The sequence below is a fragment of the Aythya marila genome, assembly GCF_965140915.1.
Source record: "Aythya marila genome assembly, chromosome: 29".
Taxonomy (NCBI): Eukaryota; Metazoa; Chordata; class Aves; order Anseriformes; family Anatidae; genus Aythya; species Aythya marila.
Genome location: NC_139070.1, coordinates 2,144 through 70,953, shown reverse-complemented (window position 1 = coordinate 70,953; position 68,810 = coordinate 2,144). Strand labels below are relative to the sequence as shown.

General features: G+C 42.5%; 1 protein-coding gene across 1 annotated transcript; it reads right to left on the bottom strand.

Moving 5' to 3' along the window:
* Positions 1 to 14,391: 14,391 nt before the first annotated feature.
* LOC309888576 (GTPase-activating Rap/Ran-GAP domain-like protein 3) lies at positions 14,392 to 49,323 on the bottom strand (the record flags this gene model as incomplete). Its single annotated transcript, XM_082780992.1, has 16 exons — positions 14,392 to 14,629; positions 14,934 to 15,153; positions 15,248 to 15,413; positions 24,630 to 24,636; positions 25,024 to 25,084; positions 30,662 to 30,794; positions 31,219 to 31,337; positions 32,434 to 32,541; positions 34,161 to 34,227; positions 36,200 to 36,352; positions 36,667 to 36,845; positions 37,570 to 37,686; positions 41,298 to 41,396; positions 42,107 to 42,218; positions 43,188 to 43,262; positions 49,108 to 49,323. 16 exons carry the CDS (start codon positions 49,321 to 49,323, stop codon positions 14,392 to 14,394), a joined length of 2,070 nt encoding a protein of 689 aa, XP_082637118.1.
* Between the last annotated feature and the right edge of the window lie 19,487 nt (positions 49,324 to 68,810).

The window sequence follows — 68,810 nt, the reverse complement described above, 5'->3', positions numbered from 1 at the left end:
CTTTTCTTTTCTTTTCTTTTCTTTTCTTTTCTTTTCTTTTCTTTTCTTTTCTTTTCTTTTCTTTTCTTTTCTTTTCTTTTCTTTTCTTTTTTTCTTTTCTTTTTTTCTTTTCTTTTCCCCAGTATTGTTTTTCTGTTATCCTTCTCACTGCACTCTTGATTTTGTTTCTTGTCCCTTAAGTATGTTTTCTATGTGTTGCTGAAACATTTTCCCTTTCAATCCAAAAAAGGGAGCTGTCACTTGTGAAGATCGGAGCTTATCTGAAAATCCCTGAGCCCAGGAGCTGTCACCTTAGTCTTCCAATCGGACAAGGACAACTTCATTTCTCATGTAAATGCATTTTTCAGGTTTGTGTATTGTTTTTTCAGGACTGGAAAGTGTGTATAGAATGGATTTAAAGTCAATCTTAAATGTAAAATGTCAAGAGAAAAAAGTTCTAATTACAACCTCTGCACACAATTTGCCAGCTGTGGGACTAGGAGTTTTCTTATTTACTGTGTTTTGTTTAACGTGTCTCAAGTTTAATGGATAGCAATCAAGGTGTGCTAGAAATCTGAAAGCACTTTATGCTTTGTTCTCTCTGTCATTTTGGTATAACAAACTAGCTTATGTTTTAAACCCTCCATGAGGTTAGTGGTTTCCCTAAAGGTAACAAGTCCCTGTGTGCTACAGTAAGACAGTAACAAAACATGAAGTATAGAAGTTCATCCTGTCATTATTCAGCTTCTGCCTATGAACACACAACTATGCTTATTTAAAGCAGTATCACCTTGAAACCTAATCAGCATTTTAAAAAGGACTTCGCAGCAGTTATTGGCTTTTGTCCTGGAAGGCTGAGGTTTGTTTTGTTTTGTTTTACATTCAGCATTTCCGTTTCTAGCTTACATTCCCCTGTTGTTTTGCATGAGGAAAACGTGCAACTTTACAAAGTAGAACGGAAAGAGCTGCTTTTTAGTCTAACTTTTCAGTTTTTCGTAGGAGTTTTAAATGTGCTAGGTGCAAAACACCAGAAGTACTGCTGCCAAAGTTATATTCAAACTCGTATTTCTTGGAGAAACAGAAGCCCAGGGAGAAATAAATTTGCAAACATGCTCTTCATGCTCTCCTTTCCCAAGATTTCTCTGAGATATAGCCCATCCTCTGTGGGTTTTGAGGTATGTGGTTCCCAGGAGTGAAAAGGAGGGCCAAACGTCTCTCCTCTTGGATCTCAACATGCCAGGGCTTTAGTGTACTGCCACTTATGGCCCCGCTTTTTCACCTGGAAAAAGCGACATGATATAGACTGAGGAGCCCTGCTATTGTTGCACTTGTTTTTTGTTTTGTTTTGTTTTGTTTTTCCCTACTAGTATAGGCTTAAGAATATAGAGAAATGTGCTGATGAAACAATTTTTAGTAAAAAAAGACAGCTTGGTACATCTCCTTACAATAAATAAATAAATAAATACAAACTTGAACTCGAAAATCACGGTGTCAAGTCAGATAAGTGAAGAAACATTACCTCTTTAAAGAGCAGAAAAAGTCAAAAGAAATTGGAAAAGTAACAGGCTGGCAACTGAAAGCCATGTATTGTCTGTGAAGCATCGGATAGGTTGTGAACCTGGATTACCCAGACAATGGGGAAACAGGAGGCTCCCGGTCGTCGGGAAATAAAGGATATAAACTGTACGATGTGACTAGCAGGTGCGCTCCTGCTTGTGGGACGCCCGCCATTGCAACCGCGAATAAAAATGCTACTTCACTGACTGAGATCCTCGCCTGAGCCTATGTTACTGCCTACAGAGTGTTTCTCGCAGTCTGACACTGGAGTTCTAAAAACCTGTCACCGATTTTACAGAAAAAGCGATTTTACGGGGGGGAGGAGAGGCGGAAGCCCTGCCCGCCTCGATCCCCAGCTCCGCTGCACGACGCGTCTCCCCCCAGCCGATCGCCTCAGCGAGTGGCCGCAAAATGGCGGCGACGCCCGACGTAAACGGCCCGCCGCTGCCGCTGCCGCCTCCCCCCACAGCTCGGCAGCCTCCCTCGCGAGGGCGGCCGGCGCCTGCCGGCTCCTTCGGCTGCCTCGGGTGGCCTCGGTGCCGGGAAACAAGCCCTGCCCGCCTCGATCCCCCGCTCCGCTGCACAACGTGTCCGCCCCAGAGCCGACCGTCTCAGCGAGTCACTCCGGTCATGCTTAGCTGTTACACATAAATGCCAAGGTACAAAGCACATATCTGAAAACTACGTACCTGTTAATGACTTCATGACTCGTCTATTTCAAAGCTGGAAAGTTGTGGAAAGCCAGTCCTCTAGACCAAATGAAGATCTTGGTGATAGAAAACTGGGAAGACGACACCATGCACATGAAAAAACAAAACCAAAACAAAACAACAACAACAAAAAAAAACAACAACAAACAAAAAAAAGCATTAAAAAGAAAGATACATGACACTAAAAAACCTGACAAAGAGCATTACCGAAGAAAGAGAGAACATTGTGATGCAGAAGAGAAGAAGACTCAAAACAGGAGCAAAAAGATGGTCCTTCCAGCAAGAGGAGGTGCTCTCAGAGAAGTTGTCGAGCAAAAGCTCACAAGCAGGAGTACTGGGAGGGAAGCAGGTACAGATCTTTCCCTGGTGAAAGAAACAGCCCTGAGAATGGCAGAAGAGCAGTCAAACATTCAAAGTACAGATCTGGCAGTGGAGGAGGATCAGAACAAGGTAGCAATAGATACTACCGATCCAAAGGGGAAAGAAGTTGGAGCAGAGAAAGATACTATCGAGACACATCGATCGTGTGCACATAGCACCACAAAACAGCTGACATGCTGCAAATCATCACCTGTGGTAAAATAAATAAAGTTTCATATAGGCAACAAGTGCCACATCTTTTTTTCTCTTTTTAACTTGCATATTTTTTTCAGACTTCACGATTTGTGTTTCTGTGCGCTCCACTTTGACAATGCCAATCTCAAGCGTAAGAAAAAGAAGAAAAAGGAGAAGAAAAAGAAGAAAAAGGAGAAACACCAGGAAAGTGAAAGGCTCCTTGGAACACTAAGATCCAAGTTTCCAGAAGATAACGCAGGAGAAGAAGGAAGAATCCCATCCTCCAGATGGCTCTTCATGTGACCAATGCAGAAGCGAGGGCAGTAAACAATCTTACAAGGAAAGGAAGCCTTCCAGTGCAGGAGAAAGCAAGAAATACAGCTCCATCGCTCCAAAGACTATATTAAAGGTAAGCGGCCGCAGCGTGTTTGAGGAATTCCTTTTATATTACTGTAGAGATGATTTCAAACAGTCTTGAAGTGCTTGATGACTTAACAGTCTGCAGATTTATTATCAAATCAAAACCCCCCCGACTTGGTAGACGATTTTTTTCCCAGTTTTGAATGACCAATAGGAAAGAAGGCATGAAAAAAAGAGGTTAAAGGCAAACAGTTTTCATTTGGTTTGATGATTAAGTGGCAAACAAGAGGAAGAGTTGCAAGATCCCTTCTGAAATTCAGTCCAGCCAAGTAGGAAAAGTAAATGTGGACAGCTGTATCTTGGCAAAGAAGATAGTAGGTAGCAAGGAGGTTTAGCAGTCAAGATGGAAGGTGATGCCATGAGGCTTACAGGCTAGTAATGTTCTAGTGAAACCCAGCCTTCCTAAACAAAGCTGCCTGAATCATTCCTGTGAATAACATACTACCTTCAGCTATTTCAGCTTCTTGCTGTACAGTTGAATGCATTTTACGTAATGTTTGGAGAAGTAAAATCTCGGAAGAGGTTTTCATATCTTTTGCCTAGTTTGGATGATGAAGTAAATTGCCAGAGTCAGTAGATTCTGGCACTGACATGTTTCTTCAAGCTTAAGAGCAAGTGCAATTGTTTCCAAGCATTTTTCTTTTCTGAGACAGGGAGCACCAGAAGTTGTCATCTTAAAATACAACATGGAGGGGGGGCTGGTTGTTCACACATTCTTGCCAACATTCATGCTATCTGTCCCATTATCAAGAACAAAATTAGGGACTGAATGGAGGTCTTTCAAATTCCATTGTTGAAAAAATGGACTTTTTACGATACTAATGTCAAAAGAATCCTGATTGTACTAGACTGTAAGTATCTCTTCTAGCTGAAAAATCAGGAACAGCACAGAAGAAAATGCCTCTGCTCTACTGCTCTTCGGGCTTCAGTGAATTCTCTGGCCAGCAGATGGCGAACTCGTTCTTTCTAAACCAGTCCAAAGTAGAGGAAGAAAGTAAACGTCTTGCATGCATTACACAAGTGCGGGGCATGGGGATCCCTGGGCTATATACGTGAAAAAGATGTTCGTTGATAAATACAGCAGTACCCACCCCACTTGGATACACTGCTTGCAAGGTAAGCAGGATAGGAGGGCTGTGCAAAGCAATTCTGTTAAATTGAGGAATTCAAGTATTTTGTCAAGCCTAAAGATACTAATTAGTTTCCTTTTGGGGAAGGTCAGTCTTTCAAAGCAAAGAAAAAATGTCTCTTAAGCAGGATTTTCTGAATGGTGGAATCTAATCTGAAAAAAGACCACTTCCACACGTTAATTATTTGCTAGTTTATTATTTTTAATTTTCTACTGTATTGAACCTCTCAAAGAAGCTAGGGACAGACTAAGAACAACGGAGGACTTGTTAGAGTGCCTTTTCAACCGGAATCATGTTACTTTGAATACATGAACAAGGATAGCTAGTGACAATTTGTGATTTAAGGAAATTCCAGATACGTGAGAGAAGGAGCAGCATTAAAGCAGTTAAATTCCTGCATTCCTAAGTGCTCTCTCTAGCAAGTTTCTGAACGCTTCTGTTCTGTGGCTAGGATTTGGTGAGCTTTGATCACTAGTAAAACAAGGATGCCGTCCAGTCAAACCTTCAAATGACTGTAACTTACCTAAGGTCAACCATTTGCTATCAAAGCAGGTAGCTTTGTCCTAATATTCTGTACAGCTCACCAATTTTAGCATAGAACTGAAATGTAGTCCGTTTAATGGGAGGGCTTTGGAAGCCGCCTTCTCCAATCAGTTCAGCCCTGTAGTCCGAGAGCAGATCAAGCCGTGTGCAGGGTTGTGACTTCTCTCTTTGGAAAGAAAACCAGTGAGCCAGACAGTTCCATGTAGAGTATCACAGCAGGGAATGACATTTCTTCCCTTTGTCTTTCAGATGCAGAGCTTACTGCTGGAAGCCTTCAATACTCAGACTAAACCTACCATCAAATCCGACAACCTTTTTACCATCAAAACGCAACAACTTCTTACCATCAAACCCAACAACGTCTTACGACTTCTTACCATCAAAAACCCAACAACTTATTACAATTTCTTACCGTCAATCCCAACGTCTTCTTACCGTCAAAACCGACTGCCTTTTACAGTCAAAACCGACTGCCTTTTACCTTCACAACTGACGATGCAACCTCATCATGTTATAAATGAAGTCTCAACTCCCTCTGAATTTAGTAACATAAAAGAATATTTATAAAAGGCAAGTAAACAGCGCTGGGTGCGTGGGGAGTCTATGCTCTACCACCATGCACACCCAACCGTCACACTTTCCAAATATATAGAGGACATTGCTGTTACATATTTACAAGAAACCCAAGTACGCCTATACATATGGATATCCTATCCCCGCTTCATATTAGAATTCTCTTTGTGGTGGTCCTTGTGGGTGAAAGGCTCACGGTTTCCCCATCACCATTAGCAACCTTTTGTTCCAGACTGCAGGAGTGGCTTCAACTGTCTCCCTCTTCTGCACATGCTCTGCCCACCACAAGGTTCCCAAAAGCAACAAAACAGGATTGCTTTTCCCACGTTTCATTAACCCTTGAAACCACACTAATAATATTATTATCATATAACATAAAACAATAAATGTTAACAGTTCTAACCAGCAACCCCCCCAGCAACTTCCGTGCCTTGTGCCTTAACAGAGGGGAAAACAAGCAACCCCAGACAGCAGGGCGTTGCCTCAATCCCCCTTCTTTATTTCCTCTAACCTCTTTACATTTCTGATGACGTCACCGTTAAGAGTCTGATGTTATCACCAACCAGGAGGCTTTCCAACCCCCATTGCCACATTCCCAAATCTCCCCCTTCTTTATTAATATCAGCCATTTTTCTGACACAAATTACCACTCCATATATAACAATCCCTCCTCTTCTTTTGAATGTCATTAATTCGTGTCTTGGCTTTGAATTTGGCCAAGGCCAATTGAACCATAAAAGAATGCTTTCACAATATTCTCTGTAAGATTTATAAACAAGTTTTTAGCAATGGTTGGAATCCCATAGTTAGCTCGTGTTTCAATTTCATGATTCTGCAGGGTGTATAATAATTGTACTTTTCCCAATTAATGCTCCTTCATTATTAGCTCTTACCTCTATCCGCCATTGATAGGGGACCTCTTTCGGCTCGTAACTGGTTATCTTATTGCTTTCATTACATCGAGCATACTCTGGTTTCCATAGCATAGGTTTAACAGGCATAGTAGTGTTTGTTCCTGAATTCTTCCCCTCCGGGTGTTAACAATACAATTCTGAGACCAATAACATGTAATTCGGAGAGGTCCGGTAAAGGCCATGTTACCTGGCGGTTATTACCCTAAGGGGTTGCAGCCCTTGGTAAACCTTCTTGAGCCGCAGTACTGGTCCCGTCTCCGGTCTTGCCCTCTCCCTGATGCTTCTTAGGAAATGGTCCAGACTTACACACGTGATGGTTCTTCTATTTGCGGTCAACTTTTCCACGAGTTAGTGGGGGCTCGATTCAAAGCAGATAACCAATCATCTAGGTAAATTTTCCCACCTATTATTTTAAAATTTTCAGGTAATTCAAGATGTTGTGGGTATCTCTACTGGAGGTGGCACTCCCCCTATGGGATTTTGGGGTCCCCAAATCCTTCTATTAGGGCCTTTATATGAGTTTCCAATGATTGCTAATATTCTAATCAGTACAAGATTTAATATACATACAATTAGCATCCAAAGGGTAGCTATGCCCTGATATGCTTCAAGTTCTTTTAAGCTTAACTTTCAGATCTCCAGGAGTAGACTCAACCTTCCAGGTTCCTGTTACGGGTCCCTTTACGCGTGATGCATGTGTCCACCCCTTTTCCACCATTCTTATAGCTGTCTCTTTGGTAGTTCAGTAAAGTGCACCTGTATTCTCTCAAATGGTTGATATGCAATTCTTCTTCCTCCAGCAGGTGCTTGCCTAATCACCTTCTTATTCACCTTTTGACATGTTAAGCATCCTTGGACAGTTTGTTTGGCTATCTCATATATTCCTACACACCCATAAAATTTTAGAAATTGATCACTCAATGCTTTTGTTCCCCAGTGGGTTTGTAGGTGTAGCCGTAAAAGTAGACGCCTAGTTTGTTCCTTTGGCAGTATTTCTCTTCCATCAGGCAGAATCCATTTTCCTTCATTCAATTCTGCTCCTATGGTCTTTATAATTTTTATTTCTGCTTCTGTATACTTCTTCTCTTGTGTCCCTTTTCCGTTATCCGTTTCTTGTAGGGTTAGGACTACCTCATGCTTCCTAAGAGCTGCTTCCCTAGCTTCTCTATCCGCTAGGTTATTCTCTCTTATGTGGAAGCCAGTTCTCTTTTGATGTCCTCTGACACGTACCACAGCAATCTCCCTAGGTCCTCTCAGTGCCTGCAATATTTGAGTAACTAAAGTTTGGTGAATCAGCCCTTTTCCCTGTGTGCCTATGAGTCCCCTTTCTTCCCAAATTTTCCCAAATGGGCGGACTATTCCATAAGCATATTTAGAGTCTGTATAAATAGTGCCACTTTTTCCTTTCAATAGTTCTAGGGCTCGTAATAATGCATAAAGTTCACGTGCTTGAGCGGACCAGGCAGCGCTGAGTGGTCCTGACTCTATTAGGACCATATCCCCATTTACGATGGCATACCCTGATCTTCTTTTTCCATCTACTACTTTGGATGATCCATCTATAAATATTTTTTCCCCTGTTTCTTATTCTGTCTCCTCGAGATTGGGTTGGATTTTGGTTTGCAATTCAATCACTTCCACGCAGTTATGTTGTAGTTCTGCTAGGGGTTCCCCATATAGAAATTGTGCAGGGCTCTGCGCAGCAAGTTATTTTTCGTTCTAAATCAGGGGAGTCGATCAGGATGGCCTCATATTTCAGCATCCTACTATCAGTTAACCATTTTTCAGCCTTCTGCTGGAGGTCTTCCCTGACATTATGTGAAGTATATATCTTCAGAGGTGCCCTACAAGTGACTTTTCTAGCTTCCTCAATCAGTAAGGCAGTAGCCACAATTGCCTGTAAGCACACTGGCCACCCCCTACTCACAGGGTCTAATAGTTTGGAACAATATCCCACAGGTTTCTTGATTCCTGCCCATTCTTGAGTTAGCTGTAATTGCAACTAACATATGCAGTTTGGTTAGAAACATTTACAAATAAATAAAAGGGTCTTTCTAAATCTGTGAGGCTCAGCACTGGAGCTTCTATTAACGTTTTCTTGATCAACCTCAACTTTTCCTCATCTTCCTCGTTCCACTTAATTTTTTCTCCAGTCAATTTTTCATATAAAAACTTTGCCTTTTCAATAAACCCTTCAATCCAGGGTCTACAATATCCCAAGAGGCCGAGCAGTTGCCTCACTTCCTTCTTCGTTTTGGGTGATGATAGGGCTAAAATCCCAGATACCCTGTCAGCATCCAATTTTTTCTTTCCTTGGCTAAGCCCATGTCCTAAGTACCTTACTTCCTTTTCCACGAATTATAATTTAGATTTTGAGACCTTCAACCCTTTTTTCCCTAAGAAATTAAGTAATTCGATAGTGGTTCTCTGTGTCTCTTTTTCAGTCTCTCCAGCTATTAATAGGTCATCCACATATTGCAACAATTTCACTTCCCCCTTTACCTCACAAAGTTGTAGTAATTTTTCTAAGGTTTGGCCAAATAAATTTGGGGATTCAGTAAATCCCTGAGGAAGTACAGTCCATCTAAGCTGTTGTCGCCTTCCTGTTTCAGGGTCTTCCCATTCAAAGGCGAAGTAATTCCGAGACCCTTCACTGAATGGGCAGGCCCAGAAAGCATCCTTCAAATCTATTACACTATACCATTTGTGCAGAGGTGTTAGGTGGTTTAATAAAGTATATGGGTTAGCTGCCACTGGAAATTTGGTTATGGTTCGCTGATTCACAGCCCTAACAGATCCTGAACCAACCTGTATGATCCATCAGCCTTTTTTACTGGCAAAATGGGGGTATTATGTGGGGACACACATGGTTCCAGCATCCCCTTTTGGAGCAACCTGTCTATAACTGGTGTTATAAATGGCTAAATCCCAAAATAGGATAATAATCAACGTTTACAATTTATTAAAGGAATAGAGATAAGCAAACAGTGCTGGGTGTGCCGGGAGTCTCTGCTCCACCTAGACGCACAGCTGTTACATCAAGATAATGATTTTTTTTTGCTCCTAGACTAATACATACTCATTACTACTTCTAAAAAAACCAGGGTTATTATAATTAGTTCCAGAATATGAACCCTCCTACTGAAGCATGCATATCAGTCTCTGGTGGTCCTTCTGGGGGTCTCTGGGGGTCTCCCATGCTGAAGGCTCATAGTCTTCCTCTCAGGCTTTTTTTCTTGTCCTTCTTCTTTGTACTTCTTGGCTGCATGTCAAAGGCTTGCACAGCATTCCCTGCAAGCTTTGTCTTTTAGCCGTCCTTCAGCTTTTCCCTTCTCCTTCATCTCCTGGCCAGATATCAGGGGCTTGCATAGTGTCCCATGCAAAAGTCATAATAGTCAGCAGTTGTTCTGAAACCCCCGGGTATCGGAGACTTCAAGGAAAAAACTTACGAATACATTTTCCTTCAAGCTCTCTATTGACAAGAATTGTTAAAACATTCCTCACAATCCCTTATCTTCTTTTTAATATCCTCAATTCGTGTCTCTTTTTCAACTTTTGTCATTAATAACTGGATTTCATCAGTCCATTCTCAGAGCGTCCAATTCTTAAGCATCATAACTGACATATCCCCTTCCTTTTTTAATGAAGTCATTACAAATGTACTATTTATTATCCGGCGTATCAATAATGTAAAGCAAGGTATCATACAAGGTATGAATAATAACATCATTATACCACATAAAAATAAAAATAACATCCTTTTAACCCATGGTCCACCAGGCAGCCATGAAAATAAATCCCAATCCATACCCTTCCATGTTTGTGCTGGGACGTGGGCTAATTTCTAATTTCTTTTGTTATCTGTTTAACCACTTTCCCATTATCGTCAATTTGTAAGCAACAATTAGAATCATTTAGTTTCAATAGCATCAATAGATCATTTTTCTCTATTCAGATCATCATATAATTTTATTCCTAAATGATTTCCTTGTATTTGTGACAATAAAAAGAACAAGGGTCTTATATACCCCACATAGCAGATTCCCGACCAGTCCTTTGGTAGCCTTTTGTAGGCCTGTTTGCCACACACCCAATAATGCCCCTTTAGAGCCCACATCCCATTTGGAAAAGGACCGTCCCATTCTCTTTTATTCCTTGAGGCATGAAAATACAAAGGGTTTTTGTTACCAAGTGGTCCTGTTACAATGTTTGCCCCATTAGTACTCGTATATATACACCTCCAAGCTCCCGCACTAGATTCCCACTCACAATTACAACTAAGTTCTCCTTCACGACTTGTCATATCACGAGCTGACCAGAAATGTTTAAAGAACACTTGTGTCCCATTCTCATCTTGCCACCTCCAGCAGTAGATTCTTACCACATGCTGCTCCCTAGTGGTGTTATCACGCTGACAACTCAGGATTTGAACATCAAATTGTCCCTTTGATTGTGCTCTTGCCATGGCTTCACATCCAGGTCCAAAAAATTTCTTATATGAGCATTTCAGCCAAGTCCCATTTTTCAGCTGGACGTGTGTAGCGTTCCATTTTCCTTTACTTGATGTACAGTTTATAGGTCCACATTCAGGATCAGTACAATCATATCCAGAAGATAGAGTACATTTACAAAAGCTTTTTCCCACCTTTACTGTTCCTGTTCTGTTTAAACAGTATATACCCTGCTCTGACAAGTGCAATTGCCACAGGCCTTCTTCCTCTTTCCAGAATTGTGTACCATCATGAACTTCACTCAAATTACTAACCCACCACTTAGGTTCAACTGGGCCAGCTACCCTGGGCCAACTTTCAGTTCCCCGTGGTCCCCCACAAACCCAGCAATTGCTAAGGTTAAAAGCCTTGGCCACTTCTTCCCCCAGAATGAAAAAGTTATTCCCATGGCTTAATTGCCCCTGTAAAAATAGTACCAGGAAGTATAACATCCTTCTGCGTCATCCAGGGGTTATCGTGGGGGTGTGAGAAATGCCTCCAATCAAGGGGTTGGGCCCACTTCCAGGATCTATTTGAGCTTGGGTTACTGTTCAGCCTTTGAGGGCGATCCAGCTCCTGGAAAACTAATTACAATAGGTTAAAAATAATAATAATAATTGTATTTATTATATACATATATTTTTGTTTGCTTGTTTGTTTCTTTTTCCTGGGACAACCTGGCTTTAGTGCGGGCAAACTCCGGTCAAGGCCCTCTCACTTGGCAGTCAATACCCATAGGGGTTGCCTCCCTTGGTAGACTATACACACCACAGTGGAGGGTCCTGCCCCGGTCTTGCCTTCTCCCTTTCTTCCCTTCAGGCTTGTCCCCTTCTTCTGGCACTCTTAATTTATGAAGAGCCTTATTGCCAGAACATTAGTTCTTTTTTAGCTTTAATTTCAGTTCCCCAGGAGCAGACTCAACCCTCCAAGTTTGGGTATTTATTGGTCCTTTTACTCTGGATGCATGGGTCCAACCCCTTTCTGCTGTTCTCACAGCTGTTTCAGTGGTAAGTAAAACAAGGTATGGTCCCTCCCACCGGGTGTGTAATGATTCTTCCCTCCAAGTTTTTATTAAGACCTTGTCCCCTGGTTGTATTTGATGAATAGCAAATCCTAAAGGTGGTGTCTGAGCCATTATTCCAATTTCTCTTAGCTCTTCCAATCTTTTCCCAATAGTAATTACATATTTCTGGATACTACGATCCTCAACTGCATGGTTTCCCAGAGGCATTCCCTGTGAATAAGGCATACCATATAACATTTCATATGGTGATAATCCAGTCTCACTGTGTGGTTTAGTTCTTATGTTTAGAAGTGCCAATGGTAAGCATTTTGTCCAGGGCATTTGTGTCTCAAATCATTAATTTAGCCAACTGTTGTTTCATTGTTTGATTCATTCTCTCTACTTTCCCTGAGCTTTGTGGGTGCCATGGAGTATGATATTCCTACTGAATACCTAATGATTGACATCTTATTATTTTAGAAGTAAAGTGTGTGCCCTGATCAGAATCAATGTACTGGATTATCCCATATCTAGGTATCAGGTGTTCTAATAAAATTTTTGCCATCATTTGTGCCGTAGCTCATGCTACGGGATAAGCTTCTACCCATTGTGTTAAATGATCTACTATTACCAATAAATACTTTATCCTCCCTACCTTGGGCAATTCAGTGAAATCAACTTGTACTTTCTTGAAAGGCCTATAAGCTGTTTTTCTTCCTCCCGTGGCTGCTTGTCAAAACACTTTCTTATTTATCTTCTGACAAGTTAAACAACCTTGTGTGATTTGCTTTGCTATTTCAAAAACCCCTATGCAACCAAATTGTTTCAGTAAGTGATTACTTAATGCTTTTGTACCCCAATGTGTTTGTGTATGCAAACGTTCCAATCTTTGCCTTGCATAAGCTTGTGGTAATATCTCTCGCCCGTCTGGCAATGTCCATTTTCCTTGTTCTAATCTAGCACCTATTTTCTCCAGTTTTGTCTGTTCTTCAGGAGTAAACTTTTTTTCTTCTCTCTCTCGTCTTTCTTCCTCCTGTACTATATTAATTTTAGCAGCCTGAGTTCTCAAGGCTGCTTCCTGAGCTTCTTTATCTGCTAGATTATTCCCTCTGGTGTGGTAGTCTAATCCTTTTTGGTGTCCTTTTACATGTACCACTGCTATTTCTTTTGGTTCTCTTAATGCCCTTAAAATTTTCATTATTAATTCTTGATGTATAAGATTCCTCCCTTGAGGATTAACGAAACCTCTTTCTTCACAAATTTTTCCGAAGGTATGAACCACCCCATATGCATATTTAGAATCTGTATATATAGTTCCACTTTTCCCCTTTAATAGTTCCACGGCCCTATATAGGACATACAGCTCACAAGCCTGAGCTGACCATGATGGACTCAAGGGTCCTGATTCCACAGGTTCCAGGTGCTTATTAATTATTGCATATCCTGATTTTCTTTTTCCCTCCACTACTCAGGAGGAGCCATCTATGAACAGTGCTTCTCCCTTCTCTAATTCAGTATCTCTTAAATTGGGTCTTACTTTAGTCTGGGTCTCAATTACCTCTAAACAGTTATGTTGTAATTCCTCTGATGGTTTTCTGAACAAAAATTGTGCTGGACTCTGAGCAGAGGTTACCCTTAGTTCTAAGTCAGGGGAGTCAATTAGTATAGCTTCGTACTTTAGGATCCGGCTGTCTGTTAACCATTTCTGTGCTTTCTGTTGTAAGACACTTCTGACATTGTGTGGAGTATACACTTTTAAGGGAGCATTACAAGTGATCTTTCTAACTTCCTCTATTAATAATGCCGTAATGACCAAAGCTTGGAGACAAGCAGGCCACCCTCTACTTCCTGGATCAAGTAACTTAGAACAATACCCCACGGGTTTCTTAATTCCTGCCCAGTCTTGAGTAAGAACTCCATATGCCGTCTGGTTTGATGTGTTCACAAAGAGATAAAAAGGTTTTTCCAGATCCAGAAGGCTCAGCACAGGTGCTTGTATTAATGCCTCTTTTATTTCTTCAAATTTTTGATTATCTTCTGCAGACCACTTAAGTTGGTTCTTAATTAATTTCTCATATAAGAATTTAACTTTTTCACTGTAGCTTTCGAGCCATGGTCTACAATATCCTAATAATCCCAATATTTGCCGGATTTCCTTTTTAGTTTGTGGGGGTCTTAAGGATGGGATCCCAGATACCCTGTCAGGATCTAACTTCTTTTTTCCCTTACTTAACCAATGTCCTAAGTATTTTACTTCCTGTTCCACAAATTGTAATTTTGATCGAGACACCTTGAATCCCTTTTCTCCCAGGAAACTGAACAAGTTAATAGGAGCTTCTTGGGTTCCCTCTTCAGTTTCTCCTGCTACTAATAGATCATCCACATATTGCAATAATTTTACCTCCCTGGGCAATGCAAAATCTTGTCTCAAGCCCCTAGGCTCCGGTCCTGGGCTTCTGTGTGCTAGCCGCACGGTGGTCAGGGTTCCGTTTTGGGTGGCTCGGGGAAGGTGATCCCTCAAGACGGGTGACCGGCCACGAGCGGCATGGTTTTCAGCCGCGTCGTGAAGCCCGGACTGTCTTCCGCTGGCTCAGAGGCTGGCCGTCGCCGAGACCGGGGGTTCTGTCCTGTACAGTGCAGCAGCCGTCCATATGTGGACCCTGGGCTCCGGTCCTGGGCGATGTGTGTGCTAGCCTCACCTGGGTCAGGGTCCCATTTGGGCAGATAGGGGAAGGCGATCCCACGACACGGTTGTCTGGGAATAAGCGGCTTGTGTGCCAGACTTGCCGCGAATCGTGAGGCTGTCGTCCACCTGCTCGGGGGCTAGCAGTCACCGAGACCGGGTGTTCTGTCCTGTACGGTACAGCAGCCGTCATTCCCGAATACCTAGGCTCCGGTGCTGGACGACGTGTGTCCTAGCCGGACCGCGGTCCAGGTCCCACCTCGCTTGGCTCGGGGAAAGCGATTGCAGAACACGGGTGACGGTCTACGGGCATCGTGGGTTCGGCTGTACTGAGCCCCTTGGCTCCGGTCCTGGGCAACGTGTATGCTAGCCGCACCGGAGTCCCGGTCCCGTTTCTGGTGACTCGGAGACGGTGGTCCCAGGACACGGTTGTCTGCCCACGAGCGGCATGTTTGTCAGCTGTGTAGTGAAGCCAGGACTGTTGTCCACCGGCTCAGGGGCTGGCTGTCGCCGATACCAGGGGTTCTGTCCTGTGCAGTGCAGCAGCCATCCGTATGTGGACCCTGGGCTCCGGTCCTGGGCGATGTGTGTGCTAGCTGCACGTGGGTCAGGGTCCCGTTCGGGCGGATCAGGGAAGGCGATCCCACAACACGGTTGTCCAGGAATAAGCGGCTTGTGTGCCAGACTTGCCGCGAAGCGTGAGGCTGTCGTCCGCCTGCTCGGGGGCTGGCAGTCGCTGGGACCCGGGGTTCTGTCCCGTCCAGAGCGGCAGCCGTCCGTTCTGAATTCCTGGGCTCCGGTCCCGGGTGACGCCTGTGCTAGCAGCACTGGGCTCCGGGTCAGACCTCGGTCGGCTCTGGTATGGCAATCGCAGGACCCATGTTTCCCTCCACGGGCATTGTGGGTCCGGGTTCCCGAGCCCCTTGTCTCCGATCCTGGGCGACGTGTGTGCTAGCCGCACCGGGGTCAGTTGTACCCAAAGCCTTCCTTTGGAGGCACTTTTGGATGGGCAAAAGGGGCTTTGAATGCCTTTTCTGGGGTCCTCTTTTGAATTCCTCTCCCATGCCGGGTAGGGCTATGTTTCGGGTTGCTCAGAAAGAGCGAAGACAGAGGGTCTAGTTGCATGTGGGGCTGCGTGAAGGCTCCCCTGGGGAGTTCAGTTGTACCCATAGCCTTCCTTTGGGGGCACTTTTTGATGGGCGAAAGGGGCTTCCTAATGTTTGGGTTAGGGGTTTGAGTGTCGTACTGTTTTGGGTTAGGGCTTTGGATGTCAAGCATACTAATTTTTGAGTTTGGGTGTTGTGTGTCTTAATGTTTTCAGTTCGTGTTTTGAGCATCCTAAAGTTTTGGGTTTTGGGTTGTGTTTTGAGCGTCCTACTGTTTTGAGTTAGGGCTTTGAGCATCCTACTGTTTTGGGTTGGCTTTGGGTTTTGAGCATCTTAATTTTTGGGTTTTGTCTTTGAGTGTCTTATTGTTTTGGGTTAGGGTTTCGAGCATCTTAATTTTTGGTTTAGGGCTTTGAGCGTTCTAATTTTTTTGGTTAGGGCTTTGAGCATCCTACTGTTTTGGGTTTGGGTTTTGAGTGTCCTAAGTGTTTGGGTTAGGGCTTTTAGGCATAGATCTTTTGGGTTTCGTGTGGTAAATAGTTTGGGTTAGGTCTGTAGGGGTTTGGAGGTTTTTTAGTGTTAGGACTTGAGGCTTTTTTGGAAGGGCGGTAAGGGCTAGGGTTACAGTGAGTGCTGGTAAATGTAATTCTTGAACACTCGGCCTGTGATTGGTCAGGCCAGCTGTCCGGGGAATGCTGGTAGGTTTAGATTTCCAGAACCGGGCTTCCAGGAGGCCATGTTTGGTGCCCAGAGCGTGCTGGTAGGTGTAGTTTTCCGGCACTGGGTTTCCGGGAGGCCATGTTGAGTGCCCAGAGCTTGCCGGAAGATATAGTTCATGGGAACTAGGGTTAGGGTTATGAGTTTGGGGTTAGGATTATGGTTTAGGGGCCGTTAGGGTTATGGGCCGTTAGGGTTAGGACTGACAGGGTTGGGGTTGGGGTTGGGGTTGTTGTTGGGGATGGGGTTGGGGTTTGATATAGTATAAACTCACTTTAGGATAGAATAAAGCTTGTGGTTTGATATTGTATAAACTTACTTTAGGATAGAATAAAACTTATGATTAAAAGTTAGCAAGGACAAAGTAAACAACATCTTGTTATCCATAGACCTTTTGTTACGTTTAAGCATTTTGTTATTTGAAAACACCCCATTATCCGTTAACACTCAGTCAGGCTGAGACTTGAGATAACTTTAGTCAACTGTCTGTTATGTCCTGTTAACTGAGACATCCTGTTATCCGCCAACCCCCAGTTAAACCGAAAGACAACCCAGCATTTTTACAGCCTGGAAAACAACTGATTAAGAAAGTGCATTACGAGGAAGACCTACGGCCTTCCTCCCAAAGACCACTGCCCACATCCTGGAGACCCTGGCCCACAATTCTTGGAAGGCTTTGCGCAAGCGCAAGGACTGATAAGCTAATTAGCATACGAAGCGAGGGTAGACGGGGTTAGGTAATGAATATGTATAGGTGCTAATTGAATATTCATTGTTTCGCTGTATAAATACGAGATAGTTTGTCACTTCAAACATGCACGATAGGCGGAAGGATCCCCCGTGCATCCAGCGCTGCAATAAAGAATATACCACTTAAGGAAATTCGGCTTTGATCTTTAAATCAGGTTAGGGTTAGGGGTTAGGGTTAGGGAAGCTGGAGGCTGTCGTCACCGGCTCAGGGACTGGCCATCCAGGAGAACGGAGGTTCTTACCCGTTTGTGGCGTAAGCTGGCCTTACCGAGCCCCAGAACTCCAGTTCCGGCTGAAGTGTTTGCTATCCGCAACGGGTCAGGGTTGGAGCTCAGGTGGCTCTGGTATGGCGATCCCAGGACAATGGGTGTCCGGCCACAGGCAGCGTGGGGCTGGCTGTCCTGAGCCCCTTGGCTCTGTTCCTGGGCGACGTGTGTGCTAGCCACACCGGGGTCCGGGTCCCGAATCTGGCCGCTCGGGGATGGCGTTCCCATGACACTGCTTGGGTGCTAGCCGTGTTGTGAAGCGGGAGGCTGTCGTCTGCTGGCTCGGGGACTGGCCATCCAGGAGAACGGAGCTTCGTTCCCGTGCGGGGCGGAGGTGGGCCGTACCGAGTCCCTGGGCTCCGGTCCTGGCCGAAGTGTTTGCTAGCACACCAGGGTCAGGGTTGGACCTTGGTTGGCTCTGGCATGGTGATCGCAGGACCCGTGTGTCCGTCCACGGGCAGCGTGGGTCTGGCTGTCCTGAGCCCCTTGGCTCCGGTCCTGGGAGACGTGTGTGCTAGCCGCACCATGGTCTGGGTCCCATCTCTAGCGGCTCAAGGAAGGTGGTCCCACAACATGGGTGACTGGCCACAAGCGGTGTGGGTGCCAGCCTTGCCGCAAAGCGGGAGGCTGTCGTCCTCTGTCTCGGGGACTGGCCGTCCCGGAGGCAGGGGTTCTGTCCTTTCCGGAGTGGCGGCCGTGCATCCAGAACACCTAGGCTACCGTTGTGGGCGACGTGTGTGTTAGCCGCACCAGCGTCTGGGTCCTGTCTCAGGCAGCTCGGGGAGGGCAATCCCAGGACACAGTTGTCCGGCCACAAGCGGCATGGGTGCCAGCCGTGTCGTGAAGCTGAAGGCTGTCGTCCACAGGCTTGGGGGCTGTCCGTCCCGGGGACCTGGGGTTCTGTCCTTTCCGGAGCGATGGCCGTCCATCCCGAAAACCTAGGCTCTGGTCCTGGGCGACGTGTGTGCTAGCCGCACTGGGGTCCGGGGTCGACTTCGGGCGTTTTGGGGATGGCGATCCCGTGCCTGGGTGCCCAGCCATGGGCGGTGGGGGCCCGTGTCCCCCCGCCTGTCCCGTGTCCCGAGGGTCTGTCCTCTGGGACGTAAGTGCTGGCGTGCCGTGAAAATGGAGGCCCGAGCCGGCGGAAGACAGCCTCCTGCTTCACGGCACGGCCAGCCCCCACACTGCCTGTGGCTGGACACCCTTTTCCTGAGATCCTCGTCTCAGAGCCTCCCGAGGTTGGACCCCGGTGCGGCTAGCACACATGTTGCCCAGGACCAGATCCCAGGGGCTCGTGACAGCTGGCTGCCGCTCTGCACGGGACCGAACTCCTGGTCTACAGGACGGCCAGCCCCCGAGCTGGCGGACAACAGGTCTCCAGGTCTCTTGGGATGGCCTCCTGCTTCATGACACGGCCGGCCCCCATGCTGCCCGAGTTTGGACCCCAGAGACACAGGTCAGCTGGCCCTTGCACAGTCCGGAGCCGGACACCCGGGCCCTGGGAACGCCCCCTCCCATCCTCCTGAGGACGGACCACGGGACAGCCAGCCCCTGTGCCACCCGTTGCTGGACTCCCAGGCCCTGTGACGGCGGCCCCCGCTCCACCTGAGGCCGGACCCCAGAGGATCAGGACGGCCGCCTCCAGCCCCTCCGGAGGTAGGCAACCCAGAGCTCAGCATGGTGGCCATCCCGGAGCCCGGGGATCCAACAACTATACGAGTTGTATCAAAAAGACGAAGAGCAAAAGAATACAAGGATGGCTAAATCTCAGGGCGTAAGGAGGCTACTGAAAACAGGGAGGCATCCTTTGAAAAAGTTTTATTACATAACTACTGAAAAGAGAAAAGATTGCAAAACAACATGGGAATGTACAAACAATATGGGAAGCCAAAACCAGCCTGAGTACCAACTTGCAGAATAGCTGCTCTTTCTCTGCTCTGTGTACATTGAAGGACTTCTATGGAAGAAAGATTTTTCTTGCACGGATGTCAAAGAATCCATCTCCAACTGAAATGATACAGAACAAGTTTTGACACAGAAACAGAAGTAACAAGTCAAAAGGCTCAGGCAGCATTTCACTAAGGAGTTCTCAAGGAGCTCACGGATAAGTTATGTTTTCACTTTTAACTCTTGAAATTGTCTGAATTGAAACAGATGACTTGAAACGTGACTAACATGCCTAGACTTCTGTGTAAGAAGTGTCCTACAGAAATTGCCAGAGCAGGAATTCCCATGTTAAGGAAAATAACAAGAAGTATAGTGGGAAGAGTAAGAAAAGAACTGGGCACACTTGATTAATAAGGCTTAATGAAGGACTGTTAAAACAGCTTTTTAAAGCGAGGTCATACTTTATAACATGGAGTATATTTTTATGTTCTTTGAACACAAAAGGGGTGTTGGACCAGGTGAACTCTGGAGGTCCTTTCAACCTCAACCCGCCTGTGATTCCTTTGCAGCCACTATGCAGCCAAATAGCAAGTACAATTCACAGCAGATCAACATGAAGTAATGCAGAGGCAAAAGGGGAAATCAGGCCTTGGTACTGCACACAAGCCTATGAAAACATAACTTCAGTGCTCATCAGCGTTGAACAGCCAACTTCCCTGTTTAACCTTTTGAAAAAGGCCTAGGAAAGGCAACAAAAAGCATCACCAATCTAATCAAAACTCAAAGGTAGCCTTGCTATCTTATAAACTGAAGGTTCATTTGCATCTTGATGCTACACAAAATTTTATTTTTGCCCACCTTAAAAAGGTCACAGTAGAATAAAAATAGTTTCAGCCAAGAGAAACAGGGATCACCAAATGTTTGGAACAGTTTCTGTAGAAAAGGACTAAGAAAAAACCTTTTTCACGTGAAAGAGAGATGAGGGAAAAGACGATGTCTCATATCATAGAAGTTGAACAGAGATCGATCACCAATGTTCTCTTTCCATACAGAAGATGGGGGCATCAAAAGCTAGCAGGAAGCAAATTTCACTCCTCCTGCCCACAAGCACACACAAAATAAAGGAAGCGGTTCTTCACATAGTGAAGCTAGCTCCAGAGTTTACACACAACACCTAGTTAAGGCTCGTGACTTCTGTGACCCATGGATGCTAAGTGTTTACATGGGTTCAAAGGATATGGCCAATTTTTACAAGAAATCCATTAAACATTTCTATACTCCAAGGCATTTGCTTGTCTTACAGTGCAAGTCACAAGTATCACTCTATACTTGTTCTATTCTGCTAAGATCACAGATCTTTGGTCTGACTTTCTGTGGCCCTTGTTACATTGTCACAGCAACACAGAGGCAGGAAAACATTGCTACATACAGTAACAAAAGACTGAGTCATAAAAAGAACTTAAGATAAAAAATGAAACTGCACACTATCTTAGTTCAGCAGTACATTCTATACGCATGCTTTCACCCTGAAATCATCAATAAGACATGATAACCTCTAAGACTGAAAACAATCCAAATTCTACTTAGTTCTTTGAATGCAAGGCTGCTGCAGCAAGTCATCAGCTGGAAGGAACCCAAGAAAAGGATTCACGATGTTCCATTCTATCATTGAAAATTACCTTTCAAAAGCCGTTTGTCAAGCAGAGCATAGTTTCCCATTTGTTGAACAGGCAGGCCTAGCCAAATTTCAACCTTAAACTTTCAGGGAGTCTCTACAGCTCCCAGTGTACATGTTACTTCTGTACTCACCTGCAGGTTTTACCTCTGAAAAAAAAAGTTCCAACTTTCCTCCCTTCTACAGTATCTGTGATGACATGACCCGAAATCTTTGGGTGGATTCCATTTGCAAGGTGAGCTGCTGTCACCTACAATGAAGGATAGAGCCACTTCCCGAAAACGCATTTGTTACTTGAATCCCCATCCTTAACAAGAATTCTTATGTTGGAAAAGGCCCTTAAGAACATCAAGTCCAAACATCAACCTAATGCTACCACTAAATTGTATCCCTAAGTGCTATGTCCACACATCTCTTAAATACTTTTAAGGATGAGGACTCTTATCACTTCCCCGGGCAGCCTGTTCTAATGTGTAACCACCCCTTCCATGAAGAGATGCTTATTTAGTATACAGATATCCAGTGCTGGTGAATAGCGTTGTTCCTCCCTAGGGGTAGGGCTTGGCATTTCCCTCTCCTGAACTTCAAAAGGTTCCTGCCTGCCCCTTCTCCTCACCGGGAGTCTCTGCTCCACCAAGAGGCACACCAGTTACATCAGGCTCCAGGTTTTTATGCTCCTAGGCTAATACATATTCGTTATTACTTCTAGAAAAGGCAGGGTTATTATAATTAGTTCACGGAATCCGAACCCTCCCACTGGTGCATGCGTTATCAGTCTCCGGTGGTCCCTCTGGGGGTCTCTCATGCTGAAAGCTTGTAGTCTTCCTCCCAGGCTTTTCCCTGGTCCTTCTCCTTTGTCCATCTTTGCTGGATGTCAGAGACTTGCATAGTATCCCATGCAGCAGTTGTAATAGTTAGCAGTTATTCTGAAACCCCTTTGTTCTCTTATCCCCTATTGACCCGAATTGCTGGACCATTCCTTTGCAAAATACAAGAACTATATACATTAACCACTCTGGTTTTCTTAGACTTGTGGTTATACAAGGGTATGTAAGACAGGTCACATTTCATCATATCATGCGGCCCTAGCATTGTTCCACATTGACACGAATCAGATGAACACATTTCACACTGTTAAGCTCTCTTATCACTGCAAGCTTATCTCAATACCACCTTCTGTTAGTTCGCGGCAGAGGGAACAAAAGCAGCCGACTCCATATGAGTGGTAAAGCATAGTTCTAGTTCTACTTTATTGTCCGGATAGCGCATATTTATACAGATTGTTATAATTATGCCTATTAGTCACTTACTGATTGGCTAAGCCTAAAGGTTATTTTAGTTTATGTTCCCCCTACTTGCGGCTACATACGGACATAGCTTCCTCACATTTCTGGCAGTTGTTTTTCCCCTTAGAAACCTCCTCTTCGAGATAAGGACATTCTTTCTTTGCACCTTTTTCACTTCTCTCGGTACTTTTCCACTCCTCAGTTATGCTAACTGAGGCCTACTCCTGGTTGCTTAAAACAAACTCTGATCGAACAACTGTTCTACCGACTCATGTCCACGCCCTTTGTGCCAATTCCCAACAACCTTCCTTCCCTCTAAAGGATGTAACTGCACAAAAACAACATTTTTATTCCCACAACCTTGATCCCCTTACCCTGGTATCCTTATTCCCCTTAAACCTAACAACTGTAACCACAACCCTAACCCTTATTATCAACCCCCTAACGCTAATGACACTGACCTTAATCCAAACCCCAAACTGCCCCTAACCCCAAACAACCAGCAACGAAACACAGACACAAAGATGAAAATTACAAAAAAGGCAAAACCCTGGATACAGGCCCCAAATCACAAACACGCGACCAAAATGCTACAGAAAAGCCACAGACGCAGGCTCCAAATGCTACAGCTAGGCCTCAAAAGCTCAAGATGCATTCCAAAGCAAAAATGCAGACCCCAAACATTACAGAAAAGCCCCCACACCCGGGCTGCAGAAGTCTACAAGCAGGCCCCAAACTGCCAACAGAAGCAGGCACCAATCACACCCAGATGCAGACCCCAACTGCCCACAAGCAGCTCCCACCCCCCCACCCCCTCCCAAGAACTGGACTCCACCCAGATACAGGCCCCAGACCCAGGTCCCTCCCCCCCCCCCCGCCCCAGACACAGGTCCCAAAGGTGTACAAGCAGCTCACAACCCGCCCCTTCAGAGACAGGTCCCAACCCCCTGCCCCCTCCAAGACATGGGATGCAGTGGTGTACAACCAACTCCCAACTCCCTCCCCCTCAAAGGGAGGCGCCAAAGACCCCCAAATGGAGGCCCCTAGAGTGTACAAGCACCTCTCAACTCCCCCAGGCACAGGCACCCCCCCCAAACACAGGCCACAAAGGTGTACAAACAGCCCAGACCCCCCTCTGAGACCCAGGCCCCTAAAGTGTACAAGCAGCTCCCAACCACCCACAGATGCAGGCCCCAACCCCTCTCAAAAGGGAGGCACCTAGAATGCATGAGCAGCTCCCAACCCCCCTAAACATAGGTCCAGAAGTGTACAAGCAGCTCCCAATCCCCATCAAATACAGGCCCAAAAAGTGTACAAGTAGCTCCCACACCAGAGACAGGCCCCAAAGGTGTACAACCAGTTCCTAACCCCCCCTAAGACACAGGCCCCAACCCCCCCAGACACAGGGCCCCAAATTCTACAAGGAGCTCCCAACCCCTGCAAGGCAGGCCCCCTACCCTATATAAGCAGCTCCCAACCCCCCTCCCCCCCCCGAGGGAGGCCCCCAAGCCCCCCCAAACACAAGCCCTTAAAGTGTACAAGCAGCTCCCACCCCTCCCCCAGACGCAGGCCCCAAGCCCCCCCCAAAAAACAGGCCCCTACAGTATACAACCTGCACCCAACCCCTCTACCCCCGATGCCAGCCCCAAAGGTGTAGAAGCAGCTCCAAACCTCCCCCCCCAACCCAGGCTCCAACAGTGTACAAGCAGCTCCCCCCCCCCCCCCCGAGACCCTCAGCAGATTCTGAGCAATGCCTACCACAGCACCACTAAAACAGAGGGGAAACGCTTCAGAGACTTGCCTTAGGGGGACCCTTGGTTAGGGACACTGACTGGGCTGACGACCTTTCCTCAGCACTCCGGAGAGGATTCAACCCCCTGGGACTGCAAGAAGCAGCCATAAAAGAAAAAAAAAAGGCAGATCCTCAGGCACCTCACAGGCACAGCCTACCTGCTGCAATACCTGTCTTTCACTAGCTCTTCTTCAGCTCCTCACAGCTTCAATGCGGCAGGGCCAGGGCGGGCTGGCACAATCCAGCGGCAACAGGAGGAGGGGGGCAGCGCAGGGCAGGCCAGCCAGAGCAATGCAGGGAGCCATCTCTCCCCCCAAACCAGAAACAGTAGTAAAAAACTACAGAACCGGGACCCAAAACCACATGGAGCCAGGCTCCCAAACTGTACATGAGCACGAACACACACAAGCAAGAGAATGAGGGCCATGATGGCTACCATCAAGAAAAGCAGACAACATCAAGCTCTTGAGAGAGATCAGCCTTTCCAAGTCCCAATGAAAGACAAAAACTGCTTCATTACTATACCCTTGCCAACAATACATTGAATACTCTCTGTGTTTGCTCTTTCTGAACAACCCTAAATATATCCCTACCTGGAATCTGAAAGGAATTTAAAATAGGATACCAGAAAACGTGTACAAAGCCCCTTTCGCCCATATTTTGCCTAAATATTTTTTAACCCTTCTGTTGATGGTGGTAGCAAGCTTTATTCAGTAACCTTCTTCATTAGAAAAAGCATCTACCCATCATAGCTGTAGTTTTAAAGATTTTCTTTTTTCTCATGGATATGATGATCAGCCTACACTAAGAACACAGGCTACTAGTAGCAGTTTTAATACAAGATGTGAAAGTGGGAAAGGTTGTGCTTAGGGTGGACACGGCTGCTATTTGTGTCCAAGGCTACTTTCTAAGCTTTAATGAGTAGGTGCATGTTACAAAGAAGAGAAAAAACATGATTCCAAGGGGCCCGAGTAAAGAACGGCATACCTGTCCATCTCAGTAGCCTTCCAATAAGCCATTTCATGTTTCCTGGTCACCTGACACTGGTCTGAAGAGAGATTACACAGACGTATGAAAAATGTGGCCTTTAGAAATGACAAACAAGAACCTATCCATCAATACCAACAGTTGGCTTTTGTTTTGATCAAGAGCCTGAATAGGATGGATCTAAGACACTACTTTGAGATAGCCAATGTCTAGAAGCTAGTGCAGAGAACAATGTCTCATCACACTAAGATGCATGTAATTCATGCCACAGTCTGACAAAGACTACTCGTATACTGGCTATTTGTCCAGTTTTCCCAGCAGTTTCATATTATACAATATGTACTAAAGTACTTTGTCTTTTAGATAAGACAAATGTGAAAAAGAACTTCACACTGGTTCTTGTGGCTTGTGTCAAACAAAATTCAAGCATAACTACCATGTTCCCTGCCTTCTACCTACACTCCAGGCTGCTCTTGTATGGTAAGTAGAGAGTAAACTACACATACATGATCCTAAAGCCTCAGTTACCATACCTAGGAGTCATATAAAACAAAATAATTTTGCCTGATCCCTCCTTCACCTCCTTTTGCTAGGTCTAATGTTATTCCTCCATGCCTGCATGACATGCTGGTTGACCACAGAAGTAAATACTCAAGAAGTGACAGCACTGTTAAGGCACTTACTGCATACCTAAGGCATGAAGACAGGTCATTTTCTCCAGTGTTCAGATCCTGCCTGTCCTGTACAAGTAATATTATTTTAGGTCTGGTAGTTCCCAATGTGACCTGCATAACAGTTTGCATCAGACACATTAAACTATACCATAAAATTCAGACTGGAGGGGAGAGACAAGCCAATTGATATGGGATCTGTGCTTCCTCCCTCCTCAAGCTCTTCCAACATCCTGTTCCAGATAAAATAAATACCATGAAGCTAGTCTGATCTTTTTTTTTTTTTTTTTTTTTTTTTTTTTTTTTTTCATCTAGTTTAAGCAGTCAGACTTTTGCTGTACTCCTTACAGTACTTTTGCTGCTTGTTAGTATTTGCTAGATGTCATCAATGCTGCTATTACAGGGAGAACTCCACACACACACTTCATAGCAATACTTTATTGCCACTGCTGTGGTTTTTCATCCTGACTATCACCCTAGGTCAGTTATAGTCAAGCTTTCTCCATTCTTCTTGATCTCTCTACTGCTCCATCTAAAAGGTCTTCCTATGTCTTTCAGGATACCTAAATATGTGTTTGTTCAGGTTCTTCAAACAAGTTTTCTAATCAACATATGTATACACGTGTATTCAACTACTATCAAACTACCATTTAATCATGTTAAATCATGCTAGAATAGCAGAAGTGAACCTCTGCAATACATTTAAAATCTGATAATCTAAAAGTTCAAAGCAAACTTTCCAGTTCAAATTTTATTAAATTGAAATTAAAGCCTGAGTTTTGCAGCACACTAGTACAGTCTTCAAAAACACCCACACAACAGAAATAAAAATACTACACTGAGAAACCTGTTTATGGAAAAAGGTGATGCTTCTGCTATCTAAAAATACCCAAGCCCAAACAGTGCTTCCCCTAAAATTGATTTGACGAGTCCACACAAGAAATACCCTAATAAAGCCCAAATCTTCATATATAAAAAGCCTGGAAGCATCACTTTTTCATGAAAAACAGCAAATCCCTTCACAACATTGTATACAATTGATTTTTGGCATGGAGGAAAGGGTTAAAAAAAATCAAGTTTTAATGATGAAATTCTGTCCTTTAACAAAACAAAAGATCTAATATGACTATTTCACCATAGAAAACTAGCTTCTTGGCAGTAAAACTTCAGCCCAGTCCATATGTTTACTTGGAGCAATGAATTCTATTGTTGGTGTAAAAGCAGACAACAATTAATTCTGATGCCAGCACAGGAATCTTTGTGTAGTCAGAAAGAAAATCAGGGCACGGGCTTCTGCCTGTAATGAGGAAATCTGCAGGTGCACTACAGAAACAGCATTCCCTTTGTGGAGAAATACAATGTGTTTTTGACTTCCAATTTTATGGAAGATTTGAAAGCTTGTATTTTCTTATAAAAAGTCATTCTACTCAAAGATTCTTAATACCAAAACAGTTTTCAAGTTTCTCGTAAAAAAAATAAATGTGCAAGGACAGGTCTGAGAAAAGAAAACAGCACATTTGTGTTACCTGATCTTTATAGAGTAACCATCATTCCTCAGTGAATAAAACACAGCTCCATCATTTCAAGGACAGACTGCACTTGCGTAGTCTGGAAAGACCTTGTCTAAAAGCTTTTTTTTTTTTTAAGAATGAAAAAACAAAATGAGTCATTTACATCATCAAATTCTTCTTTCTACATGGTGCACACCTGTAAAACAGCTCAAGATATTAGTAACAGCAATTAACTGAATGCCACTTTCATTCAGGTACTTCAATTATAAGAAGCTCAGAATAAATAATACTTTTTACTTCATTTTCAGCCTGAAGCTCTCATTGATTACCTACCTTTAGAATGCCACAAAAACTAATGTTTCATGAACTGAGATAAGAAAACATACATATGTCAAAGATGTAAGCATCACCAAATCAGGCTAAGCAAGCCAGAACAACATGGGATCTATAAAGATTAATCACCAATACTTACAGCCACATTTTACCACTAGAAGCAGTGTTTGTGACATTCCTACAGAGCTCACAGATCTGTAAGAAAAGGTGAGATAAGGAACAGTCTGTCTGTTCATCACTGACTTCAAGTCAATGATGTCCTCATCGTATAAAGAAGTCAGATGGAACGGATAGCTAGATGGTGAGCTCTCCTCTCTGTTTGCTACAGTATCAGGATCTGAACTAGTGGAAAGATGATGACTCTCAGAAAAGCTTTCAAAAGAGGCTGAGATTATTTTGTAAAGATGAAGACAAAAGTTACTGAGAAACAATACACAGGTAAGGGCAAGCAGGGTCAGTGGCTATTTCTGCATACAATCAAGTTATCCTAAAGGCAGAGACAAACCATTAAAACTAAATTTCTCTCTGTTTTACTCTGCTTCCACACCAGGCTAGCACTGAACCAGAGCCTTGATAATAACTCATATTAAAACAGAGATTACATACATCAGATTATTGCCCAAAGGTAATGTTAATGAATGCTCCCCTCCATATAATTTTCAAATAGTGGAATAAATATAATAAAGTTTTACATTGCAGTGGATTGAAAAAAAATAATTTCAGTCTACTGTATCTTGGCTGAATTCTGCTGCTACTTATCACAAATGCAGGTTATAAAAACAATGAAAAAAACCACAATGGCAGGGGGTCTGGTAAGCAGATACAAACAGACATATGCAATAGTGTTTCTTTACAAAATTTATTTTGGAGATAATGAGACACAAGGATATGAAGAAAATAGCAAGTGAGTCTGCAGATGCTGTAGGCCTGATGACTGTCTCAACTGCACCAGGTCCCCACAAAGTCCCATTTAGTCTTGCTTTGCTCATAACATATCTTTAGCAAGAGGTATAACCATTTCAGTACTGATAGTATTCAGATACTCTAATACACATTAGGATGAAATTCTCAGTAGTATACAAGGGCCTCAGTCAGTCTATACCAAACTAAGATTAGAGTAAAAAGGTTGAGAAACAATCAATTCCCAAAATACTTACAGTCTAACTTAGGTTATTTTTTAAAGCCCATATATTTACCTGTCGCTACTAGTTAATATTACCGCTCCCTGCTTGGGATCTGACTGTCTTCGAGGAGCCTTTTTTTGCTTCTGTGCACCTTCTGTCTTGGGAATAGGTTCATCCAAAAGGCCTCAATAAAGGAATAAAAGTCTTAATACTCTCAAAAGGAAATAAAATGTTCACAAAAAACATTGTGATCTCTCTTGATGATTTTCATTACTAACTAAAAAGTTCCTAGCTGGCTTAGAATACGGTTACAATAGAATCATCATAGATTGGCTTGTGTTAGAAGGGATCTTAAAGATCATCTAACTCCAACCCCCCTGCCATAGATAGGGACGCCACCCACTAGATCAGGTTGGCCAAAGCCCCATCCAGCCTTGCCTTGAACACCTCCAGGTATGGGGCATCGACTTCTCTTGGTAACATGTTCCAGTGCCTCACTACCCTTAGAGTGAAGCATTTCCTCCTAGTCTAGTCTAAACCTATCTTCTTTTAGTTTAAGACCACTTCCCGCATCCTATCATTATCTACCCGAGTAAAGAGTCCTTCTCCATCTTTTTTACAAGACTCCTTTAATTATTGAAAGGTCACAGTGAGGTCCTCCCTGTAACCTTCTCTCCTCCAGGCTGAACAGACGCAGCTCTCTCAGCCTTTCTTCATAGGAGAGGTGCTCCAGTCCTCTGATCATCTTTGTAGCCCCTCCTCTGTACTCGCACTAACAGGTCCAAATCTTTCTTGTGCTGGGGGTCCAGACCTGGATGCAGTACTCCAAGTGAGGCCTCAGAAGGGCAGAGTAGAGGGGGGACAATAATCCCCTCCCTTAACTGGCTGGCCACTCTTCTGTTGATGCAGCCCATGATGCAGTTGGCCTTTTGGCCTGCAAGTGCATGCTGCTGGTTCATGTCAAGCCTTTTGTCCACCAGAACTCCCAAGTCCTCCTCTGCAGGTCTGCTCTCAATGAGTGCTTCTCCTAGTCTGTCCTTATATCTGGGATTTCCCTGACCCAGGTGCAGCACCTTGCACTTGGACTTGTTGAACCTCATCAGGTTCACGTGGGCCCACTTCTCCAGCCTGGAACTTCACCTGAAATGCAGAAGGAAAAAAGAACATTACACTTCCATACCAGTATCAGTTCTAAATACTTCCAATGAAAAGTTATACGGAAAAGTTATAAATATTATGCGGGGTGCTTTTTAACCCAAGTAACAAAGATCTTCCTTGTACTGTATCTTTCACTATAAATAGGCTAGGAGGAGGAAGAAATATGTCCACATTTTGCAGACTGACAACTTGGCTTACTGAGAAAAAGCATATTGCCTGTCTTAAAAACTGAAATTCAGATTCCTTTCTCTTTTCCTCTTCTGTCAACAGTGGAGCAGCAGATTTAAATACATCTAAATGAACAAGATCTACATACATCTTGCATTATCTAGTTGGTGTTCCTTTGTTTCTCTATTATTTATCCCTGTAGATCGATTGTTCACAGATCATGTTACACCAAATTTACCGTGCATTTATTAACTTTAAATTTATTAACTCTTTTGAGACTAGAAATACTTCTTGCCTTTAGTTTTCATTAGTTTAATTAGCTATCGATAGTTTAGCTGTTCATAAATGAAAGGAATGGCATATGTGAAGTCTGAAAGTTTTCCCACAATTTTATACCTCTTTTTGCTTTATAGTCTTGGCCATATTGCCAAAGACTCATTAAGGTAGTGAAGCTTAATTCTTCCCCTCCTACAGACATGATTTCTTCAAAAAAGAGCTGCTGAGCATTCAGAAGAGATACTATGGGGCAAAAGCTCAGCCAGGTGTTTCAGATCTCTGGATAAGGTTTCCATCTTCCAGACTCTCAGCCATGAAAACAAAATCTTTTAACAGATTGATTTCATTTTACTAAAGATAATAATCAAAGCTTCAAGCAGCCTGGAAACCATGTTACCTTCTGAAGAACAAAGAGGACATTCTGGTATTTCATAAGCCGTCGGTGCTTGAGGAGAACTTGAACTCATTTCCTTAGAACTGCTATGAGATGATCCCCTTACTGCAGCAGTAGCTTTAAAATAAATATCTGACTGAAATCACAAAGAACTCATCATTAGTACAGCAAAACTTTCTTAAACACTTGCTGAAGAAGAGCTTAAATGTTTGTCCACTATGTTCTATTGCCACTGTTGCTGTATTGCTGCTAAGTTAACTACAGCTGGCCACAGAAAGGCTATCTCACTGTAAATGGGGAGAACTTCTGTGATGTTCAGAAGAGCATTTGCCCTGTAAATAATCAAATGCTTCAGCTCTGCATTACTGCAAGCAATAAAGGACAGTTAGATCAATTCTAATTCTCACTGTACTCACTACAAGCTAAGAGCACACAAATTAACAGTTAATGCAAATCAGAAAATGTGTCAGTTTTGGTTTGGTTTGGGCTTCAGCAACTCTTTATGTGAATTAGGTCCCAACACCTCACAAATAGTCAAACATGCTTTTCTCGTGTCTTACCCTTGATGCTACAAGCTGAAGCTCAGGCACAACTACTGTGTGGACTAAGTTTCCACTCACCACTAATCGGATCTCAATGGAATCAGTAGTGAAGGCAAGGATAGAAGGGAAAGCACAGACTGCAATGAAACAAAAATTATTTTGCAAGGAAGAATGATTAATATAAATGTTTCTCAGATGCTCCCTGAAAACAATTCTTGAGTATCTGACCTACTCTGGTATCTCCCTTTCCTATGACAAGATTTGTCTACTGTACTGATGGACATTCAGATACAAGCCTGAAGAAAACTTCACTCTCCATGCCTGGCAGAATATAAACTGAATGGAAAATAAAAAACAGAAAAAAGAGAAAGGAAAAAAAAAAGTTAATCAGAGGAAAAACTTGGCCCCAAAGCTCCACTTATTAAAGATACCATATGCAGAATCTTAGCTGAAGTGGCATCATGAATGCAATGTTTAGAGAATCACAGAATCATCTAGGTTGGAAAAAACCTTCAAGTCCAACAATCAACCTGACCTACCAAGTTCCATCATTATATCCCTTGGTGTTGCAGGAAGCACGGCTGAAAGCATGACAGACACCAGTAGAGTCAGGTCATGCTCCATTTTATTGCCCGAATAGCCTAACTTTTATAGTGAACTTAACAGGGGTGGATAGTGTTTCACACAAAATTATTGGTCAAAAGCACTCAGACAAACAACTACAAGAAAACAACCCCACCTGCAAGAAAACAACCCCTCTTGTGATTAGCAGTCCCGTAGACCTTGTCCTTGAAGCCAGAGGCTGGTAACAATATTTTTCTAAATTCCTCAATTGGGCGGTGTGGGAACACTGTCATGGGAACTTGTCATAGTTGCCCTGGTAGCTTGGTTTGCTCAGCTGCAGCAAGCCATGGGATTTTTGCTGTTTCAAAAAATCCTTCAATACCTTGGTGTTGTGTCAACACCTCTCCAGGGATAGGGATTCCACCACTTCCCTGGGCAGTCCATTCTAATGGTTAACCACCCTCTCCATGAAGAAATTCTTATTTATAGGAGTTTATTAACCCATATTTATTAAATTTTATTATATTAAAAATAGATTTATGTATGTTAAATTATTTTTAATTTTATATTTATTCTTATATATTCCTAGCACACATGCTGCAATTCCACCAACAGCCAAGTGCAAGCCTAAACAGTAATGAAAAAAGGGTAAAAGAGGTATGTTCTTACCAACAGCATAAGAAACTTGATTCCAGCTAAAGTGAAAGTCGTAAGCCGATGACTGGACGAGTGGAGAACCTCCATTAAAAGGATACACCTTTCTATATTGGCAAACATCTGTAACAAAAAAAGGAAAAAAAGAAACCTCCAATATCTTACAGCACAAATGACAAACACCAACATTATAGGTAGATTTTACAGAAGTGTGGATAATACACAGATAAATAACAAACACTTATGTAGAAGTCCCTCTATATCTAAACAGACCATAAGGGAAATGTGCTTCCTTTGTGAATACATTTACAAGATACAAATAGTAGAGCTACATTTTAATAACTTGTCAGATTTCACAAAGTAAGTATTGTTCTGTTTCAGCAATCATCAGCTCCTTACTTTCTATGGATAGAGGAATAGTTAAGAACATTTCTGAAAGTGATGTAAGCAGAGCTGTACCCCTCTGACTGTAAGAACTACCCTTCAAGCAGCCACATACTAGCACAGTTTGTGTTCTTTGAGGATTGTAATACACATGGGATACTACAGATACCAAGATTTCATTAATCATAACTTGTGAATCTACTACTTCTCTATTTTTAGGTAAAATCCTTTTTTTTTCTTTTTTTTTTCTGTAATTGGTGTCCTTAAACTTAAACTACCTTTATATCCACAAGTGTAAAAAAAAGGTCTTGTTTGAAATCCAAACTTAGAACACTGTCAAATCATGTGTTTTCATACTTGTTCCATGATGATACTTTCATAACTGTAAAACTGTCACAAGACCAAAAAAGGTTTCGCTGTGACAGGGCCCTACAAATAGGGATTCAAGTTGCTGCAACCCTGTGCAACAGGCTTTAGGATCTTAGGATCAACCAAGTTTGTTAGCTTTGGCTCTGTGACGAGCCTACTAGAGTAGGACTGATTCTGCACAGAAGTACAGGTTTGGGAATTCACACTACTCTGTCTCAGACCTTTTAGTTCTGAAGCAGTACTGAGTGAACCAGAACTAGGTAGGATTTGTTAAACTACCGAAACCAATGAGGCCTCACAGAGCATACAAAGATACACTTTAGAGACTTTTTCCCTGGGGTACCAATCTAACGGCCAATGCTAGAATACATAGATGTATTTATCCTGTTTCCATCAATGCTCTCTTTGGAAAGGCAAATAGGACATGCCATCTGAAACAGAAAGTTGTGCTTTGTCCTTCAGCATCACCTCATAAAGGACGTTTCATACTCATAACTTTGATTTTCCTGAGGACTGAAAGCAAAACTACATGTGTACAGCACGGAAGAGCATATGCATATTAAACCCAAGGCCGTTTTATAAAAAGAGATTAAGAGAATTACAATTTTAAAATGTGCCAGCACAAAGAAGTGTGCAGAAGGAAAGAAAGCACAATGACAGAATGGGAAAGCACAAAGAAGAAAAGGGGTGGAATACTAATTTGTACATGTCCTAGAAACACCCAATGTGAGACTAGGCAAAGAATAATATAGATCTGAAGAAATAGGACTTTTGTGAGTAAGATGGTAATGTCTGTCCAATTACACACACCACAATAAAACAGTACTTCCATTTCTAGTCCTTCTAATATGCACTTAAATTGAAAAAAAAAATGTATTTTGAAATACTTTCCATGAAACACCGAAACTTTAAAATACAGATCTAAACTCCAATGAAGAAAGAATTACATGTTGAGATATTATCATTTCCAGTCTTCCCTAACTACTTACAGTTATAACATAACAGTAGGCCAGCTTCACCATCTTCATATACATCAATAGCTGCAACAAAATTTACTTGCAATGATAATAGGAAAGGGTAATGATCAGGCAGATAGGATACTGATGTTACTATGACCAGGTTTTGACTAAGAAGCAATCAAATCAGTTGGTGCACAATTACAGATAAAAGAAAAAAAAAAAACAAAAAACTATTTCTTTTTTGTGATTCATTTTCAGGATGCCGATAGGATGGAAATCAATTTCTTTTGTATTCAATGCTGTATTTCAGTAATGCATATTCAATTTTGTACCTTCAGTATAAATACATACCTACAGTATAAAATGATACAAACATACCTAACTTACTTGACAATATAAATTTGGGGAAACTGAGTTATTTCAGGGTAGCTTTGAATTAACATGCTATGATAAAAATAGCAATTCTTTCCAAAAAGTGAAATCTAAAAAGCTCGACTGAAAATCATGACTAGCAGAAAGATCAAAAGTGCCAATTACTGGATCAAAACCACTAACAGGTACGTTGATTGACGTGGATGTACTTCAAGAATTACTGAATAAGCTGAATTTAGAAACTGAGAACCACTGCTGGATAAACTAAAATGTTTTTTGCATAGCATAGGCTACTTATATTCTCATACTTTAATCCTGTATTTGTCTTTTACAGTTAAATTAAAAGAAAAACAAGACACCCATAAGTAGTAGTATATACATTCAGAAAAGGAGACCTCCCTGATGAAACACTTAAGACTGGATTAGACAAATGTCTCCTAGACCACACTATTTGCTACTTGGGCAGGGCTGGAGATTGACTTCATGAACTTCATGGCTTTCCTTTGTGCAATAAAGTAGGTGTTCTCTTGATTTAAGACAAATATAAGGCAAGAACTGTTAAACAGACCTGGAAGCTTATACATATCAATAAAAACACATTTTGACCCATCCTTTGTAGCAACTGAAAGACATTTCTGCTTTGTGACCTGTGGAAATAATTTGGTAACCAATTTCAACAACACAAAAATCACTGGCACAGATCTAATTAACTTCCTGCTTTGTCTGTGTTCTCAAAGGAAATAAGGGTTACTGGGGAAGAGAACAGAGGGGGGCGATTCTTGACTGTCCACATTCTTTAATTGTATTTCCTTCTTAATCCAGATTAAAATAGATTCCCATTGCTGTGGAGAATCTTAACACTGCATTGCCAATGCTAGGAGTACCAACCCTCTTCATCATCAAATCTGAATAAAAACACAGATGATTTAAAAAAAAAATCAACAAGAAGCATCAAATCAAAAGAGACATCCCTTATACCATTATGAGCAGAGAAGTCAACAGAACACAAGAGTAACCCTGCAAAAGGTTCTTCTTTTTTTTTTTTTTTTTTAAATTACGCTTAAAGCTATACATTCACATCCATATTAAGAAATTATTGAAATTATTTGATTTTCAAAATGCTGAAGATCATTATCTTCCCAGCAACAGGAAACATTTGAACCCTTTTCCAAAAATCAGGATGTTTACTTAAATCCCAACCCTATGTCCCAGTTAGTAAGATACAGTTAATGTATTACTTGGCTGGGCAGCAGTTTAGAACTAAGAGATATACACAAATATTTCAGTTTTAGTACATGCAAATAGGCAAATCTGAATAAGGTAATGGTGGCCAAAACCTGAAATTATTTTGCTGCAACCTCCTAAAGAATAAAACACTGAGACCATGAAGAAAAGACAAAAATCAAAATATTGACTAAGGAAGGAGAAAAAATGGCTTTGCATTTATACTGACAACAATATTCCAGAGCTTGAAACACAGGCTCTTTCCTAATATGTCATACCTTATAACTACCTCTCTTAGGAGTGATTATTATCACACATTCCAAAAGGAAAAAATGCCTCAGAGTACTCTAAAGTAGAAGTTAAAAAAGTGAAAAGTAAAGGAGAAGAGAGGATCTCCGTAAATGCTGCTCCCAGGAGGTCAGCACAGCATGGACCAATTCTGCTAGAAAATAGTTTAAATGCTAGAAATTTACTTTGTTTGCTTCAACATGATGCAGTCTATAGGACTCCCCAATACTTTCATTAACTAAATCAAACTGATGCTGATACTCCACACAGATCATATCGTCACTGTCTCCAGTAGGTCCATCCACCAGTGTCATAACCACTGGAGGGTGGTTATGACACTGGTGGCAGAAAGGCATATTTCCTATGAGATAAATAATAGTATTATTCTCTTTTTCAGGCTCTTAGTGTGAATATTGCATTACTCCATGAATTTACAAGGATGTAATCTAAGCAGAGAAGCATGATACAGAACAAGATGACAATTTAAGAAGTCTGAAATATTTCTTTGGCATATCAATGATGGATCTCCATCGTATTGCTTCTCACTTACATCTGTCTGGAGGTTCCAGACGATAAAATGCATGCTCTTTGCCTTTTTCCTCCACTAGCTGAGTGCTGCCCAGTCTGTAAAAGTGATTAGTGATTAGATTACACATACCCAGATGTACTGGAACTCGTCTACTGGAGATTCAGGTAATGACGGCAGAGAGCTGCTGGTTAAACTGTTGCATGGATTGTATTTCTTTGTGATGAGAAGTAGTTTGTTCCGAATAGCCACAACAATCCTCAGTTCACTGCCATGGTGAGTATTAATGGCATACAAATGGCAGCCTAAGAAAAAAAAAAACAATTTAGGTTGTAAGTATTTGGGGTAAAGACTGTTTTTTTTTTTTTATTTTTAAATTTTTGTTCTGTATTTGTATGATGGTTAGTACAATGGGTATCTGATACCTGAGCACCACACAATTACAAACATCCCAACAGGATAATATTAAATTCTAGAAAAAGACAAAAGGCAGTAAGTCTTTTGAAAACTATTTCCCCCCTTACTCCTTTTGCAAGTAAAAGAGTAAATATATGTTTTTTTCTTTACTATTCTGCAGTTTCCAGCTTTCCAAGGAAGCTTGATGCTGAATATCGGAAAATGTTTACATCTACTAAAATAATCTGCAATACCCAAACTATTCTAAGCATTACTAATTAAAAAAAGATTTGCCATTGTTCTTCTACCTCACAGTGACCTTTATTTCAGTCTTACATCCATGCGTAATTTTTCTTACGCCCCTCAATCCTGAAAGCAACATATCTGTTTTTCACCAGAGCTTTTCATCAGCAGTGATTGCCAAGTAACATGGTATTTTTTTACCAAGTTCTCAAATGATAGGCTGGACTGTACCCTATGTTATTTTCACACATAAGCTTAAAGTTTGAATTAACTGTCCAGAGATAAAACTAAAGGTGAAAACCTACAACAGCCTCAAGGGAGCTAATAAACCCTGGCAACTACTGGCACAATACCACAGTGGACACTTTTAATACAAGATAATAAAGCTACCTTTTGTTCTCTCCAATTTATTTTCTCTGCAGTCATATTTGCTTCTTATCATCTGCTTTGTTTCTATATCTTTTTGGACAGCACTCAATCTGAAGACAAGGAGACGAGAGTCTTTTCCTGAAGATGGAGAAAGTCAGGAAACAGCAAATTAGAAAAAGACAGTGGTGGTTTGAAATTAATACTTCCAAAGAGACGAATCACCTAACAGACAGCATTGCCATAAAAGCAAAGTTAAACAATTTTGCTTCTCTGAGTGTAAGCAGCAATGTGACAGGAAGACTGCTTGTGAACTCTATCTAGACTCTACAGTTCTAGTAAGCAATCCTTTCAGTTCACTAGCAGAGTTTCCCATCAGATGGTGCTGCGGCAATAAATAATAGGAGCCTCAAAACAGTGAAACCTACACTGCTAAAAGACGGTGAAAATACGACAGATACAAACTAAAGGCAAGGGAAGAAGGGTTAACTTTAAATTCTGGAACCATCCAGCCTAGCAGCTGATACCTGGATCCTTAACAGAGTCTGAAAACCTTTCGGATGCTGACTGGTTTTGCTTATCAGTTCTTCAAAGTTAGGCAAGTTAGGTTCAAGGCATATTCCAACTGCAAAAATAGCACAGCATCCACCACCACAGCTAAATGTTTTTTTCCACAAAGATAGACATAAGTGGAATACACAACTCCGAAATTTAAAATAAATAAATAAATAAATGATACACTACTATTTGCAGTTGGAAATAAGCTATTGTTAAGATTAGTTTCTTAACTAAAAGCCAAGTTTCTTAAAATGCAAGTAAAACAAGATTTTCTGACAAAAGTATACTCTCTTACTAGTCTAGCTGGTATAGCTGGAAACATAAGCACGCTTTCTTAATATACATGTATAGTCAGTGTGGATCCAACCGTAAATACAAAAGCAAGATCACATGTGCTGCCTTCAATTCTGATAATAGATAAACATGAATCAGGGCAGCTTCTGGAACCTTTATGACCTTCTTTTCCCATAGAAAGTGTAAGAGAAAAGAAGATGCAATGTTTCCTTAAGTCCACCACAACTTGAAACACTGATCAACCAGCAAATTCTTACTGTCAACACCGATAAAAGGAAAATGAAATATATGCAATCTCTCTCTTTTCAAGAACGTACATACAAGAATGCGTGCCTCCATGAATGAGTTCATGGAGGAAGAATGGCAAGCAAAATTCACCCTTTTGAAAGGAAGGCTAGAAAGCATAAGCTAAATCAAATGTTCAAGAACAGCGTTACTACTCATTAATTCAGCTCTGTCTCTTTGTCAGGTGTGTCCTATAGGATGCATCCTAGAGATTGCACTCCTCAATGTGTTCCTCTTTCAGGATACTAGTTGTTTTGCAAATGTCCCAAATAACCCCACTGCGGTGTTACATCTGTGGCTGCTCATGAAACTGACTATCATCCAAGCTTTTCTTTGGTGTCGTTTTTTTTAAGAGAGTTTTTCTTCACCTCCTACAGACTTGATTATTCCAAGTGAAGGAGCTCTTCTTCCTTCCCCCTCACCATGTCTAGGTGTTTCACAAAATAAGTTGTAGCAAAAAAATAAACAAACATGTTTGGAGGACAAAGTGGATCCACTTCTATAACTCATCTCTCATTACTAAGACAAATTTAATCAACATTAGAAAAGAGAGCACTGCTACCAAAGCAATTTCTGCATCTGTCATTAATACCAGATGTATTGTTGGTGCCTGAAATACCCCCTTCTTTTGGTATGCTGACCTGAAAAATCTCAGTGATAGCATTATCTTCAGTTCTAGTTTCACTGTTAACATTTCCTTTCTCTCAGAAATGCAGAGGGTACTAGAAAGCAGTAGAAACAGGATTTTCTTCTGAAATGAGCTACCTTAAAGTGATCTCAAACCTGGTTGTTAGAACTGAGTGCTGGATAATACCACATTCTATGGGAACATTTTCATAACACAAACATCAGTCTTTCTGCTTGAGTCTTAAAATACCAGTTCTACATCGATGCACTTGAAGTACATCAGAAGGACGCATTTAAAGTACATACAAAGTTAACCTTTTAATATATTATTGTATCCTAAAAACCCATATAGTCTTTAATACCAATTTGTACACCCAATATAAGATTGCTTTTACCCATCTAACATTTAACTAGACTAAGGCATAGTCTGAAAATAAAGGGCAATGATAACTTCCACTCCAGATCTCAGTTTCACTATGGTATACAAATACAAAACAAGAGGCAAGGATACTAGCAAGAACAAAAGACCTTTCTCTCCTCTAAATGATTCAGAAAGCACCCACAACAGCATTCAAAAATCTCTTCAACTTTTTACACAAAAACTCTTTATCAAAATATGCTTGAAGCATCATGAATTGATGCCAGTAATGCCTAATCCTGTTACCTCAAAATGGCTTGTAACATCTCTCTCTTCAGGTTTAACCAATCATCACAGTGTTTTGACTATTAAATGCAATTATCTATTCTAGAAGTTTCATAAACTAAGCTTCAGATACAACTACCCTTTTCAGATCTTCAAAAATGTCACCCACCCGCCAGGTGTCTTCAGAGATGACTGCAAATGCTTCTCAGGTAATCTCAGCTGGTTCTGCAAGGGTTCCAGGATGAATTTCATCAGGTCCAGCCAAAATGGGCAACTCCCAATGATATGAAAGGAACCACATTTTACCCTTAGCTTGGGTAAATGTCACTTCAGCTAATATTGAGCAAACAGACATAATGTGGTAAAAAACAATAAAACAACCAGATTTCTAATTATTTTATCTGTGTTACACATACAGATCCTGTTCTTGCACTGTCCGTATTCACTTCACAGACTTTTGGGTAAAAAGTACCTAACTGAAAAAGTGCATATTTTAGGGACATTTAATCCTTTTGAAATGAGGGTAAAAAAAAAAAATAAAAAATTGTTTGGACAGACGGGTTTTAAGTTTTTTTTTTTTTTTTTTTTTTTTTTTTTTTTTTTTTTTATACCAGAATATTCAAGAGAATATAATCTATAGCACTAGAATGTGGTTACACATCACAGAACAAAAACCAATAACACATTTGGTAGAACAGTGACAGCATAAGTAATTTCCTCCACATTTTTGTACAACTGAACAAACACATTATTCAGCTAGGGAGATTTCCAGAGTGTTGAGTTCTAAGAGTAGCTGGAGACCATCTATATACTGGTGGATGACAAATCTGACATGCACCAGTAATGTCTACCTTCAGCCCAGAAAGTTAATCATATCCTGTGCTGCACAAAAAGAAGTGTGGCCTAGAAGGTCGAGGGAAGTGATACTCCCCCACTCCACACTGCCCCTGTAAGACACAACCTGGAGTACTGTGTTCAGCTCAGGTGCCCCCAGCACAAGAAGGACATGGACCTGTTAAAGTGGATCCAGAGAAGGGTCACAAAAATGATAAGAGGGCTGGAACACCTACAAGAAAGTAGTGGAAAGATCTGAAAAAGAGAACAATAAACTCAGAGCTCAAAAACCTAATTACAATAATTAAGAATAGCTATGTGATGTGACAAAAGGTGATTATATAAATCTAGTGCTGTGGGAATTAAAATTCTACAGCATGCTTCCAAGTTAAAAAACAAAAACAACTCTTAAAGAAAAGCACCTAAGGCATTCCCTTCTACTGGTATGTCTGCCAAATAAACAGTTAAACAGACATTCAAATAAGAACCAAATAACAACGACCTCTCCTACCTTCGTCTGTTCGGGCAATCAAAAGATCCAGAGCTTCCAACACATGCATCTGCTTTATTTGGAGAGTTTTATCAAATACTTGAACTGATGGCTGATCATCTAAAAAAGAAAACACACATATTTCTTTAAAATTCTGCTAAAATTTGGTAGTCAATGGTTCTGAACTATTTCTTTCTAATAAAATAAGTCTTGTTTTTTCTCACGAAAATGAAACATTCTGCACAAAGCTCGTATGTATGCTGCAGCATCATAACCAGTACTTCCTTATAGGAGTGTTTTATCATTGCCATGGATGAAATTATGCAACTGAAGCCTGAAAGGGACCTTTGTTTTGAATTCTGAAAATTTTCACTGATAACTAACTTCATTCCCTTAGTCCCAATGGCCTTATGTGGCACACAGAAGATAAGAGGTCAAACTAGTAAAAGCACTGCTATGGAAGAAACAGGCTTTCATCACCACATAAGCCTTGTGCTTCATGTTCATTAGTATCATCCAGGGCTAAAAAATCCAGACGCTCCTTGAGTTTGGGTTTGACTTCATAAATCTTTTCAGATGGCCAAGATAACAGCATCTGAAATAACAAAACATTCAGAAATCTGCACAAAAATTGGCTCCAAATAAGAATTCTGATGCAGAGAAAAAATCTGCAGCTAGATTACATAAATGTAATAGATTCACTTGGATTGGTACTCTCCTTGCAGGTGAGGACTTACCAATTACCTAAACAGAGCTTATGAACATTTATTTTGAAGAAAATGGTCAGATACATAAATAATTGACACAAGAACACAGCATCATTTACTAACCATCAATTAACAAGATGCCAGCATCTGTAGAAACCAGCAAGGACTGGCCCCAGGAATCTGCACAGACAACTTCATGAGGAAAATTACTGCAGAAAGATTGGGACTCCCAAGGCTATGATGTAACATAAGGGATGCATATTAATTATACTAAGAAATACTGACCATATAGACACGAATGAGATAAGACAGTGACATGTAAGAACACGTAAATACTTTTGGCAGGGTACATTTCTTAAAAGTATATTTTTTGAATTTGAAATAACAAAATCTAATTAATTTTCTTGCAGAGAAATACTCTCCCTACCAATTGGATTTGGAGACTAATAAGTATGATACACTCTTGGAACACTGGAATTAAAACCCAAGCAGCTGATATTCAGTGCAACCCTGGAAATTTCTTATTAAACAATTAAAATACAGACTTAAAATATATGCACCACCATGCATATACAGTTTGATTTCATTTCATGGTTCATTTGTGATATTTAGACATGGTACTGCTAAAACTACTTTTCCCCCAAATTGTTCTTTTGTCATGTGTTCTCTGTACTTACCTCCTAAGTTCTGTCCCCTCTCCCCTCTCTTCTCTAATATTAAGTATTAAGCTGCAGTCTGAAATTCTACAAGCACTTCTGAAGCTTCTATATATAAGATGCACCTAGAAAAGTGTAATTTACATTTTTCACTCCTATGCCTTGTAAAAAAAATGTAGTTACAGGAAATAAAAACACAACTAAATTTTGCTTTAAACTTGATAAAGATGTTAAAATAATCAAAAGATGATTGGTTATGGAAAATATATATATATTTTTTTTTTTCCATGAAATATGCTCAGATATAAAAATATCCAGACTTGCATTAGCATGAGAAGTACTACTACCTTCAGGCTCATCCTTTATTCATTTGCTATGGGCTGAAGAATCACTTTAACACACTATACGTTACAACTTTGCTGCTATAGTATCTAATCAGAAAAGTAAATAAACAATATATACAACTGATATACAGTGCCATGCTCAATTGAATTTAGTGGTTTTTTTTTTTTTTTTTGAACTCTCCTTACACAAATGGGTTCACTCACCTCCTTTTTACAGAAGCTGGTGGTTGCCAGGGTAGGTGATGTATCCCCTTTCACAGTGGTTTTCAATTTCAGCGCCTAATACAAACAGGTATTTTAATTAAATTAAGCTTTTGTCACTAATATATAACCTAAAGCCTAAGAAGAAAGGACAACTTAGGATGACAAAGTAGTTTACAGCTTGGAATTGCTATTACAGTTATTAAGAAAGAAGAATTATCTATACCCTGAAGAAAGACTGCACTGATCACTATGGAGCTGCAGCCAAAGCCTACATAGCTTATAAAAAAAATGGAAGCTCAAAATATGAAGTGTCCAACATAGTAATCAACAAAACGACAGAATGAAATCATAGAATGGCTTGGGTTGGAAGGGACCTCAAAGATCATCCAGTTCCAACCACCCTGCCATAGGCAGGGACACCACTCACTAGATCAGGTTGCTCAGGGCCTTGTCCAATCTGGTCTTGAACCAAGGATGAGGCATTCACAACTTCTCTGGGCAACCTGTTCCAGTGCCTTGCCACCCTCCAAGTTTCCTCCTAACCTCTAATCTAAATCTCACCTCTTTTAGTTTAAAGCCATTCCCCCTTATCCTGTCTTTATCTGATTAAGAATAGTTGTTCCCCATCTTTTTTTTTTATGTCCCCTTTAAGTACTGCAAGGTTGCAATGGGGTCACCCCGGAGCCTTCTCTTCTGTAGGTTGAAAAGCCCCAGCTCTCTTAGCCTTTCTTCATAGGAGAAGTGTTCCATCCCCTTGAGCACTTTTGTAGCCCCCCTCTGGACCCGCTCTTAAAAGATAAACATCCTTCTTGTTCTGGGGGGCCCAGACCTGGACACACGACTTCAAGTGGGGCCTTAGAAGGGCAGAATAGGGGGAGACAATCCCCTCCCTTAACCTGCTGGCCATTGTTGCGAGGACATTTGTTGTCGACGGAAGGAAGACACAGACGCTCAATATGAGTGATCAGTGAACTTCGATTTATTGGATAGCTCAGTCGTCTTTTATCTAATTCAATATTATTAGCTCATACATATTGTAAAAGCTAAGCTCATGATTGGTTAATGCATTTCTCTATTCTATCAGCTAGTTTCCCACCAAAATAACACAGTTAGTACTTTCCCAGCATACCAACAGATATCATGTTCTTGTACCTGAAACCTCCCTGAAACCTCCCTAAAACCTCCCAGAACTTACATTCCTTCCCAGGCCGCATTTACGTATTTTCTCAGGCTTATTTACGTACTTTCTCAGGCTCATTTGAGCTGTGTTCGATACTTTGTTAGCTCGCGGCCTCCTAGCTGTGCAATGTTCACATGGCCTACTTCGCTTAACCATTCCTCCACAATTCCCCCGTTTTTATTTTGGGCTACAAACACCTTCTCTGTGAGTTGTTCTAATTTCCTAGATAAGCAGCTAAAGACTACCCGTGCAGCAATTATAATCAATACAATTATAAGCAAAAGGCGAAGTCCCTCTTTGACTAAGTTAAAAACCCATCCCCCTACATTTCCAAAGACAGATTTAAGCCAATCATCAAACCAATTATTTTGTATTGTAATTTTTTGTGTATGATCCCTTAACCATTTTAATTGATTGTGAATTGATTGCCCATGATCAGAGAGATTAAAGCAACACATTCCTTCTACATCTTCACACCCATGTCCTTGAGCTAATAACAAGAAATCAATAGCGGCCCTATTTTGTAATACAGCATGTCTTATGCTCTCCATATCTTGCGACATTTCAGAAAGAACTTGTGTTGTTACATTTGATTGTTTAACAGCCCAACAAGCAAGCTTATTAATGTTAGTCAAAGCATGTGCAGTTCCCACACCAGGCACTAAAGAAGCAAAGAATCTTCCTGCTGGGCCCCACAGTTGTACCCCATCATTACAGTCAGAACCCAAAGTTTTTAATTCTCGTTTAATTCTTCTGCTCCCTGTCGAGTTCTGCCATGAGTGCAAATCTGGAACGAAAAGTGTGAGTTGTCCTAGGTAACACGGACCCCCAAAAGCACTAGCTGGTATTCCTTGCCATGCACGGTCCCCACCGATTAAAAACATACCAGGTGGCAAAGCTTTGGCCTGACTTTGAAACCAGATCGAATTGGTGTCACCTATTCCATACGCCACAAATGGTACACTAATGTTACCGGTGTTGTTCCATCCACAGTAATGTCCATTGGCCTCAAATCCAAGGGTCCTCGATGTTATGTTGGTCCAGTGCGTTTTATTTTGTTTCCCTTCATGGAGTACAAAGCACGTTTGTGTCCAGTTACTACTGCTATTCCCTACTACCACAGACCCCAGGAGATCCAGTTCTTGAGGGTCCCATGGCAATGAGTTATTAAGAGCTTGCAGGGCAGCAACTACTCCATCCGAGACGTTAGCAGAAAGGGATCTACTGAGTAGAGTAACACTGGCAGAATATGGTGCTAACATTTCACTCAGTTCCTTTGGATCCCCTATTGGGACCCCAAATAAGCATGTTCTAAAAGGATCAGATGCAGAAGCAAGAAACAGACAAAATGAACTTTGTCCGGTTTCATTAGCCCAGGTGACCCACATATTCTGCTGAGGGTCAATCTTCCCTAAGATGGCAGTACCATGTCCAGCCATTATTATAACTGATAGCATAATCAAAGTCCCTTGTTCTGTTACTTCAGCCATGATCGTTGTCATCCTCTTCTTTCTTCGATGGCTGGCTTTACACACCGACTAGGCACCCAGGTCGGACCTGTAGGGGAAGAGATACATACATAACCTCGTCCCACATAAATCACATCAGCAGGCCCTAACCATTGCCCTGTTTTCATATCTCTGTACAATACTCTCATAGCACATTTATTATCATTTTCAGATTTAGTATAATGACGTGCTACAGGTGGTTCGTCATGTTCCCCAAAAACACACAAATGATTCAGAACAAATAGAGTCTTGTCCACCCTTTCTCTAACATCAATAATGTCTTTAAACCTTTCTAAATATTGTTTAACTGTTCCATTAGCCCTTTCCACAATAGCCTGACCAGTTGGTGAATGTGGAATACCAGTAATATGTTTAATGTCCCATAGTTCCATGAATCGCTTGAGTGGCCCACTAACATAGGCTGGACCATTATCAGTCTTTATAGTCTGTGGTACTCCCATTACTGCAAAACAACTGGCAAGATGACGTCGTACATCCCGAACTTTTTCCCCAGGCTGCGGTGTAGCCCAGATCATGTGACTATAAGTGTCTATTGTTACATGCAGATATTTCAATCGTCCAAATGCTGGAACATGAGTGACATCCATTTGCCACACTTCATTGGCTTTAAGCCCTCTTGGGTTTGTCCCGACTCCAAGTCCCACCCCTGAGTTATAATTACTACATATTGGACAAGCTTTTACTATCGCTTGTGCATCAGCTCTAGACAGTTTGTAAGCCCGCGCAAGTCCCTTAGCATTCTGGTGAAAAATAGCATGAGCCTCCCGAGCTCTGCAGAAGGGAGATAATGGCGCTTCAGTGGCTGGAGCGGCAACTAATTTATCCGCCCGAGCATTGCCTTCTCCCAGTCCTTCCACCCATTGGTGACTTCGTATATGTATCACCGCATAGGATTTGCTTCTCTGCGCTATAGCAAGCTGTAAGCTAGTTAATAGTTCTGCAAGGCGTTCGTTTTTTACATCTCTTAAGGCAGAGTCCTCTATACGATTAGCTATACCTACTACATACAGAGAATCAGATACTACATTTAAAGGGGCATCTTTCCATTTTATAAATGTCCATACAACTGCATAGAGCTCTAATGTCTGTAATGAATCGTTGTCCTGGCCCTTTAAAATTTGATGTTGCCAGCCTTGTTCGTCTTTCCATGTTATTGCAGCAGACTTGGAGCGCTTCCCAGCGTCCGTGAAAACAGTTACTGCATCTGCTAACGGAGAATCCGACCGCTTGGGCTGGGTTATCCATGCTTGGTTTTCCATCCATGACAATATAGTTGATTGTAATGTCTTTGCCACTATTGTGGCGCCATCCTGTAATAATGCAGCTTGTAGTTTTTCAGAATTCTGTATGTACCATTCCAAGTCACCTGGCTTTATTGGTACCCAGATTGTACTTGGCGGAACTCCGTCTATTTGTAGTATCCGATTTCTTCCTTTCTTTATTAATTCTGACAGCGTGTCAATTTTTTCTTGAATTGTTCTTCGGGGTTGCAATGGGGGAGCTATCCACTCCAATACCACAGTTTCCATTTCCTTTTCCCCCGTTTTTATTTTTTGCTGTGTGATAGCACCCATCAAGTGTTGTGGACCACACAAAACAGTAAAATCCAGTGGCCTGTCAGGTATGCGTCGATGCGTGACACGCGTTGTGATCAATGATGCAATTTGTTGTAATATTTCCGACTGTTGTTCTGATAATGTCACCTTTGCGGCAGGATCAGTTCCTTTTAATAAAGGTCGAAGGGAATTCAACAGTTCATTTGGAATTCCGACCACTGGCCTAATCCACTGTAAATCTCCCAGCAGTTTTTGAGCATCATTGAGAGTTGTGATGTTCGATTGGATAGTAAGTTTCTGAGGCTGAATAGTAGAATCTGTGATTTTCCACCCTAAGTACTTCCAAGGGCTTGTCTCCTGAATTTTTTCTGGTGCAATTACCAGTCCCATTTGTTTAAGAGCAACTGCCAGGGCATTTTTCTGTTGTAAGGAAAATATCTCCTTCTGGGCTAGCAAAATATCGTCCATGTAATGGTAAATAATCGTTTTTGGCTATGCACGGCGAATTGGTTGAAGTGCTGCATCAACATAGAGCTGACATAACGTAGGTGAATTACGCATGCCCTGAGGTAACACAGTCCATTCAAATCTCTGATATGGTCCTTCACGATTTATAGCAGGAAGTGTAAAAGCAAACCTCTGTTTATCATTGTCATGTAATGCAATTGTAAAAAAGCAGTCTTTGAGATCCACAATTAGTAATTTCCACCCTTCTGGTATCATAGCAGGATTAGGTAATCCAGGTTGCAGTGCTCCCATAGCACACATCTGATTATTAACTGCTCGTAAGTCATGTAGCAAACGGTATTTCCCTGATTTTTTGGGAATCACAAAAATCGGAGTATTCCAAGGGCTTGTTGACAGTCTCAGATGCCCTTGTTGATACTGTTCCTGTACTAATTTATGAGCATGTAAAAGACTTTCCCGTTTCAGTGGCCACTGCTCAACCCATACAGGTTCATCAGTTTTCCATTTAAGTGGGATCGGGAAAGTCCAAGCAATGGCCACACCTAAAAATTTTGATGATCTGTCGTGAGAACTGCTCCCATTTGGGCAAGGATGTCTCGCCCTACCAGCGCTTGTACTCCTTCAGGTAGTGATAAGATGGAGACACTGCATTGTACCACCTTATCACCTATTGTCCATTGTAGCACTGGTGATCGACGAGCAAGAGTCATGCCTCCTACTCCCGAAACTGTGGCATTAGACTCAAATGTAGGCCAATGTGAGGGCCAATCCTTTGTGCTGATTATAGATACATCAGCACCAGTGTCCAACAATGCCTCAATCTGTATTTTCTCATCCTTTAAACACACAGTGACTTTTTGTCGTGGTCTGTGTCGCATACCAAGTGTCAATAAAGCCACTTTTCCCGTGGAGCCAAATGCTCCCAGTCCTCGATCCTTTGCAGATTCCGATGCTAATGATTCAGCAAGATGAGGCAATGGGATTAACTGTGCTATTTTTGTGCCCTTCGGCACATGAATTGGAGGAAACATTGCAGAAACCATAATTTGTATTTCCCCAAAGTAATCCTTGTCAATAAGTCCAGTTAATATTTGTAATCCATTCATGGTGGCAGACGATCTCCCTATTAACAAAGCTCCCACAGGTTCCTTATTAACAATAACTGGTCCAATAAGTCCTGTTTTTACCCTGGAGGGTCTCGAATCCAATAAAGTCACATCGACTGCGGTTGCCAAATCCAGGCCGAGGCTCCCTCTGGTGGCTGGTCGGAGAAAAAAGGATTCGTCGCAGTTGGTGCTGGTGCTGTTGCCGTCGCTGCCGTTGTCGTAAAAGCCACTTTTTGTGTCGTCGCGGGGCGGCTCCTCCCGCTGCTCCGGCCGTTTCCCGACGCATTTCGGCGGCATGCTGAAGTGCTGTGAGTATTTGTTTGACAATTCTGGCACCACACAGATTCTATTTTGCAGTCCCGTCTAATGTGTCCCGCAATACCACATCGAAAGCAACGATATTGCGGTGTCGATACTCGGCTAATAGGACGTCCACCGGGGGTTTGCAAAGGAGCAAGGGCTGCAAACACTTTTGACTGTTCTTTCATGTTATCACCTAATTGTTTTACTGCTTCTACTAACATAGTCTGTGGACCTACAGGTACCTGAGACATTCTTTCCAATCCTTCCTCTATTGTCCAAGTACTAGGTAACGTAACTAATATACTACGAGTTGAAGGGTTACAATTTTGGAGTGCACATTGCTTTAGTATAGTGCCTTTAAGATAATCGGGAACTCCCGCTGCTTGTATCGCATTTGCTACCCGATCGATAAACAATCCGAATGGTTCCTCTCTGCCCTGTTTAATTCCCATGTAGGACGGCATTCCCCCTGGCTCTCTAATTTGTTCTAATGCCCTTCTGGCTAGATTCATTGATACCTTAGCTTTGTCTGGTCCCAAGAGTGCCTGCGCCTCTGTTCTAAAATATGGTCCCATACCCAGTAATTCGTCTAATGTAACACCATACAAGGGATCCCCAGGCGCGCGTATTATCGCTACCTCTTCTTGACAGATACCGTGCCAATATGCATTAAACAAAAGTTGTTGATGCTGTGTCAAGATTAGTTTCATTATGCTACGAATATCTCCTGGGAGCAAAATATTTGTCCCCCAAATATAATCTAACATTTGACGAGTAGGTTCTCCCTTTAATCCAGACTCATTTACTGTAGATCGTAATTGTGTTAATAATTTCCAATCTAAATTAGTCAACTGAGCCTGTACATTTCCCTGTGCATCTGGAGGTGAATACACCACCGGATAGGCTGTTGTTATTTGTGCTGCTACTTCAAGATTCCCTTCCTTCATTGCTTCATGCGCTATTTTCTTCCATGTCTCCTCCCTGTCCTGTACATTGATTTTAAATGGACTTGTTGAAAATGAATTTGTACCTGACTCCTCACCCACCCTTTCTCTATTCTCTGATTGTGCAGGTGGGGGTACAGGCGGGGCTGTCGGTGGCTGTGACTGTGAAGGTTCTTCTTCCCCTGATATGGGTACCGAAGTCCCTTGTGGAATTATAACTGTTCTATATGATGGTGGAGAGGGGTAAGCTTGTTCCTCAGCTCTTTGCTGAGTAGAGGAAGAAGCAGAAGCCCCCCCCTTCTGACTGGATGATCCTAATCGTTCTGTTGCAGCAGCAGCTATTTTTTGTTCAGCTTGATGTGTTGCTAATGCATTAGTTACCGCCCTCCATGGCTTCATCAATTTTTTCGCTATTTTATTATCACTAATTACCTCATCAAATAATTTGTCCCCAAACTTCCTCCACTCTGCTTGTTCAAACACAGTATCAGGATTTAAAAAACAACCCTTAACTATCCCATAAGCTAATAACTTTGGCAATTCTTTTTTACAACATATATCCTGTGTGCCCCGCTTTTCTAAAAAGCATTTGAGCAAATCATACGCCGCTTGTCTCTCCATACCTTTATATACGTCGGTACCGTTGCAGCCTTTGCAAAGACCTCGGCGACGCTTTCCGGCGGGACCCTCTATAGGCTCATCCCGGGTGCGAGGACTCCCTTTCCGAGCTGCGGGTGCGGGGATTCCAGGTTTCTTTTCCATTCACCTTTCAGGCCTCGGGTGCGGAGATTCAGCAATTTGTAATCCTTTTCACCTCCTGAGCTGCGTTGCAGGACCGGTCCTCGTATTCCGTCCAACCGTGGCTCGCAGGTACAATTCCAGCGCAGGTTCAACTCCAGCGAAGTCCCTGTTCCTGTATTGCAGGTCCCTGTTCGGGCGCCATTTGTTGCGAGGACATTTGTTGTCGACGGAAGGAAGACACAGACGCTCAATATGAGTGATCAGTGAACTTCGATTTATTGGATAGCTCAGTCGTCTTTTATCTAATTCAATATTATTAGCTCATACATATTGCAAAAGCTAAGCTCATGATTGGTTAATGCATTTCTCTATTCTATCAGCTAGTTTCCCACCAAAATAACACAGTTAGTACTTTCCCAGCATACCAACAGATATCATGTTCTTGTACCTGAAACCTCCCTGAAACCTCCCTAAAACCTCCCAGAACTTACATTCCTTCCCAGGCCGCATTTACATATTTTCTCAGGCTTATTTACGTACTTTCTCAGGCTCATTTGAGCTGTGTTCGATACTTTGTTAGCTCGCGGCCTCCTAGCTGTGCAATGTTCACATGGCCTACTTCACTTAACCATTCCTCCACAGGCCATTCCTCTGTTGATGCAGCCCAGGATTCAGTTGGCATTCTGGCCTGCAAGCATGCACTCCTGGTTCATTTCAAGCTTTTCATTCACCAGAACCCTCAAGCCCTTCTCTGCAGGACTGCTCTCAAAGAGTGCTTCTCCTAGTTCGTCTTCGTGTCCAGGATTGCCCCAAACCATGGAGTGTTGGGTGCCCAGAACATGTCGGGAGATGCAGTTCTCCAGCATGGGCTTTCGGGCGGCCATGTTGGGTGCCCTGAGCATACCGGGAGATGTAGTTCTCGGGCATTCCACGTCCGGGACACCATGCTGGGTGCCCAGAGCATGCCGGAGCATGTAATTCTCGGGAAGTCACTTTGCCCATCAGGGAAAAGCCTTTTATAGAAACACGTGTCTAGAAATGATCAAGGTTCTCACTGTTCAAAGGTTTGTCATAAAAGCAAAACAAACTGAAGGAAATGCTCCTTTTCAGAGGTCATCTCTCATTCAGAAAAAGATGAAAGGAGTGCAGGAGGTAGACAAATGAACTCCTACACATTGATTCAAAGATCGAAGCCGAAATTCCTTTAAGTGGTATATTCTTTATTGCAGTGTGCTTTATTGCGCACACTGTTGCTAGGGGATCATCTCTGTCCCTCTGGTGGTCGTGAAGATGAAGGCCGTAGTCTTCCATAGCGTTGTGGTTCAACTTCTTTTTTTATTTGGTCATGTTGGCCCAGTGTGAGGCAGGAAGGCAGGATGTTGATACACTAGTTTAGCAACTTATCAGGAGATGGTTACATGAGCTTTGCAGCAGTGTCTTTGAACAAAAGAGGCAACTGAGATGCAGAAGGAGAGAAGGGGAGGGGGTTCTCTTTTTTGTTACATTAAGCAAAAGAATTTTCATAGTGTCTAGCCAAGTATTATACAGCTCCTTACTTCAGCGGGAGCTTTCGCAACTCCCGCTCCTCAAACGGAACTCCTTGTTTTTATAATACAAAAGACAATGAACAAACATTTATTGTGTATTACAATCCCTCCTTTTTCTTTAAGGTACTCATTTTGTTCATTGAATCTCTTCAATGCCTGGCTACTAAGAACTAATGTTTCCTTGATTCCTTTGTTGGTACATATTGGCTCGTATTTGGCATGTATGAGCATTAGATGTGCTGCTTCTAAACGTCCCTTTACAATCGCAATCAATTTATTAAAAATACATGGTCCAAAAGTTAGTGCTATTATTAATAACAACAAAGGTCCTGTTATTGTTGATAATAAAGTAGTAAGCCAAGGTGAATAATTAAACCAAGATTCGTACCAGCTCTGTCGGGCTTCATTCTCCCGTTTCCCCCCCCTTTTTTTTTTTTTCAACCCTTCCCTGGGTCTTGCCATTGTATCTCTTACCACTCCAGCTTGATCAGCATACACACAGCATTCCTCTTTCAGGGCTGCACACAGCCCGCCCTGCTGTAAAAAAAAAAAAAAAAAAAAACAAATCTAATCCCCTACGATTTTGTAACACTACCTCTGAAAGTGACCTGATAGATTTTCCAGGGCCGAGATGGATTGTTCAGTTTGGGTCAGGTCCTCGTCCACAGCAATGCGTAAGGAAGTAAATTCTTGATTTTGTTTAACCAATGAGGCTACCCTGGTCCCCACTCCAGCTCCTCCCAGTATTATTAGGGTGGCCAAAGTTAGAGCCGTGAATGGTTCCCCTCTTTCCAGATGATAACTTGCCACTGTGTGCTGGGTATACATACAATCCTCAGGGTGGTATAGAATCCTTGGTATAATTATCACCTGTATACAAAAATCAGGAGATGCATTAAAGAGTTTTAGTGATAGACAAGGAGTTATGCCCACTGACAAACAAACCCACCTAGCGTTGTTGGCTGGGATTAGCCACTTGGTTGATTGTTTTCCATTCTCCATGATATTACATAGGTGACACTTCCCACTAGGAACCGTGCCCACACACCTACCACCTCCAGTGACTTGTGTTAGTGTTACCCTTATGTCTTTTCCCCTACTGCATTGTAGAGGGTTGTTCTCGTTTGTGCGGGTGGGCTCTCCAGGATCCCCAATAGCATCATAATATGAAGGTCTTATACTAAAGCATAATCAACAGTGTTTTGTTACATTTGGGCTTGTTTTGTTTAATAATTGGTAGCTGGCATTCATGACCCCCCCCATATGTTATTCTCAGCTATGTTATCATTCTCGGCTTTACCTGAGCTTGTAGGGCTGCCGAGGGTTGGCACTGTAGTATTTTCCGCAGGCTGGATTCTCTGGACATTTTCTGACAATACCTCATTTGGTCCTACTGCCTGGGGCCTATCAGCATCCTCCTTTTTATTAGTATGAGTCCTCCCCTATCTGTTCCGTGTTTGTAAAATCTGACATTTTTCCTAGTACCCAGCTAGTATCGTCCAAGTTTGTTATATTTATATATAGAACCTTGCAAATTTCTTTATTTCCGTGAAAGGTTCCTGTACACCCTATACCATGCCCTCACCACCTGTAATGGGGATCTGCTTGTCGGTTAGAACCTTGCGGCCCATATCCCACTTGTAAAAATTTATCCCGACCAGCCCCGAGTGTCCAGTCTGTAGCAATGGTTTCACACCCCCAGTATGCACAATAATACGCATTTGGGTAATTACAGTACCCCTTTCCCGGGTTAGAACTTGGGCAGAAATAAAATCCTGATTGGTTAAAGCACGGCTACACTGACACCAGGTCACATAATGTGATGCAGAAACTGGGAGCACCCACTGTCGTTGTTTGCTGGATGATGAATTGATCCTCCCATCTGATCAAGCTCCATTTAAAAGACTGGTGGGGATGCGCAGACCCATAGCTGACCAAAACGATAATACTGACTCCCATGTATCGTAGGAGGTGGTCAGAGCCCATCTAAATTGTCGGCCCCTCAGTCCCCCCCTGTTTTCATTTCTCTGCCTCGCTTGTCAGTTTAGTTGCAGCGAACTACAAGGTATCGGTTCTTCTTGGCAGCAGCCGTGTTCTTCAGGGGAACCTACTAGGGAGCCTTCGAAACAGGGCCTCCTCCCCTTCCCACGATACACAGATGATATACAATACTTATCGAGTCCGTCTTAGTGTCAGCTTCAAGTCGTCAGGGCCTGGAGCTGCCTCCCATTTACCTTCCTGGATTGGTCCTTTCACACGGCTGGCATGCGTCCATCCTTTCTCCGCAGTTCAAATAGCCGTTTCTGTGGTAAGCAAAACAACATAGGGGCCTTCCCCATCATGGTGTTAAAGAAGTCTCTTTCCAAGTCTTAATTAGAATTGAGGGTGATCAAGTGGCTATTCCAAGTCATAGGGCATACCATATAGCATTTCAAAAGGAGAAATTCCTATATCAGTTCTGGGCTGCGTCCATATGTTTAACAGTGCAAGGGGTAAACATTTTACCCAAGAAGCCTTAGTTTCCAGCACAAGTTTTGTTAGTTGTTTCTTAATTTCACCATTCATTCGCTCTACCTTTCCAGAAGAGGAGGGGTGCCAGGGGCTGTGAAAATCCCACTCAATCTCTAAGGCCTGCTTTAACCCTTGCAGTAAAGTTTTACACCCATTCAGTCACGTGGTCAATTAGGACAAACAAGTAACTCAGTAAAGTCTACCTGTACACTTTGGAAAGGTCAAAGCCCTGGCTCCCGTTCCCCTCTAGATAGGTTACAGAAGACCTTTTTATTTACCCTTTGACATATAGTAGTACATCCTCTGCATGTGTGCTTCCCTAAAGTATATATTCCTACGCAGACATGCTTTCTTTTCTTTCAACATCACACATTGCTTGCACCTCCCAATGACTCTTCTGATGTAAAACAGTTAATATTTGCCTCATTATCACTTTATTCAGCATTTCTCTCCCATCAGGGAGTATCGATTTTCCTTAAAATGATCCACATATTTGTAACATTAATACCTCCTTGGGAGGTTGTAATTGCTCCAAAATCTTTTTTAGAATTTACCCAAATAGATAGGTGGCCCTGTAAACCCCTGAGGTAAAATTGTCCACCTATATTGTTGCTTCCGCCCCCATTTCAGGGTCTTTCCAGTCAGAGGTGAATATACATGTACGTTTGCTCTCAGGGCCAGAGAGCACTCCATTAATAACACTGTTATTCCAGTCTAACAATTTACTATTTGAATGCCCAATTTAATCATCAGATCCCTTCCCAACAAATTAGTCCCTGCCTTGGGTACATACAATAATTACCCAGTGATCATTTTATCCCCTAGTCTCAGCTTGGTATCCCCCAAAAGTGGCACTGTTATCCCAGTCCCTTCTACCCCCATCACATTTAGGGTTTCATTAGTTAATTTAATCCCTGATACTTTACAAGTCAGTAATGACTTAGCTGCTCCAGTGTATTGGGTTTGATGGCAAGGTTTGGGGGGTGTGAGGGGTGTGGGGGTGGGAAACTGCAGTGGCAGCCTCCGTGAAAAACAAAACAAAACAAAACAAAACCAGAAACCTCCCCGTGGTAGATAAGGGACAATTTCATCTGGCCCTAAAGGGGCCCACTGCTGCCCAGAGCCAAGCCATAGCAACACAGTCCGTGCCTCTGTGAGAGCACATCCACGAAAACAAACAAACAAAGAAACAAACAAAAACCTGCTGCTCAACAGCGGCTGGGAGAGCGAGAAACCCCCCCGCAGACACCAAAGTCAGTGCAGAAGGAGGGGGAGGAGGCGCTCCAGGCGCTGGAGCCGAAGCCCCCCTGCGGCCGCTGGAGAGGCCCCTGGTGGAGCAGGCTGTTCCCCCCCTCCCCGATGCTTGGGAAAATGACCAAACACGACAGCAAATATGCAAATATATCAAAACTTCTAGACTGTTACTTAGATAATGCCTACATCCTCTTTCCCTGCTCGTTCAACTTCAAACAGCTCTGTTAAATACTACATGCCACACCTTTAACACCTTCATCAACCCTTTTAACACTTCCTTTATCTTTTTCCAGCCTGTACTTTTCTAATACCAGCACCAAGGGCTCAGTCAGGGTCCAACTTAATTCCATACCTTTTCCCTCCAAGATACTGAAACAACATATCAATATAGCATATTTCATCCCATTTTCCTTCTTTCCTCCTTCTTCCACTCCAGATATTCCTATTCGAAGTGGCTAGCCTGGCCACACTTAAAACATCTTATCAAAGCCTGTCTCTGCTAGGACTTGGGCCACAACACAGGCAGCCTTCTTTGCCTGCCATTCCTTCATCTCTCTTCCTCCCCTTTCCATCCTGGCCCTGACTCCCCCTTAAAATTTTCTTCATCTTTCTCCAACCCTCTGCCTCACTACCTGCTGCACTGTCAATACCATTAGTTTCGCTCTCTTTTTTTTTTTTTTTTTTTTTTTCTTATCTCCCCTCCGGACACACACCTCCAGGGCCTCCCGCAGGAGGGTCCCCAGTGACTGTTCACTACATCCCCCCACCTTCTTAAGCATTTTCTGCATATTTTGCCAGGCTTTAATCACACAATGAACTTTCAAGAGCCCTTGGGATACTGGGTCCTCAAGTCTCATCCCCAAGTACTTTCTCATTCTGACCCCCAAGTCTCTCATATGATTTCTGTGTTGCACACTATTATTATTCCAGCCAGGATTGGCAAGTGGGTATTTCTGCCTTGCTGGTATTACCCCTGGTCCTGGAGGATGAGCTCTTTCCCATTCTTGTATAGCAGCTCTCCTCCTGATCATTCCCATTTCTTTCCCTGTAAACAACATACTTATAGACATAATTCCCTCCCCCCAGAGTATAAATCAGGTCGTAGGAACTGGTCTAATTGTTCAACTAGGCTGTTGGGGTCCTCGAATAAAGACTTCCTCTCCTTCTTAAAAGTCCTAACCTCTCTGCTGGTAAGGAGGAGGGGGTAGTTCACCTAAGAGGATACACAGTTAGTGTTAGTACTGTTAGTATCAGGGAAGGCAAAATTCTCAATATATCTTCTACCTTGTTCTAATTCTTGCCAGAGCCTAGAGTACGATACTTCTTTAGGGACAGTGTTAATTACAGTCCCTGTCTCCCTTCCTGGAGTGACTGCTGCTGCCACCAGTTCAATATTAAGATTATAGGGAGCATAACTTGGCTCCTTCTCTGAAAAAGGAATCTTATTGTTTACATATAAATTTAAAGCCTGAATTTTCATCAGACCCGTATTTTGGCCAAAATACTGCTGCTTCCTTAATTGGTTCTTTTGTCCAGACTGATACACAATATTTAACCTTTTTTTTTTTTTTTTTAATTATTTTTCTTTTACAATCCCTCTAATTTTGGGATTATGTTTCCAATTTCTTATCATTCTTCAGGAAGAACTATTAGTAGGCACTCCCCCAGGGATATCTCCCTGTCCCCTGGAACTCATATTTTCCCATTTTTCCTAACCCTCGCCAGTATGTGCTACAGAAATTTCCCTTCTGCAGTGTACCACACACCAATGTACTGAAAGATGGGGGTGTACTGCCAAGCACTTCCCCGTGCCAGCGTTACCGCACACCTGAGTTTACCAGATTCCCTGGTGTACTTCCAAGCACTTCCCCGTGCAAGGATTACCGTACACCAGATTCCCCTGGTGTAGTGCCAGCACTTCCCCGTGCAAGGGCTTACCATACACCAGATCACCCGACCCCCAAGGCAATACTTAATATTTCTTACCTTGGTCTGTGCACAGAGTTACCAGATCGATTCTTAAAAAAAAACCCGGAGTGCCTACCTTCTTCCTTTCCCCACTACTTCACGGATCCTGCCTCTTTAACCAGTCTCGGGCCCTCTGTCAGCTTTCTGCAGAACCGCCACCGTCGATGCACAGGACCGCTGAAATCAGCGGGGCATGCCTTCCTGCTGCTGCGGCGGTGGGGCTCCCCAGTAGGTGACTGGATCCCGGACGAGCCCCCAAATTGTGAGAAACACTCCGTAGCCAATAACTTAGGCTCAGGCGAGGATCTCAGTGAAGTAGTAATTTATTCGCGATTGCAATGGCGGGCGCCCCACAAGCAGGAGAGAGCGCATCTACTAGTTCCAAAACACAGTTTATATACCTTTTGATGACAGGACCCTCCCCTGTTTTCCCACTGAGTGGGTAATCCAGGTTCACAATCTATTTGATGCTTCACAAACAATGCATGGCCTTCAGTCGCCGGCCTGTTAAATTTCAAATTTCTTTTGACATTTTTACTGCTTGAAGTGGTAATGTTTCTTCACTTATCTGACTTGACTTGACACCATGATTTTCACCTAATTGTCCTAAGGAGTCTGATTGTCTGCATTTTACAAGGTCGCCTGCTAAACTTTCTTATCACTGTAAGCATATCTCAGTACCACATTCCCTCCTTCTAAACAATGTAACTCTGCAAAAACAACATTTCTATTCCCACAGATGCAGCATTACCAAGAAACTGAGCAGGGTTGTATCAGAGTCACCTTTTTCATCTGCAAAGGGTATGTCTGTGATTACCCCTGCCAGGGCTGCTATGTGTGCACGTCTTTTTGGCATTTGTGGAGCTCAGGTTTTTTTTTTTTGTGTGTGTGTATGTTCTAAGTTTTTGGGTTTTTTTGAGGGGCAAATAGTGTGTGTGCTGAGTGTGGTTGGCAGGAGGAGGTGGGGAGCTGCTCAGGACTGATAGGTTTGGTTTCCAGGAGTATGCGGCATCCTTCTTGTGCGATGCAACTGATTGTTGGGCGGGAACATTCCAGCTTGTGTGTCTTAAGCAACTGAGCTCGTGTAGTGTGTGTTGTGTGGCCCGGGCAGAGTTTGCTGTGGCGCTGTGAGCGAGGAATCTCAGTTAGAGCTGGTGAGCAGCTGAAGTACCAGAGCTGGGAAGAGAGAGGTATTGCAGCAGGTACGCTGTGGCTATGAGGTGCCTCAGAGTGTGCTTTTCTCTTTTCTTTGCAAGTGCTTAGTGCAGTAGTGGAGAGGGAAGGGAAATCCTCATGTCACGAAGCACTTGTGGGAAGGTTAGTGTTGTCAGCCTGGTCATCCCTTATCTGAAGCGAAGGGAAGATTGTTTGGTGTTTGATTGTTTTGGCATATAATCTGTTCTGCTCCTAGATTTTTCTTTCTACATAAAAAAAATGTTTGAGCTATTTCCAGTTAAGAAAGTTCCAGTTACTTGCTGGGTCGTATTGTCCTTCCAATATTCAAAGCTGCAGCAATAGCATGGGGATTGTTGCTTCTAGAAACACCCCAGTTCTCTTGTCTGCATGCTAAAACAGATTTCAAAAAAAAAAAAAAAAGAAACAAGAAACACACACACACAAACAACAACAACGAAAAACCACCATTGGGTGATTTGTTGTGAATGCAATGATCGTTTAATCCCTTTGTTTTCCCAGGTGATGTGGATGATACTGGCTGCACTGTTGGAGCTTGGATTTGGAGAGGAACAGGTGAGCACAATGGTATGTTGCATCAGTACTAGTCAGCATTGTGGAGCAGGTGGGCACTGGGGCTGGTGTCCTAGTGAATGCTGGTACTCTGTTTTTGCAGCTGATGATGACCCTGGCAATTAACTAAGATGTGATGACAGCTGATGTGGTAGTCCATGGGTGTACTAATACATTGTCCGGACTGTTTTGGCAAAGATATCCGGTCTGCCTCTGGGCACGTACTGAAGGGCAGCTGGCACAGTCATCTCTGTGGTGTTTGGCAGATGTGGATGGGGGAGAGTTGAGCTGCTTGCGAGCAGCTGCTCGCATAGTGCTTGAATAGTGCTGGAGGAGAGGTTTGTTGTTGAATCGTCAAAGCTTTCAGATGTGGACTGTTTTTTTTTTTTTTTCTTTATTTTTTTTTTTTTGGCAAGACTTAGATAAACCTCAGGAGGAGTCAGCCAAAGGAAAGAACACCTTTCCGGAATTGTCAAGCTGTCATTTTGCAGCTCAGTGACTGGTTTGGTCTATTTCTAAGGTGCTGAGGCAAGTCGACCACTGTTTTGAAATGATAATGTTGTAAACGGGGTCCCTTGTGTTGTTGAGGGATGGGTACTAATGCTGGCAGCTGAATGACTATCCTGTGACTGTTTTCATTTGATAAAGCTGAAACACGGTGTACAACCTGGGACATCACACCCAGAGCTGCCTCTGGCAAGGTGAGTGAGGAACAGATGTAGGAGTTGTTGAGTTGCAGGTCTCACTGTTACTCTAAGCATCCCCTCTTTGTCTTTTAGAGGTGGTGTAGCTGTTTGAAGAGGGTAGATGGAAAAATCTGCCTCAGGGGCAGGTAAATGGGCAGAGGTAAGGGAGCAGATGAGAGTAACTGTTCTAGCTGTGCTGTGGCTTTGGATGCTGCCTCGGCCTATGCTTTTCTTTTTCTTTCACAGGTGTCTCCAGGCTCAAAGGAACAAACTGCACTCTGAAGAGCTGTGTAAGAATAGGGGCTGGTCATGAGCTGGGTTGGAGCAGAACGGCCAAGTAGCACAAGGTGACTATGAAAGGTGTCCATCTTGCTTTGCAGGTGCCGTGGAAGGCTCTCCACAGAAGTGGCTGAGGATTTCAGATAAGGCCAGAGAGCAACAAGGTGCGGCACGTGCAGGGATGGTTTCCAAGTGCTGCGGTGGCTTTCTCTTTTTCCCATGGGGGGCAGGCAAGCGGCTGAGGTACAGGAGGGGATGAGAGTAACTGTCCTAAGGGTGCTTTGCACCTTGGTGAGTGTAGAGATGGGTTTTAAGTTGGTGCCGCGGAGGGCCTGGCCCCAATGTTCTGTAGTGTGTTTTGACCCATCAGCATAGCCTTTTGGTTTTCAGATAGCCTGGTGAAGTAAGTGATTTTTCCTGCGAGTGGAATGGAATTGATTTTGTTGGTGTATAATTTGTTCTATCCTAGATTTTTCTTTCAATGTAAATAAAAGTTTGAGCTAATTCCAGTTGGGAAAAAAAAAAAATCAGTTACTTGCTTGGTTGTGTTGTCCTTTCAATATTAAAAGCTGCAGCAAAAGCATGGGGATTGTTGCTTCTAGAAACACCCCAGGTCTCCTGTCTGCACTCTGCATGCTGTTGAGCTAAGCCATATAAAGAAGTTAATAAAACCACAGCTGCTGCTCCTCCTCTTTCTGCTTTTTTTTTTTTTTTTTTTTTTTTTTTTTTTTGTGCTTTCCCCCTGCACTTTCCCAGGTGATTGGCTTCAGGTTCCAGGTGGAACCTAATGGTAACTGAGTTGCAGGTATCCCATCGGAGAGCTCCTTCTGCCTGAGCTGCACTTTTTGGTAAGTGCTTTGTTTTTCCTTCAGTCGTTTGCAGGGTTCTTTAGGTGGCTCAGAGTCTATGGACTGATGCGTTTTCAAGTAGAAACCGGTACGCCTATCTTTTTGAGGTGGTAACTAGTAGGATCTGTCATTGTAAAGCAATCTAGTAGTAGGTGCCTGTATTGCACTCAGCTCTTCCTCAGGTAGTTATTATAGTAGTATAGTGGTTATTATAGCATGTTTACAGATAGTATAGTGATGTTACCTTGTGTGTTTGCTTTGTGGTTCTGGGTCCCTTATGATTTTTGCAGAATTACGGGGCTTTTTTTTGAGTCTTTGCCTCTGTGTCAAATATTATCCAAGTCACAACCTTGGTGGCAAAGTGATGGAGCAGGGTTTAGGAGAAATGTATCATTGAAGCTCCCTGTGGGAGCATGTATCTGAAAATGGCAGCAGTGAGCACGTAAGGGGTAGTCTGTTTCAGGTTTAGGAACAGCTTGTTATATTTTTGGAGCTTTTGCCTGTGGTTTTGCTGTCTGTCAAGTCTTTAGACCTTGCAGCCCTCTAGGCTTAAAGTGCTTGGAATTCACGTATTAGAAGTACGTTTTTAAGGGGTTGCCAGGTACGTTGTTTTGGGGAAAAAGTGGGGTACAGTTTCTTGACCGCGTAAGTGCAGTAGTGCCTAGAGAGTGAGCAGGGCAACCTTTCTTGATCTCTAAAGAATAAGTCTGTTTGGGCACATCGAAGCGTGGCGCCACCTGGGCACATTTCTCAGGTGGAGCTACTGAGCAGGTGAGGGAAAGGAGCTGGTAACAGAGAGGTATTGCACAACTGTATGTTACATCAGTAGTAGTGAGCGTTGTGCACGAGGTGGGTATCAGGGCTGGCATGCTAGTGAATGCTGGTTCTCTGTTTTTGCAATAATTCTCTGTTTGACGTAATTCCATTTGAAAAAGTTCCAGTTACTTGACTGGTCGTGTTGTCCTTTCAATATTAAAAGCTGCAGCAAAAGCATGGGGATTATTGCTTCTAGAAACACCCCAGGTCTCTTGTCTGTTCTCTGCATGTTGTTCAGGTAAAGCAGATTTAAAAAAAAAAGAAAATGAAAACCAGCTGCTGCAGCTCCTGCTCTGCTCCTACTTTCTTGTGCTTTGTCCCTTCCCTTTACAATGTGATTGAGTTTGGGTGCTGGGCGGGGCCAAATGGTATATGAGCCCCAGACATGGCATTAGAGAGCTCCTTCTGCCTGGGCTGCTCTTTGGGGTAAGTGTTTTGATTTTCCTTCAGTCAGTTGCAGGGTTCTCTAGGCAGGCTGGAGTCTATGGATTTCTGGATTTTAAGTGCTTGGAATTCACTTAACAGAGGGATATTTAGTAGAGGTTGCTGGCTCACTGTTTTTTGTGATGGTGGGATACTCTTCTGTTTTTGAGCTATATTTTAATCTTTAGATGTATAAACCTACTTGTGTAATTTTCCAGAGGACTAAAACCAGCTTCATTTCATGCTACATGTGGCTTGGCAGTGTAGATGCAGCATTACTAAGAGCCTGAGCAGGTGTGGTGTAAATGCCTGAAGTAACTAGGAAAATAAAACTAACATTTTAAACAAATAAATAAAAAATAAATATTATAATAATAAATAAAATAAAAATAAAAAATAAAATAAAAATAAGAAATAAAAATAAAATAAATAAACTAATAAATAAAACAAAACTAACAAAGATAGAAAATAATATAAATTGGCCCAAGAGAGAGGGGATGTTAGGGAAGATACCACCATCAGGGGAGATACCATCCCGAGGAAATACAACATCCTTAGGACCTCCTGACTCCTGGGATCAGTCGACAGGCTGAGCCTCTCTTCCCCCCCCATTGGGACGCCTTTGGGTGAGATCTGAATACTTGCTTATAAATCTCTATAGAGTCTTTGATCCTTTTAACGCGTTTATTTCTAGGCTGCACACCTGTGATATCTGTGACATCTGTGACACCTGTAAACACCTGTAACATCTGTAACACCTATAACACCTGTGTATTTCATGCATACTCGCTTGCTTTTGCAGACAGTCCCTATCACCAGCAATCCAAAAGAACCCGATTATCTGTTGCTGTAATAAACCATACCTGATTGTATTGTGATAACTCTCATTAAGTGCAACGAGGGTGAGGGTGGTTATCCGTGATAGTTCAGTGTTCTGAATCTAACCAGACCCCTAGGCGGTTAATGCATTTTTGGTGAATGTCCGAACGGACCCCCAGATGGTTAATGCGTTTTTGGTGAATGTCTGATGGGACCCCCAGACGGTTATCGTGTTTTTGGTGAATGTCCGACTGGTTCAGTACTCTGAATCCGACTGGGCCCGTAACGGTTAATCAGCTACACCCCTTAACGCGACAGTAAAATTGGCATAGTCGGCAGGATTGCTATGGATAAACTTCTGCAAATATACAATTGTGCCCCTTCCCAGGCGGGGAAGGAGTGGGCCCAAAAGTTTTGGAAAGATGAGGAAAAAGTTGTGGAGCGCATTGAGCAGTGTCAGGCTTCACGAAAGATTGGTCAAAGAAAGGGTAAAGGTGTGATTTGTGCTGTGTTAGGAGCCTGTTTGTCTTGTGCTCAGCAAGAAGCTAAGGAAATTCCTGCTCCCAAACTGATCTCTGATGAGGAACATACAGCTTTGAAATCAGAGATTGATGTGTTGAAGTCATCATTGGCCTTTGAAAGGGAGACGGGAAAAACATTAGGAATCAGAGCGGATTAACTTTTGGATGAAAATAATAAACTTTCCATTGAGAATGACAAACTTGTGACTGAAAATGATAAACTTGTGAGTGAGAATAATCATCTTAAACAATTGCTGGAGAGGGTTAGTCATCTGTTAAATAAAGTACAGCCTTGCGCTCCGGTCAAGCAGATTCGTGGAGTGCTGCATAGTGCAGAACCTGAAAGCCGGGACAGTGATTTCTGGTCTGACAGTGATGATGGTGTTGAAGAGATTTCTGATTCTGAACCTCAATCGATTTCTTTGAGACCTTTGGTTAAGACTGAGACTGCTGTTAATGATAATGATGAAATCCACACTACTGTGTGAACGATTCCGTGGTCACTGGAAGAGTTGGTTAAAATACAGGAGAAATTCTCAAGGCATCCAGGGGAATCGGAAGTGGAGTATGTGTGGCAAGTTTCTCTTGAAGGAGGAGATTGAATTATGTTGAGTGAGGAAGAAGCAGGTGGCTTTTGGGGACCTGGAGTGTTTTTAACCACCACACCAGGAGACCATAGTTACTCTATGCCGCCCGTGCAGTGATATTGGGCAGGTGGTATAGATCCCCAAGAGAGAGGGGAACCCCTGGAAATTAGAGCTACAGGATATTCTGACCTGGCTGTAGCAGTACAAAAAGCAGCCTGTATTCAGGCGATATATGAAAGAGATGAATTTAGGAAATCCCTGATGTTAGCTCCTATTGACCCGGTTCAATTAACCCCTCTCATCCGTGGACTCCCTGATTGTCTTAAGATGTTTGTAGCAAACACCCAAGGTCACATACTAGCTGCTTGTAGGGATGATGATAGTGGTTGTAGGCGAAATCCTAACTCCCCTATTCCCACCTGGAGTGAATTGGTACAAGACGTAGATAAGCACAGACACCGAAGGGGCTGGATAAGTTCTTCCAGTATTAAATCCCAAGACCACTCTCGGCGAGTCCACCAAATCCACACTCAAAATCCCAGATATCCCAAATTCAAAGAGAGGTTGAAACCTAATAGGGAACGAGGTGAGTTGTGGTGTCGGCAAAAAAACTCTTGTCCCCGGGGAGGGCAGTGAGCCACCCTGCTCAGCGGGTATTAGCAATTCAATGGCTCTCTAATGAACATTCTGACCCTACCATTGCCATTCCTGTTGAACCCCCAAAAATATTGGTAAATTTTCTTATTGATACCAGGACCCAAATGTCAGTAATTACACATGAGACTGCACAGACCCTGTGCATAACACCTGGTCAACACAGGGTTGAATTCATGGGAATCAATGGTGTGGAAAAACAATGCCCCGCTGCAACAATTTCACTCTGGTTGCCAGAGGAACAAAAATTAACCAGGATAGAAGTATTAGTTGGTGCTGCATATACTAATATTTTAGGATTTGACATACTGCATGGTTGTATGTGGAAACTCCCTGATGGAACTATGTGGAGTTTTGTGACACATCAAAGGGATTCAGGCACCGTGAGACTGAGCCTGTTACAAACATCCATACCCTTATTCCCCGCTAAAATCATGAATGATCGGCAATATCTGTTGTCAGCAGCAGCACTTACGGGGATTGACGGGGTGGTAACTGAATTGGAAGAAAGAGGCATTATTAAAAGGACTCATTTACCTTACAATTCACTGGTGTGGCCAGTAAAGAAACCAACCAGGCAATGGCATTTTACAGTGGAATACAGACAGTTGAATGCTAACACTACACCTTTGACTGCCGCAGTTCCAAACATGGCAGAGATAGTGAAAGCCCTCTGTGTATCTAACAGTAGTAATAGTGCTAACTACTATGCATGGGAAATCAAAGATTGCTATTTCCCTCTTTCTAACCCTGCCGGTTGAATACAACCGAGCATATTTTATTTTCTTTTGTGTTCACAGGAACCCTGAGCGAACTGTATATGGACAGCTGGAAGATGACGAATCAACAGTTTGGATTAATAATGCTATGCTTTACCCTGACCTTGATGCAATTACAGACCTTAAAGGAAACAGCTACTGTGGCTGTGCATGGAGCTGAGGTGTTTCACCATGGCATTTAACCATGTACTGTCACAGTATAGCACAGTCACTGGAACATCTCAAAACAGAAAGGACCTAAATCTCTCTACTTTAGTTCTACATGGAAACAAAATATTTTCAAAAGATGAATGGAGTTGGAATGATTCTCTAAGAATGGCTGAACTTTAAGACTGTCTTTGGGGTTACAGAGGCACAGAAATATTATTTGAATTCATGGTTAATACAGAAACATCATCGACTACAAAGGATAAGAAGCCTCTGCCCCTGCAGATATTTGAAAATGAACCGACTCAGCCTCCCATTGGTCTAACTCCTTCCATCTTCAATACAGGCCCTTAAATAATTCAACAACAAATTCTCTTTGACCCTAGTTGGTCCCTAAAAAGGGCCACAGGATGCAACTAGGTTATTAGGGACAGGATTAGGTATATTAAATAGCATTGATGCTGAGGTCTTAATGAGTAGAGTAACTGCTACTACAGATGACCTAAGGAAACTGGAACAACCAATAAAACCATCTTTATTGGCTCTAGGAGCAAATCAATGACTTCTGTCAGATGTTTTGCCCCATTGGGAACACATTGAGGAAAATGATCATCAATTAATTGTAAATGCCCTTGGAAAAGCCCAAGGCAATACCTCCCTTGCCTTGAGCTGCATCCAAGCGCAGTTATGGATACAATCTGTAGCAGCAGCTATTATTAGAGAGGGAGAAGGAGGAACTTTGCCCACTGAAATTCGAAAATTGATTTGGGATAATGCTTCAGAATTTAAAAAAGAATTTCAAGCATGGTGGCAATTAGTCAACTTTACCCATTATGCAGAAAATGATAAAATTGTTGCCTTTATACTTACTATAAGTAATGCCACCATATACAATGTCTATCCAATCATTGCATTAGGAGTCAATCATAATGGAATTATACTTTATCCTAAAGAGCATAAAGTATGGGCCCATCAAAAGGGAGGAAAGTGGCAAACAATTGATGTAAATGCATATATTGTGTGTGAACAAAAAGGTTTCATCTGTGAAAGTAACACGCTGGAATCCCAAGACATTTGTCTTGACACTGAGCAAAATATTTGCCACTTTGAGATACATCCTAATGAAACCCTTGAAACTGTACTTGTATATATTGGGAAAGGTTGAGTTTGCATGAGAACTCATTGTGATTCTGTAGTCGTAGATAATGCAGTGTAGATACCAGTAATCACTCTAATGTTTGTGTTTGCAATTTTACCAAAATTCTAGGATGTGATTTTAAATACTCAGCTCCTGTCACTTCTTATCAACTTATTGCATCTAATTATATTCTGCTGCATGAAATGTTGCCTACTCCTATTGGAATGAACCTTACCTTGGTGAAGAAATTGCTGGTACATGAGGACCTGAAGCAGCTGATGACACAAGTCCGAGAAAATGGACAAAAGACTCTGATTACTGAAGAGTAAAGAGAGATGAGAGACACCGTTGGTGGGACACTTTGTTTGGATGGTCGCCAGCTGCCAGGGGAATCTTCAACAAGATGCTTCACCCTGTTATTGTTCTGTTAATACTCACTGTATTATGTTTTATACTGACAATTAGTTTGTATGTTAAACTCTGGTTTATGATGAAACGTTTAGCATCCCTACACAATGTACATATACTCGATAACCTCATCCCGAGAATGTATGTGATATCCCCGACGTATTCCAACCGTCGTGAAGCTTGAGTGACTGTAGTCACGGGGTGGATTATGTGGTGTAAATGCCTGAAGTAACTAGGAAAATAAAACTAACATTCACATTTTTAAGGAAAAGGTACAGCATTGAAGAGGCTTTCAGGGTAGGGCATAACTGCATTATCTGAGCGTTCCCTAGGCTCCCAACCTTAGATGCTATTGTGCTGGGGAAACTTGGTGTGCTAGCTCTAAGGAACAGCACGGAGCGTAGAGTGGAGTGGAGACACCACGGCTAGGCTCTGTAATCAGGTGGGGCCTCGATTGTTCTTGTGCACAAAGCTGCACTTTTTGCCACCCTGAGCCAAAGACCTGTCATATTTTGACAAATGCTGTACCCTAGTGTACTTTTTGCTCATTATAATATCATTATAATACCAAAATGCACCTCCATCCCAAAAGCTACCCGCCTCCAAGGTGCGACCACCCCTCACTAAGCATGCACTCTGAATTTCTCAGAGCCTATTACTTTAAA